A 70,903-nucleotide genomic window follows, 5' to 3' on the forward strand; every position below is an offset into this window, starting at 1 on the left:
TCTGCCTTCGAAAGGAGGAAACCTCGCCATTGCAACCAAAGAGACAAACCCAGAGAACATGATGCTAAGTGAGATAGCCAGCCACAGAAGAAGCACTGATATGAGGAATGCAAAACAGTCAAACCCGTAGAAGCAGCATAGAATGGTGGTTGCCAGGGGCAGGGAGGAAGGGATATGGGGAGGTACTTGTCAAAGGGTGCAAACTTTCAGTCATATAAGGGGAATAAGTTCTAGAAATGTACTGGGTATCACAGATACCAACATGATCATGCATACTTAACTTTTGATGATAGGGAGAATGTTATGTTAATTGTTTTGTATTCCCCGCGCCTCTCGCAATAAAAAATAAATACATATAAAGTGGGGACACCGTTTTGAAGAACGGGATATGTTGACGTCATAGATGGTTTGGAGGTTTAGGGGTGTATACTTCCGTCCTTACTCACCCCGTTGTATACGTGAAATGTGTGCAGCTTTGTGTACAACGATCATACCTCAGTGAAGAGCTATATTTAAGAAGAGAAGAGAGTCTGTCTCATTTGGGGTTGTAGTATCAATACAGGTCCTCATTTGTATTAGATAGTTAATAAATATTTATTTATTAATTATTTATTCATTCATTCATTCATTTATTCATTCATTCATTTATGTATGTATTTTTAAGCACCCACAGCAGCGGGATTTCCTATGTGGTCTCCTATCCAAGTACTACTCAGGCCCGACCCTGATTGGCTTCCCAGATCAGACGAGATCGAGCACGTTCAGGGTGGCATGGCCATTGCTGAGTACTTTATAAATATTTAATTATGAAGGCCAGAAAGGGAGAGAAACGCTAAATAAGAAAAAGACTGTTGATTCTTGGTTTCCCTAATTTCTTCTAGTGTATCTTCTTGTAAAAATTACCGTTATAAACCTGGAATTGGTTAGATTACCTACACATGCAAGAAATATTAAATCCTAACGAATTAGTCCTCATGCTCACAGTCTTGGTTATTTCCCAATCATTCATTTAAAATGAGCTCTCTAGAAGGAGTTGTGCTAATACTGGAGATGCTTTAATAAACGATAACAACACAACAAAAACGACAAACAGAAGACCTTGCCCGGCCACTCCAGGCATCCTCAGTTACTGCTACACCATCTCTGTATGATGCAAAGCCGTGGCTCACCACGCATCCGGTGCCACTCTGAGATCTCACTCTTCCAGCATCTGGGTGGAAGGCCTCACGCAAAATGCCTGGGGAGTCAACTGACATGGAGGTCGATTCTGACGGGGAGGGCAGACACTGTGAGTAGACAATCCACTCACCTCTCAGCTGAGGCCCTGGATTTACCGAAGAGCAAATTTATAAAGCAGATACATGTCTTCATTTCTTTTCGTTGAAGGAGGAAAGCAGATGCAGAAAGACGACTGTGGCAACGGACAGTGGAGAAAACGTATTGGAAGAGGATGCTCCGTCGAATAGTTGCCATTGACCAGCACAGCATTATGGAAGGACACATAGCAAAAGAGTGACTGATAGAAGGCCATGAAAATCCATAATTCGCTGTTAAGCACAGGCAATGTGCACACAGCATTTGCTTCCAGACGTGGGTGCTCTCGTATATGTGGTAGAATCAGCGCAGGACTGAAAACCAACTCTCCTGACCACTTGTCTCTGAACAGCCTCAATCTGATTGCAACTTTCTTTGCATCAATAGGACCTGCTCTTCCTTTTAATCCAAGGGAAAAGAGACTTTTCCAGTTCCGACTCTTCTCTTTGAAGGTATGTTTTAATGTGAAACTTACTTAAACTACGACAAAAAAAAAAAAGACCAAATGTGGATCCTTTGAATTTTAGAGTCTAGTACTTGCCATCATGTAAAAAAAAAAAAAAAAAAGTCGGGATATTCTAGGACCTAAAAAAGAAGGAAAAAGGAAAGGGTAAAGAGGGGAAGGGGTTTCAGATGAAAGCAATCAAATGTCAGTATCCTGGGGCCAGACAGTTTGGAGTCTTAGAAAACTGCGGATCTCTCAGTGACAGATAATTTTAAGTGAGGACGCAGGCTGGGCTAGATGAGGCTGTGGAAGTGGTGAGCAGGGACCGGCCCCTCACTGAGATGGAGGACCTGAGAGATGAAAGACTAAGCCTGCAGTGAGAGATTGTCCTTATCTTTAGCCACCCTGGGAATGTGAGTGAACCAGGGAAAGTCTTCACCCGGAGTAGGGAAGGTGTCCCATGCTCCTGTCCCAGTGCTGTGGAACACAGAGCGCAGACAAGATGTGGTATGCACACCATCGCCTGGGAGGTTCTGAGTAATGAGGGTGATACTCCTTTGAGGTGGGGTGCCCAGAATGCACTGGACTGGGATGCCATTCCCTGGGCTGGGGGCTCTGAGAATGCTCCACCAAAAAGGCACTCAAGAGGTTTATCTTGAGTATCAATTGGAGAATTCTAGGCAGGGCCTGGATATTCACTGGTGGTTAGACGAATACAAATAATGGTCATTTAGATGGAAGGACAGCTGGGAAGGGAGATGTCAGTCATTGACAGAACTTCCAAGAACTCTGAGTCGTATCCAACTGGGAAAGACTCCTCCACAAACAAGCGAGTGAGGATATGATTGGACTCAATCGTTCGTGCTAAGCAGCGGTTTGGTTGATTGCAATCGCTTCGTCCTGGAGTTTGGTGACAGGCTCGATTTCACGGGACTGGTAAGAGACAGGACGGGCACGACACCTGGTCTGCATTCCCCTGGAGCGCACACTGCTCATTCCACGCCTCTCTGCCTAAAGCAGAACTTGTGTTCCTTCACATGCCAAAATGTGCCCCAGAGAATAAAAATAAGGACTCTGTGCCCAAAGACTGGGTTCAAATATGTAGCCAAAGCAATGAAGAATAGCACAATAGACGAAAGTTGTGAAGAGAGAGGTGGCACAGCTAATATTCGGTGACAAGGTGATCATCTGCATATGCAGTGTCAGAGCAACTGAAAGTCAGGGATGGCAAAGCCATCCTGGGCAGCTCCTTCCCAGAGGACATAAGTCAATGAAAACGGAATGCACAGAGTCTCATTCTGACTATTGAAAAGAAGTGTAGATGAGCGTCATTTTCCTCTGACAGTCCACCCGCTGTCCTGTGCCCCATGCCTGATCTTGCAGTTTCCCTGCCGCACATCAAGCGTGGGACACGAAGCTACAAGGGGTCCATTAGGGACACAGCTCAAGAGTGTGCAGGGATGTGGTCTTTCCAAGCAATCCGGCAATCCAAGAGTCAAGGGACATAATGAGCTGACACCCAGGAACAGGATGGGGAGACTGCCACCCCAGAATATAGGGGCTGGCTCAGAAAAACACCCAAACTTGCTCTCAGATCTAGACTGCCCAGGCTGGGCAGTCAGACTCCCCATCCCCTCTTTTAATCCCCAGAGTTGTCAGCTCTGGGGAAAGCCTTGGCCTTAGGGCAGTGGCCTCCGGTCAGGAGAGGGAGGATCCTGGATTGCGGACATATAGAGTTGAGGACCCCGAATGACGCATGTGGGGACCCCTGACTCCAGAACAGTGGCATTCCACAGGGACACAAATCTGCCGTCACCTCGTCGGGACTCACGCATCCCGGCCCTATTGTGGCTCATGCTAACTTCCACCTGGGAGGACTCAGGGTGGGACGGACCTCAGTGGGAGCAGAGTAAGCGCATATGAGGGATGGTGGGATCCCTGCACTGGCCATGATTGAGGGGAGGGCCTGGAGGGACGAAACAGGGAGTCGCTCTTTCGACAAATGACGGGCTTTTAAAGACCCCCAATCCTGCCCTCGGCCGTTAAAGCCGCCGGTCGCAGCTACGAGGCTGCTAAGCCGCCTCATTTCTGCCTGGTTGACCTCAGCGAAGGAAGGGCCTCGTCTGACAGGGTCATGCCTGCAAGGGGTCCATTGTAGGTTCTGCAGAGCGAGGATTCGTGTCCATAACCGGAGTCCTGGTGGGGACACTCAGCACCAAGGAGAGGACCTCTTGCCTGCAGAGGGAGCCCCACAGAGTCCCGTCCAGCTTGTTGGGCACACAAGGCCCCAGGCAGATGTCTTCGGAAGCCCAGCGTCCTGACTACGTCCCTGAAGACTCAGGACGCTGAGGGCTTCGTGCGGGGCCTGGCGCGCTCGGCTCAGTCGAGGGAGGAGTCCCAGGCTCTGATGAGGACCCTGAGTGAGGACTCCGAGCGAGGGTCTACAGACCACCGAGTCCTCATCGATTGGGTCACACAGAGCTCCGCCCCAGATGGTAGGCCAGAGGGACCACCCCTATGTGTTCCCAGAACTTTCTCGCAGCTGCTGCCGGACGTGGCTCACGCAGACGTTGGCTTCAGATTCTAAGAGCTCGGACTTTTCCAGAGCTTTGGTTCAGTACAGGCTGGGGCCCCAGCTGTGGTCTGAAATCAAGGTGAGGATCTGAATGTGGGCAGACTGGACCAAGCCCGTCCCCATACCTAAGGTGGCTCAACAACGTCCCGCCCCTGAGACTCGATGAGGAAGGTCTCTTGGAGATCTCTGGCTAAGGTCTGTCTGCATAGTCTCTGGGAGGAAGGCTTTGGCCTAAGATAGTAGCTCTGATTCTTCAGATCGAGGCAACGGCCCTCAGGAGAGTCACGGGGAGGGCCCTGTGTGCCAGTTACGGGCTCTCCCCACATGAAAGTCGGCAACACAAATCAGCCACCCTACTCTCAGTTCTGGGAGGATCCAGGCAGGGGCAGTCATATTTGGCAGGCCCTGATGTCCCCATTGGAGCGCAGGGAGGTGAAGGCCTGGTGTGGAGGCTGGTAGGCTAAGGTCAGCGGAGGAAAGAGACCCCGCCCCTGATAGATAGCAAATGGGGACCCTGAGGGAGTGCCTAGAGATCGCCAGAATATCTGTCAGGGTGGGCCCCTCACATCGTTTCTGTCTCGAGTGTCCCAGACTGGAGAGGGTGATGGACTCATCGAGCGGCCTCAGTTCTATGGGAGAATGTGTCCCCGGTCTTCACGGGACTCAGGGTGAGGACCCGGAAGACTGATGGTTTCAGTTTCAATCACCGCACAACCAGAGAAGACAATGGAGAGTCCCCCTCCTTGTTTGCAGCACTGATGGGACCAGACATGGAAGTCAAGTGTAAATAAACCCTCTTTTCTTTTGATGGTATTGTGCTCCTGAGACCTTTGTCGGAGTAGAGGGATGTCAGATCAGCAGAAGTGGCTGTCCCAAGCCTTCCCTAGAGTGAAGATGAGGACCCGGAGTGAGGCCTGAGGAACGCGAGGTGCCACGACAGTGAGTTTCATGGAGCGGTCAGCGGGGGGTGTCCCCTGGCGGGGGCAGGGGTTTGAGGCACCCCTGATGTTCCTCTTGAGATGCCCCAAGAAGACGAGGACCTACATTCGACGTATAAATTTAGAGCAGCACAGAGGAGGGCGCCCAGACCCTGCCAAAAATGGATATGATGGCATTGAATGTGAACTGCGAAGACCCCCACACTCCACAGGGGAGGGAACACTTCAAGGACTATACCATCTGCTTCTGCTCTCACTCCAGTAAGCAGCAGGCAGGCCTGGCAGACTGAGACCTAAGGCTCACTTTCAGGATTTCAACCCATTTCTCAAAGGACAGGTCCGTCAGACCAGGAGCCCTGTGGATTCGTAGAGCACTGTCCTCAAGGGAACCTGCAGAAGTGGCCTTCTTAATGTCGTGGAGGTATATCCCTGATGAAGGTGCTCACACCCTCTCATCCTCTCTCCTCTCATGCCCGGAACACCTGCTGTCCTACCTGCACTCCTGCCCGCTGTCATTTTCCCAGTCATCATGCCTCCGGGTCAGAAGGGAAAGCTGCGAATCCATGAGAAAGGCCACCAGGCCCGAGGTGCGACCCAGGTTCTCAGAGCTGCCAAGGGGAAAGCACTCCCCTCCGCGCCACCTCCTCCTTTGGGAGCCGTTGTGCACGGAAAGCCTGCTACTAGGTCACGTAGACCTGGTAAAGGGCCCCGGAGAGCCCAATCATCCATCTCCATGTCTGTAGGTTTTTCTCGCACAAGATCATGCGAGGGCGCCAACGGCACAATGGAGAAGAAGCAAGTTCCTACCAGGCCCCACCTTCCAGAGTGCAGAATGCACGAGATCCTCTAAGCAAGATGACCAGTATGTTGGTGCTCTTCCTGCTGCAGATCTACAAAATGAAAAGGCCAGCTACAAAAACACATAAGCTGAACATAGTCGGGAAGAACTACAAAAATCACTTCTTTGAGGTCCTCTAGAGAGCATCTTTCAGCATGGAGGTGGTATTTGGCATCGACCTAAAGAAAGTGGATTCTCCACATCATTCCTCTATCCTCCTCGTCAGCAAAATGGATCTGCCCAAAAACGGGCGGGTGAACCGTGTCGGCAGATTCCCCAAGACCAGTCTCCTGATGAATCTCCTGGGCCCGATCTTCATGAATGGCGACTGCGCCACTGAGGAGGCGATCTGGGAATTTCTGAATAAGATGAGGGTGCACGCCGGAAAGAGACACTTCGTCTTTCGGGAGCCCAAGAAGCTCATCAACCAAGATCTGGTGAAGCTTAAGTTCCTGGGGTACCGGCAGGTGCCCACAGAGATCCAGCACACTACGAGTTCCTGTGGGGTCGGAGAGTCCACGCTGAGACCAGCAAGATGAGGTTCCTGGGGTTTTTCGCCAAGATCAATCGTACGGTCCCCAGTGCCTTCGCATCCTGGCACAAAGAGGCTTTGCGCGATGAGGAAGAGAGAGTCCGGGCCACAGTCCCACTAACGGCTGACCCCAATACCGTGGCAGCGAATGATCCGGGCCCAGGCACAGCAGGGCGTCCGACACCTCCTGAAGTGGGTGCAGATTCTTCACTTTCTGCTTGCAAAGAGCAGTCAGCGGTCTAAGGAGCGGAGAGCAGACTGTGAGCGAGGGAATGCAGGGGGTCGCACCCTTGGGTTCCCGTTCTGTGTGGGTGTTTGGAGATTGATCTGTGTTGTTACTTTTTCATCCTTTTCAGTGGAGTAAGTTCTAGATAAAGGTTAATCTAGTATTATGATCTAAGTAATGAAATATATGGGTCGCACTCATGGTTGTTTCTCAGGTTGAAGAGTTAAGAGTTTTCCCGTTCTGTAAAACCAATGGGGAAAACTTCCTTCTTTCTTAGGAATCTGGTGCCACATAACATGGCATTGGAATAAGCACCTCCTTGAACTGGTGAATAAATAAATCAGTAAAATAAAGAGAATGGAGACATAGAGGGGAAAAAATGTAAGATCGCAAATATTGGGCTTCCCAATGCCTTTTATTCTGTGTTTTATAAAGTCGTAACTTACGGTATGTTCTTGGCTACTTCAAGAATGTTGAATTAAATCATAATGTATTAGGTTCGATTATTCCCCAGATGGTAATTAAGCATCTACTCTACGAACGCTCCATGCTAGTGCTGGCAGAGCTGAGAAAAGGAAGACCTAGCCGCGCATTATAGAGTCGACGAGCAGCTCTCATAATAGGAAAAGGGTGATATACACTCGGAGACCCAAAGCGCAAATGAAAAGACAGCACGGGATCGGAGACCGGTGGCTCCAGATGAGAGCACTCAAGTGTAAATGCCCTGAGGCAAGGCAGTACCACTGGACCTTGGGAACATAGAAGGCCCCGAGCGGGAGGGCATTTTATTTAGCTGCACGGTGGGCTAAAAGAAGTTGTGAAAGTCGCGAGCAGGGGCCTCACACTCGCATAGATGGTGGCCCGCATAGTTCAAAGTCTAAGCCTCGTGTGGGAAACTGCACTTACGAGTTACTTTGAAATTCTGACGAAACCACCGAGAAATCACCAAGAACTGGGAAGGAACGTGTGCTGTGCTCTTGTCCCAGTGCCGGGGAACACGGTGTGCCAATTAGATATTTCATGCACATCGTCTCCAGGGAGTTTCTGGGAAATATGGGTGATAATCCCTGGAGCGGGGATGCCCAGATTTCGCTGGTCTGCCACTCTTTGCCCTCAGTTGGGGGAGACTGAGTCCGTTCCCTAAAGAAAGGTGTTCAAACAGTTTCCCTTGTATATAATTTGGCAGCCTCTGGGCAAGGTCTAGATTGTTGCTGCTGCTGGAATGAACGAAAGAAGAAGTGGCTATGGAAGAAAAGCCGCTGAGAAGGGGGTAAGTCTTTGGTACGGGAAACATATTTTAGAAGCTTTCTGCTCTATCCACAGAGGAAGTCTGCCTCACCTCGACATCGAATGACGTACTCTGATGGGGGAAATTTGACTTAACTCTCCCTGGTAAGCAGTATTTTGCGTGATAGCGTTTTCCCTGTCCTGGAGCGCTGATATTCTCGGACATCTCCTGGGTTAAAAAAACTAAGTGTCCGTGAGGGGACTGAAACTCCAAGGAACGGAAGAATCATAAAAGAACCGGCATCCTTTAAAATCTCAATGCAGGCACTCTGCATGCATTCTATTCATTCCGCCAGGCCCTGAGTCAGAGCTAACAAAACCCACTGCACAGATGAAAAGCCTGAGGCACACAGAGGTGGGTGATGTGCCTAAATACACAAAGCTGTTAAGTGGCACGGTTGGCAAAGGGGTGGTCTTTCCCAGGAAGGTTTTAATCAAGAGACAGGAGCTATGATGAGGATCCCCTTACAGGAGGTGTGGGGAGAGCAACATGCCAAGCAAAGGTGTCTGCCTGAGCACTCGGACACATATTCTTCAGGGTTTCCAGGAACTTGTGAGTCCCACCCAGGGAGGATGACCTCGGGTCAGGAGAGGGAGGAGTCCCAGTCTCCGAGAAATACGCAGGTGAGGACCCGGAATGAGACATGAGGGAAGCACCCGCGCAGAACCGCGTAGCCCGCGAAAGCACAGGGGTCCAGAGCGAGAACCAGAGGAGCTACCACTGAGGAGTCCCCAGCTGTGTGGTCACAGGGAGGGAAGGACCTTGTCACAGGCTCGAACCCCACGTCCGCAAAGGGTGGAGCCTTGACCATAACCGGAGTCTAGGTGAGGACCCTCGGTGCCTAGGACGGGATCTGGCCCCCAAGCGGGAGGCTCAGTCCCGCCCTTTTCGTCATCACTGGGAGGCCCAGGGCAGACGTCATAAGCAGTGCGCCCCCACTTCCCCACCGGGACTCGGGAGGGTGGGGCCTTCGTTAGGGGCCTGAAGGACTCGGGTCACTCTAGATGCAGGAGTCCCGGGCCCTGACGTCACAAAAGCGAGGTCCGTCCACGACGTCCTGCGGGCCACCGAATCCCAAATGACGAGGTCCCGCAGAGCCCCGCCCCAGCTGTCAGCCCTCGTACATCCGGGACCGCCCTGGCGGGGGGGACTCCCTGACTTCCGCTTCGGGGCGGGGGCCGAGGACCTTTTCCTGCTGCGCGCGCGCGGCGTTGGTTCGGCGGGTCGTGGATTCGCGGGTCTGATCTGCAGGCGAGGTGAGATCCCCGCGTGCGAACGGGAGAAGGCCACCGCCCCAATAGCGCAGGTGCCCCCGCCGAAACCCTCCCGTGCGGTCCGGCCCTGAGAGGCCCCAGCGGACTCTGCCGGACCGCACGGGGCCTGAATTGGGCCTGGAGTGTGTTAGGGAGAAGGGCTTCCTCTACGGGAGTACCCCGATTGGACAGATGGAGGACATCCCCGTCCGAACTGGGTGGGAAATGAGGGCCCCGAGTGCTTGTGAGCAGACCTCTACCCATGAAGGGCACCGCGCGGAGCCGTGCCCCTGCGTGAGCTCCGGGAGGCCCCAGGCAAAGGAAACAGATAAAAAGCGGCTAAATTACCCTCTAGCTGCGACTCACGGCGGTGTGGGCTGTACCCGACAACCCCCAAAGTGAGCACGGAGGCCCCGGGCAGAGCTGGCAGGCTGGGCGTCCGCACATTGTCTGTGGAGATGGTGTCAGGGAGGGAAGGGCCCTGGTCGCGTGGAGGAAGCCCAGTGCGACAAACGGGACCCAGTCCGTAACAGGATTCCGGGTTGTGACGCCGAGCGAGGATGGGGGACCCCTCCCAGAAAGGGGGCCACATAAAACCCCAGCTGTGTTTGCAGCCCTGGGGCCTCGGGCATGTTGACCTCAGGAGTTGCTCTCACTTACCCGAGCATCTCATGGAGGCAGGAGACGCAGTCAAAGGGGACAATCTCAGGTCAGAAGAGTCAGAATTTAGTGTTAAGGCAGGTTTCATTGAGAGAACTTGAGGACTGTGCGAATGTCCCCCACCGTATCAAGGGGGCCACGGTGAATTTTCTCTGTTTTTGACACTGGCTGACCTCAAAGATATATGTGTCGGTCATTAGTGCCCATCAGTCCCCACTCGAGGTACAGGGAAGTGAAGGTCTTGGTCTGAGGGGTGTGGTCCCACACCAGCAGAGGGAGAAATCTTAGACCCTATCAGAGTCCAATTTTGACCTTGAGTTGGGATCATGTGTGGGACCACCTGCCATAGGGCCTCCACCTGCTTGCAGCAGCTCCCACTTTTGGGAAACCAGGCTTGGTCAGATAAGGTCCCCTTCACTGTCTCCTATTGGGACTGAGAGCGATTGGCTCTTACTATGAGCAGTTCTGTACCTGGACCCAAGTTGAGGAATCTGAGTAAGGACTCAAGGTTATCAAGCAACCGTGAATAAAGGGGACATCGAAGCATGTATCCCGACCCTTTGATGTCCGCCCAAGAAATCTCAGGGGAGGGCCGTCAGGGTGAGCATGCCCCTCACTCTTCATATCAGGACTGAGGGAGGTGAGGCTCTTAGTGTGAAGGCAGCCACACCGTTCAGTTAAAGGGGAGTGCTGCCAAGCCTTGCAAGGACCCACGGTGAGGAGCTTGACTGACAACTGAGGATCCAAACGCACTCAGGACAGAAAGGATCCTGCTCAGCCCTCAGCACAGTACGTCCCCAATTAGGGGTCATTGGGAGGTAGACTGAGGCACCCGCCTTTCATTTATATACCTAGGTCCCTTGGTATCTGAGGTGTCACTGTCAGAGTGGTAGAGGCGAGCGTACCCAGTTCCTGCCCAGTGTAGACAGGATAATAGAGAAGATGAACTCAGAGGACCGCACGGGGCAGACACAGGGGCCCCCACTGCCGGCGCCTGCCGTCACCTGAATAAACCCAGGGCAGGGTGAGTAGGAGGCAGGGTGAGGCTCTCACGATGGGTGCTATGGTTCTCCTAGGGGATTGTCAGGGGACAGAGTGGCCAGGAGAACAGGAGCCTTGTGGGTTCCCAGAGCAGTGCCCACAGGGTAACCTGTAAAGGAGGCCTTCGGTGAAGTCAAGGGCGATCCTACCTGTCGGAGGTGCTCACCTCAGGTCATTCTCTATCCAGCAGGTGCGAACTCCCCTGCCCAGTGGGCCACAGTCCTGTCTGCTGTCCGGGACCACAGCCACCATGCCTCGCGGTCAGAAGAGTAAGCTCCGTGCTCGTGAGAAACGCCGCCAGAACAGAGCCGAGGCCCAAGGTCTTAAGAGTGCTCAGGCAGCGACAGCAGAGGAAGAGGCCACTGCCTCCTCCCCTCCTGTTACTGGGGATGGTGCCTCGAGCTCTTCTGTCGCTGGCAGTCTCCAGGCGCCTGCACGTGTCTCGGCTGCCGCCAGTGCCGCCGCAGGTGTTTCGTGCAGAAGATCTGACGTACGTGCCAAGAGCCGTGTTCAGAAGAGTGAAAATTCCCAGGCTGCACCTTCCAGTGAGAGCTCGGGCCACGACCTTCTAACTAGGAAGGCGGGTATGTTGATGCACTTCCTGCTGTGTAAGTACAAAATGAATGAGCCCATTAAAAAGGGAGACATGCTGAAAGTCATCCACAAAAGGTACAGGGAGCACTTCCCCGAGATCCTCAAGAAAGCCTCTGAGCGCATGGATCTTGTCTTTGGCTTAGAATTGAAGGAAGTCAAGCCCAACGGTCACTCCTATTCCCTTGTCTGCAAGCTAGATGACAGCAGGGATGAGAGTACGAGCAATGCCTTGCGATTTCCTACAAAAGTGATTCTGATGCCTCTGCTGGGTTTGATCTTCTTGAATGGCAACCGCGCCTCTGAGGAGGAGATCTGGGAACTCCTGAATATTTTGGGTGTCTACGATGAAGAGACACACTGCATCTTGGGGGAGCCCAGGGACATTATCACCCAGAATTTGGTGCAGGAAAAGTACCTTGAGTACCGGCAGGTGCCCGGCAGTGATCCTCCACGCTTCGAGTTCCTGTGGGGCCCAAGAGCCCAAGCTGAAACCACCAAGGGGAAAGTCCTGGACTTTTTATGCAAGGTCAATGACACCTTCCCCACTGACTTCCCGCCCCATTATGAAGAGCTTTTGAGAGATGAGAAGGAGAGAGCCCGGGCCACTGCGGCAACCATGGCTGGGGCTACCGACAAAGCCAGAGCACGCTCCAGGGCCACGTCCAGCCGCGACCCTCCCCACGAGTGAGCTCTGAGGTGGATTCCTCACTTTCTAGTTAGAAAGACCTGTTAAACTATGTTCCTAATATCGACGAATGTGTATCTTGTCTTTTTTTGCATTTTCAAACAGTGTTCTTTTCAACAGAAAGTTTATGTACATTCAGAATTTAAGTCGTGAACGACACAGATCACACGTTCCTTGCCGTGTGTCAGGATTAGGAGTAAGATTTTGGTTTTGAAATATGCACTGATAATCCATAAAATTCCTTTTGTGATGTAGAACAAGATAACATATCTTTAAGACAGCAGTATCCTTGGAAATATAAATAACTACACACAGAAAGATTTGGCATCAGAATATAGAAACGTATATATATAATATAGCTATATATTATCTATCTATCTAAATACATATTATATCTGTCTGTCTATCTATCTATCTATCTATCTATCTATCTATCTATCTATCTATCTATATATAGAGAGAGAGAGAGATAGAGAGAGACACACACACACGTGGTCAGCTTTGCATTGCCTTACTCCATTTCGTCTTTCCTTTTATACATTTAAAAGATGTTACCTGGCTTTGCTAATGATGTTTGAGAATATAAAGCACTGTGCGTGTACCTCTTTGTTCATGGCTTTCTTTTACACGGTCATTAATGGAGCATCAGCTCTTTGGAAGTCTTCATGCTTGCCCTGGGGGTGTTTAGTCAAAGAAGGCCCATCCCTTGCCTGAATAATTATACAGGCTAGGAGGAGCTATCGTTACAAAAGAGGGTGAGGTCTGCTCTACTTCATAAGGAACAGGTTCAAAGGAGAGTAAAGAGGGGTTAGAGAGAGCAGATTACTGAGCTTTCATTGTTAAGGGGCATTTTCGCCCACTGGGAGGTCCCCCCCCCCACCCACCCCAGATCACTGCATATTTCATGACATGCCTTAGATGTCAAAAAAGAAAAATGGAAGAAAAAGAAATGAAAAAAGAAATCCCAGCTGGATGAATGGTAATCTCTGAGGTCAAGATAATCAGAAATATTTACTATTGCCTAATGTCTCAATACAAGACAGGCACAGTGACAGGTGCTTTCTCTAGATCACATATATGCTACCAGTCTCAGAAGACAGGGCCGATCAGACTCGCTGGACAGTGGACAGCCTGTCTCATAGACTTAGAGTTTGTAATGTGCCAAAAGTCATGGGGTAGTAAATGGCAAGGATCAATGTAGACGGCTGGTCTAAATTATGGTAAGCCCACTATTCTACTCTCCCACCGTGAGACGCAACCTGTGACCCTTATTCTTTTTTCTAAGGATTTTTTCAGTTTTTCAGTTACATTTTGTTTGCAATATTGTATTAGTTTAAGGTATACAACACTGTGACCAGACATTTCTAAAACTGAGGAACTGCTCTTCCCTCTAAATCCAGTACCCATCGGACCATACATAGTTTTTAAAATATTATTGACTACATTCCCCATGCTGTACGTTACATCCCCATGACTATTATGTAACTATCGGTTTGTACCACTTGATCCCTTCCTCTTTTCACCCATCACTGTGCCCCCTCCCCAGTCCCATCAGGCAAGATCCATAGGTTCTCTGTATCTACGAGTTTGATTCCGTTTTGTTTATTTGTTTTGGTGTTTAGACTTCACGTGTAAGTGAACTCTTATGGCATTTGTCCTTCTCTGACTTTCTCTAATGTAGGACCATCCATGTTGTTGCAGATGGCAAAATTTCAGTCTTGTTTCTGGCTGAGTCATTAATATTTTACTGCATCTATGTACCAGCTCTTCTTTCTTTAGTCATTTATTAATGGACACCGAGGTTGCCTCCGTGTCTTGACAATTGTAAATAACGAACATGTGGATTCATATGTCTCTTCAATTTCGGTTTCTTGGGATAAAGACCCAGAGGTGGGATTACTGGGTCATTCTTAGTCTCTTGTTATAGCCTTTCTTTTAATGTCTATTTTGTCTGACCTAAGCATTGCTACCCAGCCTTTGTTGTTGTTGTTCTTAGCATTTCCATTTTGATACCCTGTCTTTTATCATTTCTTTGGGTGTCCTTCAATCTGAAGTGAGTCTCTTGTGCCCAGCATATGCGAGGGCCTTGTTTCACATCCATTGGGCCATTCTATGTCTTTTGACTGGAGTATTTAATCTCTTAACACTTAAAGTAAATAGTGACGGGTATGTACTTATTGCTATTTTAACATTCATATATTTATTATTTTTCCTCCATTTTCTGCTTCCTTCTTTCTTCTTCTCTTTTCTTCCCATTCCTTCTCCTTCCTACTCTTTCCTCCACCTCTTCCTCCTCCTCCTCCTCCTCCTCCATCTTCTTCTTCTTCATCCTTCTAACATTTCTTGTAATTGTGGCAAGGTGCTGATGAACTCCTTTATCCCTTCCTTGTCTGGGAAGCTCTTATCTGTCCTTTGATTCTAAATGATCCCCTTGCTGAGTAGAAGAGTGTTGGTTGCAGGTCTCTGCTTTCCACCACTTTGAATATTTCCTGCCAGTCCCTTCTGCCTGCAGAGTTTCTGTGGAGAAATCAGCAAAAATCAGTCTATGGGTGTTCCGTTGTAGATACCTAACTGCTTTTCTCTTGCTGCTTGTAAGATTCTCTCTTCGTTTTTAACATTTGGCATTTTAATTATGATATATCTTGTGATCCTATCTGGGTTCCTCTAATATGGGGCTGTCTGCACTTTCTGGGATTGGGTGTACTGTCACTGTGTGTAAATCAATGCAAGAGACAGATTCCGTGACTCTTTGATCATCTACATTTGCAATGTTTGAGAAACTAAAAGATCAGGTGCTCTCAAAGTCCTCCTGGACAATCTCTCCCCTTTTGAAAGTAAATCTATCAGAACAGAAGTCGCGTGAGCCTCTTCATCTGGCTGATGTAGACAAGTAATAGTCAATGTATTTCCTACCCTGGACAACACACCAAGTGACCTGGGCTCTGGCCCTGTGCTACCGTTTCCCCATCTCAGATTTCTCCTGGAGAGGGACCCATGGTCTGTAAGGATTGCAGAGTCGTACCTTCTCAAGAGTCTGAAGAGATGTGGGATTTACCAGGAAACCTTTAATCCAAGAGATGGGAACCAAGACGAGGGTTGGCACAAGAGGATTGGGAGACCAACACCTCAGAATATTGGAGGGCGGGCGTAGAGGGGGCACAGGGAGACGGGCCACATTGAACTCACACGCATCCTCAAACACAGCTTTGATGCTGAGCATCACATCCCTTCTTCAACAGGCTTTTCAGGGGCGTGAGAGCCTTGGTCTCAGGCCAGAGATCTCAGATGAGTAGAGGAGGAGTCTCAGGCTTCTCATAGAAATGACATTGATGAACCTGAATGAGGAAGGTGGAAGGACCCAGCCAGAAGAGTAGCATGCCATAAAGTCTCGTCCCAGTTGTCAGCCCTGTGAGGTTCAGAACAGTCCTGGCAGCTTGTGTCTAACAGTGACTTTCAGTTGACGTCCATGGAAGGTGAGGATTTTGTCTGAAGGCTCTAGTCTCAGATCAGCAGACAGTGTGGTCCCAGCAATGATGCAGAGACCAAGAGGAGACCCTGCATGGGTACCAGTCCACCACAGCTGACAGGGCCACACCTAAGCCCTCGTCTGCCGTTACCATGGGAGGCCCAGACAAGAGCAGACGGGTTCGAGTCCGACTCGGATTCGGCCTGCAGGGTTTCGAGAAGGCGAGATTGTGTTTTACAGGCCGGCTTTTCAGCAGAGGGTGGAATCCAGGCCTGAGGGTGTCAAGGAAAAGATAATCTATGAGAGATGAGGCAATGGGCTACTCCATAACAGATATGTCCATGGAACGTCTCGCTTTGCAGTTGCCCATGGCAGATCACAGGCAGAGCTCAGGCCAAGATTAACCCTCCTTTCCAGAAAGGGAATGTTCTCTGAGACTTCAAGTCCTTGGACTAATGGGTGAGGCTCGGTTCAGCAAAGGAAAGGTACCTGGTTCCAGACAGCAGTCAGTAGGATGACACACAGTCACAGAGAAGAGGGCCGCTTAGGCCCTGTCCCCGTTGTCAGAATTGAGACCATGTCGCCTAGTCTTGGTGACTTGACGAGACGTACTCACTTTCTCCCAGAACATCTCATGGACGGGAGGCACATCTTCAAAGAGGGCAGCCTGTGTCGGCAGAAGGAGGATTTCCAGCTTGTGCCAGGATCCACGGTAAGGACTCGCAAGGGTGAAAGGACCCTCCACCTCATCAGAGTCGGGGGCAACACAGATTCCTTCCGCCACTGTTAGCCTTGGTGAATCAGGGGCTACTGTGGCCAATGAGGAAATGTCACCTCTTCCTCAACGTTTTCAGGGAATTGGGGTCCTTAGTGTGAAGGGATAGGATGGAATATTTGCAGTTTGTGCCAGGAAACAGGGTGAGGACAGTGAAGAGTGGGAACGCCACCCGCATCATCAGTGGCCAAAATAAAACTTCCCACTGCCAGTTCTAGGAGGCCAAGGGCAGAGATGTCTGACAGAGGGGCCCATCGGTTCCCACTCAGGAACAAGTGACAGGGAAGTGATGGTTTTGATCTGACGGTGGCATTTCGATGTCAACACACATAGGAATCTCACACCTGCCCAGAAGTCAATGTAGCACTCGAGTTGGATCCCCGAGTGGAACCATGCCTTACAGTGCCTGAACATACCTGCCACACCTTTCATTCTTTGAGACCGTGAGCAGCTATGACCACATAAGGCCATCCTAAATTCTTCCTGCTGGACCACGGGTGGTGTGGATCTTGCTAGTTACTAGACAGGCTTAAAGGCAAGAAAGAGGGGAGTCTTGCGCCATGAAAGGTGTCAAATCGGGGAGCTTGAGTCAGGACTGAGGGATCCGACCAACACCGAATAGAGAGTACCGGAGAGAGTCGGGTCCCGCCCGTTGATATCAGCTGGAGAAAGGTCCGCAGGCCTATCGGGCGAGGCTCCCCCTCACCCCATCATACCAGGTCTAAGGGAAGTAAAGCCTTTCATTTCAACGTGCGGCTACCGGGCATCAGAACGGACGAATGTGATACGTGGCAGACACTGCAGCAGGCGCTTTACATTTCCTACTCACGTTCCAGAAGTTGAAGTGGCAGGGCTCCTCAAGTTCAGTTCACAGATAAGGAGCCTGAAGCTCGCTCACAGAGTTTAAAAATCTGCCAAAGTTCACATGACTGGGTAGTGACAGGCATGGAACCAGACCCTCGATTCGACTTAGTCTAAAGCCCACACTCTTCAATTCCCCGCAGCCTGAGGCCAACTTTGTGCCCCTTAATTCACGTTTCTTTTGTCCTTACTGCAAAATGAATTCCAAGCAATGAGAGGTCAGAGGCTGCATCCACTCCTGGACACCCAGAGTTCTCAGCCAGGGGAAAGCCGTGGCCTCGGGGCAGTGGCCTCGGGTCAGGAGAGGGAGGATTCTGGGTTGGGGAAATTTCAAGTTGAGGATCCCGAATTAGGAATGTGGGGGCCACTGACTCCAGAACAGTGACATTCCATAGAGACACAACTCTGCTGTCACCTTGTCGGGACCCAAACATCCGGGCCCTAATGTAGCTCATGCTAACTTCCGCCTGGGAGGGCTCAGGGTGGGATGGACCTCGGTGGGAGCAGAGTAAGCTCATATGAGGGAGGGTGGAATCCCGGCACTGGCCATGAGCGAGGTGAGGGCCCGGACGGTCGAAACAGGGAATCGCTCGTCCCACAAATGAGGGGCTTTCAAAGATCCCCAATCCTGCCCTCGACCGTGAAAGGCGCCGGCCGCAGCTACGAGGCTGCTAAGCCGCCGCACTTCTGCCCGGTTGACTTCAGCGAAGGAAGGGCCTCGTCTGACAGGGTCGGGTCCCACTTCTGCAGAGCGGGGATTCGTGGCCATAACCGGAGTCCGGGTGGGGACACTCAGCGCCAAGGAGAGGACCTCTCGCCTGCAGAGGGTGCCCCGCAGAGTCCCGCCCCGCTCGTTGGGCACGCAAGGCCCCAGGCAGATGTCTTCGGAAGCCGAGCGTCCCGACTACATCCCTGGAGACTCAGGACGGTGAGGGCTTCGTGTGGGGCCTGGCGCGCTTGGGTCAGCGAAGGAGGAGTCCCAGGCTCTGACCGAGGACCCTGAGTGAGGACCCCGAGCGAGGGTCTAGAGACCACCGAGACCTCGCCCATGGGGTCCCACAGAGCCCCGCCCCGGATGGTAGGCCAGAGGGACCGCCCTTAAGTGTTGCCAGGTTTGGTGTGGGAAACATATTTTAGAAGCTTTCTGCTCTATCCACAGAGGAAGTCTGCCTCACCTCGACATCGAATGACGTACTCTGATGGGGGAAATTTGACTTAACTCTCCCTGGTAAGCAGTATTTTGCGTGATAGCGTTTTCCCTGTCCTGGAGCGCTGATATTCTCGGACATCTCCTGGGTTAAAAAAACTAAGTGTCCGTGAGGGGACTGAAACTCCAAGGAACGGAAGAATCATAAAAGAACCGGCATCCTTTAAAATCTCAGTGCAGGCACTCTGCATGCATTCTATTCATTCCGCCAGGCCCTGAGTCAGAGCTAACCAAACCCACTGCACAGATGAAAAGCCTGAGGCACACAGAGGTGGGTGATGTGCCTAAATACACAAAGCTGTTAAGTGGCACGGTTGGCAAAGGGGTGGTCTTTCCCAGGAAGGTTTTAATCAAGAGACAGGAGCTATGATGAAGATCCCCTTACAGGAGGTGTGGGGAGAGCAACATGCCAAGCAAAGGTGTCTGCCTGAGCACTCGGACACATATTCTTCAGGGTTTCCAGGAACTTGTGAGTCCCACCCAGGGAGGATGACCTCGGGTCAGGAGAGGGAGGAGTCCCAGTCTCCGAGAAATACGCAGGTGAGGACCCGGAATGAGACATGAGGGAAGCACCCGCGCAGACCGCGTAGCCCGCGAAAGCACAGGGGTCCAGAGCGAGAACCAGAGGAGCTACCACTGAGGAGTCCCCAGCTGTGTGGTCACAGGGAGGGAAGGACCTTGTCACAGGCTCGAACCCCACGTCCGCAAAGGGTGGAGCCTTGACCATAACCGGAGTCTACGTGAGGACCCTCGGTGCCTAGGACGGGATCTGGCCCCCAAGCGGGAGGCTCAGTCCCGCCCTTTTCGTCATCACTGGGAGGCCCAGGGCAGACGTCATAAGCAGTGCGCCCCCACTTCCCCACCGGGACTCGGGAGGGTGGGGCCTTCGGTAGGGGCCTGAAGGACTCGGGTCCCTCTAGATGCAGGAGTCCCGGGCCCTGAAGTCACAAAAGCGAGGTCCGTCCACGACGTCCTGCGGGCCACCGAATCCCAAATGACGAGGTCCCGCAGAGCCCCGCCCCAGCTGTCAGCCCTCGTACATCCGGGACCGCCCTGGCGGGGGGGGGGGGGGACTCCCTGACTTCCGCTTCGGGGCGGGGGCGGAGGACCTTTTCCTGCTGCGCGCGCGCGGCGTTGGTTCGGCGGGTCGTGGATTCGCGGGTCTGATCTGCAGGCAAGGTGAGATCCCCGCGTGCGAACGGGAGAACGCCACCCCCCCCCCAATAGCGCAGGTGCCCCCGCCGAAACCCTCCCGTGCGGTCCGGCCCTGTGAGGCCCCAGCGGACTCTGCCGGACCGCACGGGGCCTGAATTGGGCCTGGAGTGTGTTAGGGAGAAGGGCTTCCTCTACGGGAGTACCCCGATTGGACAGATGGAGGACATCCCCGTCCGAACTGGGTGGGAAATGAGGGCCCCGAGTGCTCGTGAGCAGACCTCTACCCATGAAGGGCACCGCGCGGAGCCGCGCCCCTGCGTGAGCTCCGGGAGGCCCCAGGCAAAGGAAACAGATAAAAAGCGGCTAAATTACCCTTTAGCTGCGACTAACGGCGGTGTAGGCTGTACCCGACAACCCCCAAAGTGAGCACGGTGGCCCCGGCGAGAGCTGGCAGGCTGGGCATCCACACATTATCTGTGGAGATGGTGTCCGGGAGGGAAGGGCCCTGGTCGCATTGAGGAAGCCCAACGGGACCCAGTCTGTAACAGGATTCCGGGTTGTGACACCGAGCGAGGATGGGGGACCCCTCCCAGGAAGTAGAAGAGCCAATAAAGCCCCAGCTATGTTTGCAGCCCTGGGGACCTGGGCCTGTTGACCTCAGGAGATGCTCTCACTTCTTCCCCTAGCATCTCATGGAGGCAAGAGACCAGGTCATCGGGGACAACCTCAGGTCAGAGGAGGGAGAAATTTCTGTTCCACCACGTTTCATGGAGAGACCCTTGAGGACTGTGGGGAGAACCTACACCTAATCAGTGGGGCCACAGAGAATTTTTCCTATGTTCAGCACTGTCTGATCTCAAGGATGTAGATGTGAGGCAGAAGTGCCCATCGGTTCGCACTCAGGGATCAGGGAAGTGAGGGTCTTGGTCTGAGGGGCGTGGCCCCAGGACAGCAGAGGATGAAATCTTAGACCCTATCAGAGTCCAGTTTCGACCTTGAGTTGGGATCCTGTGTGGGACCACCTGCCATAGTGCCACCACCTGCTTGCAGCAGGTCCCAGTCTTGGCAGACCAGGTTTGGTCAGATTAGGTCCCCTTCACTGTATTCTATTGGGAATGAGGGTGGGTGGCTGTTACTATGAGGAGTTCTGTACCGGGACCCAAGTTGAGGAGTCTGAGTGAGGAATGAAGGTTACCAAGCACCCTGAATAAAGGGGATATCAAAGCCTGTATCCCAGCCCTTTGATGTCAGCCCAAGAAATCTCAGGGAAGGGCCGTCAGGGTGAGCATGGCCCTCACCTTTAATTTCTGGACTAACGGAGGTGAGGTCCTTAGTTTGAACGTGCAGGCCCCGTGGGTCAGCAAAAGGGGAGTGCTGCCACGCCTTCAAGGACCCACGGTGAAGTGCTTGACGGACAACTTAGGATCTGAATGCAGTCAGGGCAGAAAGGACCCCACTCAGCCCTCAGGACTGGGTTTCTCCTGATTGGGAGGTGGACTGAGGCTCCCACTTTCATTTTGTATTCCTGGGTCCCTTGGATCTTTGAGGTGTCAAGGTCAGAGTGGCAGAAGGGAGGGTGCCCAGGCTCTGCCCAGAGTTGACAGGATAAAGGATAATACCGATGATGAAGTCAGAGGAACGCAGAGGCCAGAACACAGGGAGCCCCACTGCCGGTGCCCGCTTCACCTAAGGAAACCCAAGGCACCTTGGCTGGGATTCAGGGTGAGGCTCCCACGACGGGTGCTATGGTTCTAGAGGACCGTCAGGGGACAGAATGGCCAGGAACCCACAGGAGCCTTGTGGGTTCCCAGAGCAGTGCCCACAGGGTAACCTGTAAAGGAGGCCTTCAGTCAAGAGAAGGGCGATCCTACCTGTTGGAGGTGCTCACCTCAGGTCATTCTCTATCCAGCAGGTGCGAACTCACCTGCCCACTGGGCCACAGTCCTGTCTGCTGTCCGGGACCTCAGCCACCATGCCTCGCGGTCAGAAGAGTAAGCTCCGTGCTCGTGAGAAACGCCGCCAGAACAGAGCTGAGGCCCAAGGTCTTAAGAGTGCTCAGGCAGCGACAGCAGAGGGAGAAGCCACTGCCTCCTCCCCTCCTGTTACTGGGGATGGTGCCTCGAGCTCTTCTGTCGCTGGCAGTCTCCAGGCACCCGCAAGTGTCTCAGCTGCCACCAGTGCCACTGCAGGTGTTTCGTGCAGAAGATCTGATGTACGTGGCAAGAGCCATGTTCAGAAGAGTAAAAAGTCCCAGGCCACACATTGCAGTGAGAGCTCAGGCCAAGATCTTCTAACTAGGAAGGCGGGTATATTGGCGAACTACCTGCTGTGTAAGTACAAAATGAATGAGCCCATTAAAAAGGGAGACATGCTGAAAGTCATCCACAAAAGGTACAGGGAGCACTTCCCCGAGATCCTCAAGAAAGCCTCTGAGCGCATGGATCTGTTCTTTGGCCTGGAAGTGAAGGAAGTCAAGCCCAACAGTCACTCCTATTCCCTTGTCTGCAAGCTGGATGATACCAGCGAAGGGAGTGTGAGCTTTGCCTGGCAATTTCCTACAAAAGGGATTCTGATGCCTCTGCTGGGGTTGATCTTCTTGAATGGCAACCGCGCCTCTGAGGAGGAGATCTGGGAACTCCTGAATATTTTTGGAGTCTATGCTGGAAAGACACACTTCATCTTCGGGGAGCCCAGGAAGCTTATCACCCAAGATTTGGTGCAGGAAAATTACTTGGAGTACCGGCAGGTGCCCGGCAGTGATCCTCCACGCTTCGAGTTCCTGTGGGGCCCAAGAGCCCAAGCTGAAACCACCAAGGCGAAAGTCCTGGACTTTTTGTCCAAGGTCAAAGATACCGTCTCCACTGACTTCCCACCCCGTTATGAAGAGATTTTGAGAGATGAGCAGGAGAGAGCCCGGGCCACTGCGGCAACCATGGCTGGGGCTACCGACAAAGCCAGAGCACGCTCCAGGGCCACGTCCAGCCGCGACCCTCCCCCCGAGTGATCTCTGAGGTGGATTCTTCACTTTCCGGTTGCAAAGGCCTGTTAAGCTGTGTTCCTAATATCGACGAATGTGTATGTCATTGTCTTGCCTCTTTTGTGCATTTTCAAGCAGTGTTCCTCTCAAAAGGAAGTTCATGTAGATTTGGTATGTAAGTGTGTGAATGGCAGGGATCACACATTCATTGCCATGTGTCAAGATTAGGAGTAAGATTTTGTTTTTGGAAATAGGCATTGAAAGCCAGACAGAAAAAGTTGAAAATCACATGTTATCACTTATATGTGGGATTTAAACCTAAAAGCAACAAATGAACAGGACAAACAGAGACTCATGGACATGGACAATGGACTTGTGGTTACCAGAGGGTAGGAGGAAGGGGTGTGTGTAGACGATGGAGAAAAATTCAAAACATTTCTTCAGTTGAGTACATAAATAATAATTTTAAAAAAAGTACGCATTGAAAATCCCCAAAACGCTTCCGTGGTCTAGAACAAGATAACATGGCTTTAAGATAGCAATATCCTTGGAAATATAAATAAATCCACAGAAAAAAGGGTTGGGATCAGAATATAGAGAGCTATAGAGAGTGAAAGAGTAAAAGCTGTTCTATTCTTGCATTGCTTTACTCCATTTAGTCTTTCTTTTTATACATTTAAAAAGATGTTATCTGCGTTTGCTTATGTCCTTCAAGCATGTTTGAGAAAATAAAGCATTGTGCGTGTACCTCTTTGTTCATGGCTTTTCTTTTACACAGTCATCACTGGAGCATCAGCTCTTTGGAAGTCTTCATGTTTGCCCTGGGGGTGTTTAGTCAAAGAAGGCCCGGCCCGTGCCCGAGCAATTATACAGGCTAGGAGGAGCTATCGCTACAAAAGAGGGTGAGGTCCGCTCTACTTCATAAGGAACAGGTAAAAAGGAGGGTAAAGAGGGGTTGGAGAGAGCATATTCCTGAGCTTTCATGCCTAGGTGCCATTTTGGCTCACCGGGAGTTTTTCTGTTTTCTAGATCACTGCATATTTCACGACATGCTGTAAATAAAACAACCAAACAAACAAACAAAAAATTCCAGCTGGATAAATGGTAACCTCTGAGGTCAAGATAATCATAGGAATATTTCTATTGCCTAATGTCTCAGTACAAGACTGGCACAGTGATGGAAGCTGGTGCTTTCTCTATATCACATATATGCTACCAGTCGTAGAAGACAGGGCCGATCAGACTCGCTGGAGAGTGGGCAGCCCGTCTCATAGAGTTAGAGTTTGGTAATGTGCCAAAAGTCATGGGGCTAGTAAGTGCAAGGCTCAAACTTGATAGCTCGTCCAAACTACTGTAAGCCCACTATGCTACTCTCCCACCCAGAGACACAACGCATGCTCCTTATTTCTTTTTTCTAAGTTTTAAAATTTTTCGGTTACACTTTGTATGCAATATTGTGTTCATTTAAGGTATACAACACAGTGACCAGACATTTATATAAGTAAGGAACTGATCTTCCCTGTAAATCCAGTACCCATATGACCATACATCGTTATTACAATATTATTGACTATATCCCCCATGCTGTACGTTACATCCCCATGGCTATTTTGTGACTAACAATTTGTACCTCCTAATCCCTTCCCCTTTTCACCCATCACTACGCCCCCTCCCATCTGGCAACCGTCAAAAGGTTCTCTGTGTCTATGAGTTTGGCTCTGTCTTGTTTATTTGTTATGGTGTTTAGATTTGACAGGTAAGTGAAATCTTAGGGCATTTGTCCTTCTCTGACTTTCTGCACTCTAGGACAATCCATGTTGTTGCAGATGGCAAGATTTCAATCTAGTTTCTGGCTGAATCATTAATATTTTACTGTATCTATGTACCAGCTCTTCATTCTTTATTCGCCTATTGATGGACACCGAGGTTGCCTCCATATCTTGAAACTCGTAAAGAATACTGCAATGAACATATGGATTCACCTGTCTCTTCAAAGTAGTGTTTTGAGTTTCTTGGGATGAATACCCGAGGTGGGATTACAGGATCCTTCTTCACCTCTTGTTTTACCCTTTCTTTTAATGTCTATTTTGTCTGATCTCAGTATTGCTAACCAGACTTTTTTTTTTTTATCATTTTCATTTTGATGAACCATTTTTCCCACACCTTTGTTTTCAGTCTCTAGGTGTCTTTCAATCTGAACTGAGTCTCTTGTACCCAGCATATTCAAGGCCTTTGTTTTCCTATCCACTGAACCATCCTGTGTCCTTTCACTGGAGCGTTTAATCTGTTAACAATTACAGTAAATGTCGATAGGTATGTACTTATTGCCATTTGTAATATTCATATATTTATCGCTTTTCTTCGATCTTCTGCTTCCTTTTCTCTTCTTTTTTCTTCCCGTTCCTTCTCCTTCCTTCTCTTTTCTCAGCCTCTTCCTCCTCTTCCTCCTTCAAATTCTTCCCCTTCATCCTTCTAACATTTCTTGTAACTGTGGCATGGGGGTGACGCACTCCTCTATGTCTTCCTCGTCTGGGAAGCTCTTATCTATCCTTTGATTCTAAATTATATCTTGGCTGGATAGAGGAGTGTTGGTTGCAGGTCTCTGAGTTTCATCACTTTGCATATTTCCTGTCAATCCCTTCTACCTGCAGAGTTTCTGTGGAAACTCAGCTGAAATGAGTCCCATGGGAACTCCCTTGTAGATAACGAACTGCTTTTCTCTTGCTACTTGTAAGAGTCTCTGATTTGTTCTTAACATTTGGCATTTTAATTATGATGTGTCTTGTTGTGAGCCTCTCTGGATTCATCTAATGAGAGGCTCACTGTATTTCCTGGGCTTGCATGTTTCTTTATTGTCTGTAAATCAAGCCAACAGACAGTATTCTGTGATGGTATGGTGATCTACATTTGCAATCTCAGATAACCTCAAAAGATCAGGGGCTCGCAAAGTCCTCCTGGACAATCTCTCCCCTGTTGAAAGTAAATTCTTCAGAACAGAAGTTACATGAGCACTTCATCTGGCTGATGTAGACAAAGAGTACTTCAAGGTATGTTTTTCCACGGACAACCCATCAAAGTCCTAGGACTCCGGCCCTGTGCTACCGTTTCCCCATCTCACATTACTGCTGGAGAGGGATCCGTGCTTGGCAACGTTTGCGGAGTGGTACCTTCTCATGATTTTGAAGAGATGTGGAATTTACCAGGAAGCCTTAATCCCAGAGATAGGAACCAAGAGGAGGGCTAGTACAAGAGGATTGGGAGACCGAGACCCCAGAAAATCGGGGAAGTGACAGGGAGACAGGTCACACTGAGCACACACATGGAGAGTCTCAAGCACAGCTTCGAGGCTGAGCATCCCCTCCCTGCTTCAGGCTTCTCAGGGGGCATGAGGGCCTTGGTCTCGGCCCAGAGTTCTCAGATGAGTAGAGGAGGAGTCTCAGGCTCTCATAGAAATGACAGTGATGAACCTGAATAAGGAAGGTGGAAGGACCCAGCCAGAAGAGTAGCTCCCCATACGGTCCCGTCCCAGTTGTCAGCCCTGTGAGGTTCAAAATTGTCCTGGCTGCTTGTGGCTAACAGGGACTTTCAGTTGATGGCCATGGAAGATGAGGATTTTGTCTGAAGGCTCCAGTCTCAGATTAGCAGAGAGTGCAGTCGCGGCAATGGTGCAGAGTCCAAGAGGAGACTCTTCCTGGGGACCAGTCCACTGTAACTGACAGGGCCACACCTGACCCCTCCTCTGCCGTTACCATGGAGTCCTAGGCAAGAACTGACAGATTCAAGTCCGCCTTGGATTCTGCCTGCAGGGTTTCTAAAAGGCGAGATCGTGGTTTACAGGCTGGCTTGTCAGCAGGGGGTAGAATCCAGGCCTGACAGTGTCAAGGGAAGTATCCTCTATGAGACATGAGGCAATGGGCTACTCCATAATAGAGATGGAATGTCCCGCTTCCGCAGTTGCCCAAGGGAGGTTACAGGCAGAGCTCAGGCATGAGACGGGAAGCTCTTGGAGACTTCAGGTCCTTAGACTAATGGGGGAGGCCCAATTCAGCAGCAGAGGAAATGTACCTGGTTCCCGACAGCAGTCAACAGGATGACACAAGTCACAATGGAAGGATCTCTCCCAGAAAGAAGAGAGCCACTTAATCTCTGTCCCTGTTTTCAGAAGTGAGATCATGTCACCTAGCCCTGGTGAATTGATGAGTCATAATCACTTTCTCCCGGAACATCTCACGGACGTGAGGCACATCACCAAAAGGTCAGCCCCGGATCAGCAGCAGAAGGATTTCCAGCTTGTGCCAGGATCCAAGGTAAGGACCCTGAAGGCTGAAAGAACCCTCCACCCCCTCAGAGTGGAGGGCAACACAAACGCCTTCAACTACTGTTAGCCTTGGTGGACCATGAGCTACTGTGACCAGATGAGGAAACGTCACTTCTTCCACAGGGTTCTCAGGGAAATGGATTTCTTCGTGTGAAGGGATGTCTCAAGTCAAGATGGAATATTTGCGGATTCTGCCAGAAAACAGGGTGAAAACAAGAGCGTGGGAAGGCCACCCCACATCATCAGCGGCCACGAGCAATCCTCCCCACGGCCAGTTCTAGGAGGCCAAGGGCAGAGACGTCCGCCAGTGGGTCCCGTCGTTTCCCACTCAGGAGTAAGCGACAGGTAGTGAGCGTATCGGTCTGAGGGGGTCAGTTCAATGTCAACAGAGGAAGGAATCTTAGGCCTGCCCAGCAGTCAATGCAGCACTTGATTTGGAGCCCTGAGTGGGACCATCCCTTACAGGGCCTGAATATGCCTGCCACAGTTTTCATTCTTGTGAGACCGTGGGCAGCTATGACCAAATAAGGCCATCCTGACGTCCTCCTGCTGGGTCGCAGGTGGTATGGAACTTACTAGGAGGGCTTCCAGTCAAGAAAGAGAGGAGACACGAGCCCTGACAAGAGTCATAACGGGGAGCCTGAGTGAGGACTGAGGGTTACCAACAACACCGACAGAGTGTACAGGAGAGAGTCTGGTCCCGCCCGTTGATATGAGCTGGAAAAGGCAGGGCTATCGGGTGAGGCTCCCCCTCAGCCCATCATACCAGGTCTAGGGACAGTAAAGCCCTTCATTTCAACGTGCGGCGACCAGGCATCAGAAGGGACGAATGTGATACATGGCCGGCACTGCAGCAGGCGCTTTACATTTCCTACTCACAATCAGCAGTCCGACTGACAGGGCTCCTCAAGTTCAGTTCACAGATGATGAGCCTGAGGCTCACTCACACAGTGTAAAAATGTGCCCAAGTTCCCATGGCCGGGTAGTACAGCGATGCAACCAGACCCTTGATATGATTTAGTCTAAAGCCCACACTCTTCAACTCCCCGCAGCCTGAGGCCGACCTCGTGTCCTTTAATTCACTTATTTTTGTCCTTACTGCAAAATGAATTCCAAGCAATGAGGAGAAGGATCATGTGGCCAAACCGCTAGATTGGAATGCAGAGCCAAGTCAACAATTATACCAAAATGGAAGTGAGCTACGAATAAGGGGGAAAAGAGGTAACATTTGCTGACAATAGGATCATCTGCTTATGGGACTTCAGCTATCCACCAAGATCAGGGACTCAAAAAAACTGACCGACTCAGCCACCTTTTCATAAAAAGTAAATCTACTGGAACAAAAGTTCCATAAGACGTGTCGGTCTGGCCGGGGAAGAGAAGGAATAGAGTAAAATGTTTTATGTCTGTTACAGCTCAGCCTCTGGGCGCCCAGATTTGTGCTGTGGCTTCCCCATCCTGCATCAGACCCAGGAGAGGGACCCATTCTCTGCAAGGTTAAGATTAGGGAATCTGCTTAGTTTTATCAGAGATGTGTCAGTTCCCAGGATCCTCGCTAATTGAAGAGACGAGGACCGATATGAGGGCACCCAGGAATTAAGACAGGGGAAATCAACGTCCCAGGATATTGGTGTTACAAGGAGCCTAGCCCCTGCTGTGAGACCTGGAAGGCTCTATGCAGAGCTGTCAGGCTGGGCCTGTCCTCACTTTTTCATCACACTTATCAGGGATGTGAGACCTTCGGTGTAGGGAGGACAATCTCTGTTCAGCAGAGTGAGGTGCCCGATATGAATGGGAGTTCCCTTCAAAGAATGAAGGACCAACTCACCTAGTAAACGGGAGTCCGACGGAATCCAGACCCTGCTGTCAGGCCTCGCAGGTCCTGGATTCCATTGTAGGGTAAAGTATAAAGAGGACTCGAGAGATGAGAAAGACAGAGCCGGAGCTACAGATACAGCCAGGCCTGGTACTACTGCCGGGCCAGGCAAGTTCTAGGGCCAAGTCCAGCGGCACGTCCCACATCCAGCGAGGTCTGAGGGAGATTCCGCATTTGGGGTTGAAAAGAAAGGTAACATTTGAAGGAGCTGAGCACCAAGCTGGAGCTGGAGGGAACACATCGTACGTCTTCTTGTTGTTCTTGCTCTGCTTCACTACCTGGGAGACTTATCAGCTTTTGTTTTCTGGCACATATGATCGATCGATTGATTGACTGATTGATTGATTGATTTGGGAACTTTTAAAATTCTCTTGTGTTTTGAAAAGGTTCCTGCACTAGAAGGTTAATTTGGCTCTAGTGTCTGTTTCATGAACGATCCACATCACTCATTATGGCTGTTTCTCAGCATAAGTATAAAAGTCTTGTTCTTTCATGTGACAAAGTGCATATCCTTTCCTCTCTTTTTGTGGTCCAGAACAAGATAACACGTCATGTGAATAGGGATTTTCTTGCAACTACGAATGAGCGCTGCAGTAAAATTGTTGGGATCAAAAAATTTCAAAAGGTCTGGGCCGAGTGGCGTCAGCCAGATGCTAGAATAGGCATTCTCAGCTCACGTATCCCCGTAGAAACACAGCTTTAACAGTATTAGTAGCAAAATCCCTTCAGGAGAGATCCAGAACCTAGTCCAGAAGAAATAAGAAAATCAATTTGACTTCACTGCCATCAACCCGTCCCACGAGCTGGCAGAGCTCAACCCCAAGAGACATGGCAACTCCTGTCTAGGCGTGAGGCGAGAGAGAATCGGGTGAATGTTCCATGTGCAAAACTGTTGCAACTAACAAACATATTCAGGAAAGGTGCAGGGTAGAAAACACAACGTGCAAAGATCAGTTGTGTTTCTACTTGGTGACAACACACTATTTGAAAAGGAAAGTAAGAAAACAATTCTTTTCAAAATCGTGTCCAAAAGAATAATGGACTTAGGAATATATTTCACTAAGGAGGTGAAAGATCTCCACACTGAAAACTACAAGACATTGATGTAAAAATTTAAAGAAGACAATAAGGAAAGAAAAGATATCGCACTTTCATGGATTGGAGAAATGAATATTGTTGAAATAGCCCTAGTACCCAAATCGCCTACAGCTTCAATGCAGTATCTATCATAAATTCAACGGAATTTTTCACAGATATCGAAAACATTCTGAAATTCACATGAAGCCAGAAGACACCTCGACTCGCCAAAGTAATTTTGAGACAGGGGAACAGATATCGGCATGCCATTTACTGACTCAGAACTATTTTTTCAAATCTATACTAAGCACATCACTGCCATAGTAGGAAAATAAAGAAAAAGAAAAAGAGACAAAGAGGCAATGAAACAACATCGAGCCCGGAAATGAAGCCACGCCTACACGGTCAAGTAATCTTTGACAAGGGCAAAGCCAATACACAATGGAGAAGTGATAGTCTCTTCAACGAAAGGTGTGAAGACAATAGAACATCCCCGTGCAGAAGACCAAAACCGGATGCTTATCTGACATCATACTCCAAAAGTAAAGCAAAACGGATCGAAGACTTCAAAATGAGACCCGAGTCCATATGACCCAAGAAGAAGACACAGGGAAACACCTCCTCCACACTGCTCTTCGCAATGATTTGTTTTCTAGTATGAAAACACAGACATGACAGGATAAGCCAATAAAAACTCTGGTGGGACTACAGTAAACTGAAAAGCTACTGGACAGCAATGGAAATAATTCACAAGACAAAAAGGGCAATCCATGAAATGGGAGATTGTAGTCACGAACCAAATATCCGATAAGGGGTTAATATCCAGATTGTAGTAGGAACTCATACATCTCAAGTGCAAATTGATTGATTAAAAACACACTCACTCACTCAAGAAGTAAGCAAGAACCCTGGGTCTTTTTCCAAAGAGGATATAGAAATGAACAATGGGGGTATGAGAAGGTGGCCAACGCCACTCATCGTCAAGGAAATGCAAACCGTAGCCACAATCGGATATCACCTCATCCCTGTTAGCATAGTTTTATCATAAAGACAAGCAATAACAACGGTTGGTGAGGGTGTTGAGAAAAAGGAAACTTTGTACAGTGTCGCTGGGAATGTAAATTGGTACAGCCCTTACGGAAAACAGTTTGGATGATCCTCAAAAACTGCTAAACTATATCGACCACATGATTCAACAATCCCACGTCTGAGTATACATCCAAAGGAGAAGAAATGTCTATCTGAAAAAGATACGTGCACACTTACGTTCGTTGTGTCATTCTTCACAATAGCTGATTATGTAAACAACCCACACATCCATCCACAGATACGTGGATAAGGAAAATGTGATATAAACATACAATGAATTATAATCTAGCCTTAAAAATGGAAGAAATCCTGTCATATGAAACAACGCAGATGAACCTGGGAGACGTTATCCTAAATGAAGTAAGTCAGTCGCAGAAGGATAAATACTGCTTCAGTCCACTGATGTGAGGCAAATAGACTAGCCAATCATAGAAACACACAGGAGAGTGGCGGTGGCCCGGGCCTGGGGGAAGGGAGGATCAGGGAGTTGCTGTTCAACTGGTCTAGTTTCACTTAGGCCAGATGAGTAAGCAGTAAAGAGCTGCTGAAAACCCCATGACCATATTGAACAATACTGTAGTGTGCATTTGAAACTGGGTTAAGAGAGTGGTTATCAAATGAAGCATTCCTACCGCAAGAAAAATCGTGAAGCTGATTGAATTGCTGTCTCCCCCACCTAGAGACCAAGCGAATTATGTGCAACTACATGGAAAAGATGACTCGTATCGTGTTACGGGAGCATAAATGGTGCAGCCACTATGGAAAACCGTATGCAGTTCCTCAGAAAATTAAAAAATAGAGCTAGCATATAATTCAGCAACACTCTTTCCGGATATCTATCCAAAGAAACCGAAATCGGGATCTTGATGATATAACTGCGCTGCGGTGTTCATGGCAACAAGGATACGCCATCGCCAAGAAATGGAAGCAACCTCAATGTCCACCGATGGATGAACAGATAAAGAAAATAGGGTATCACATACAATGGAGCTTTCATCTGCCTTCGAAAGGAGGAAACCTCGCCATTGCAACCAAAGAGACAAACCCAGAGAACATGATGCTAAGTGAGATAGCCAGCCACAGAAGAAGCACTGATATGAGGAATGCAAAACAGTCAAACCCGTAGAAGCAGCATAGAATGGTGGTTGCCAGGGGCAGGGAGGAAGGGATATGGGGAGGTACTTGTCAAAGGGTGCAAACTTTCAGTCATATAAGGGGAATAAGTTCTAGAAACGTACTGGGTATCACAGATACCAACATGATAATGCATACTTAACTTTTGATGATAGGGAGAATGTTATGTTAATTGTTTTGTATTCCCCGCGCCTCTCGCAATAAAAAATAAATACATATAAAGTGGGGACGCCGTTTTGAAGAACGGGATATGTTGACGTGGTTTGGAGGTTTAGGGGTGTATACTTCCGTCCTTACTCACCCCGTTGTATACGTGAAATGTGTGCAGCTTTATGTACAATGATCATACCTCAGTGAAGAGCTATATTTAAGAAGAGAAGAGAGTCTGTCTCATTTGGGGTTGTAGTATCAATACAGGTCCTAATTTGTATTAGATAGTTAATAAATATTTATTTATTATTTATCATTCATTCATTCATTCATTCATTCATTTATGTATGTATTTTTAAGCACCCACAGCAGCGGGATTTCCTATGTGGTCTCCTATCCAAGTACTAATCAGGCCCGACCCTGATTGGCTTCCCAGATCAGACGAGATCGAGCACGTTCAGGGTGGCATGGCCATTGCTGAGTACTTTATAAATATTTAATTATGAAGGCCAGAAGGGGAGAGAAACGCTAAATAAGAAAAAGACTGTTGATTCTTGGTTTCCCTAATTTCTTCTAGTGTATCTTCTTGTAAAATTTACCGTTATAAACCTGGAATTGGTTAGATTACCTACACATGCAAGAAATATTAAATCCTAACGAATTAGTCCTCATGCTCACAGTCTTGGTTATTTCCCAATCATTCATTTAAAATGAGCTCTCTAGAAGGAGTCGTGCTAATACTGGAGATGCTTTAATAAACGATAACAACACAACAAAAACGACAAACAGAAGACCTTGCCCGGCCACTCCAGGCATCCTCAGTTACTGCTACACCATCTCTGTAGGATGCAAAGCCGTGGCTCACCACGCATCCGGTGCCAGTCTGAGATCTCACTCTTCCAGCATCTGGGTGGAAGGCCTCACGCAAAATGCCTGGGGAGTCAACTGACATGGAGGTCGATTCTGACGGGGAGGGCAGACACTGTGAGTAGACAATCCACTCACCTCTCAGCTGAGGCCCTGGATTTACCTAAGAGCAAATTTATAAAGCAGATACATGTCTTCATTTCTTTTCGTTGAAGGAGGAAAGCAGATGCAGAAAGACGACTGTGGCAATGGACAGTGGAGAAAACGTATTGGAAGAGGATGCTCCGTCGAATAGTTGCCATCGACCAGCACAGCATTATGGAAGGACACAAAGCAAAAGAGTGACTGATAGAAGGCCATGAAAATCCATAATTCGCTGTTAAGCACAGGCAATGTGCACACAGCATTTGCTTCCAGACGTGGGTGCTCTCGTATATGTGGTAGAATCAGCGCAGGACTGAAAACCAACTCTCCTGACCACTTGTCTCTGAACAGCCTCAATCTGATTGCAACTTTCTTTGCATCAATAGGACCTGCTCTTCCTTTTAATCCAAGGGAAAAGAGACTTTTCCAGTTCCGACTCTTCTCTTTGAAGGTATGTTTTAATGTGAAACTTACTAAAACTACGACAAAAAAAAAAAAGACCAAATGTGGATCCTTTGAATTTTAGAGTCTAGTACTTGCCATCATGTAAAAAAAAAAAAAAAAAAAAAAAAAGTCGGAAAAAAAAAAAAAAAGTCGGGATATTCTAGGACCTAAAAAAGAAGGAAAAAGGAAAGGGTAAAGAGGGGAAGGGGTTTCAGATGAAAGCAATCAAATGTCAGTATCCTGGGGCCAGACAGTTTGGAGTCCTAGAAAACTGCGGATCTCTCAGTGACAGATAATTTTAAGTGAGGACGCAGGCTGGGCTAGATGAGGCTGTGGAAGTGGTGAGCAGGGACCGGCCCCTCACTGAGATGGAGGACCTGAGAGATGAAAGACTAAGCCTGCAGTGAGAGATTGTCCTTATCTTTAGCCACCCTGGGAATGTGAGTGAACCAGGGAAAGTCTTCACCCGGAGTAGGGAAGGTGTCCCATGCTCCTGTCCCAGTGCTGTGGAACACAGAGCGCAGACAAGATGTGGTGTGCACACCATCGCCTGGGAGGTTCTGAGTAATGAGGGTGATACTCCTTTGAGGTGGGTTGCCTAGAATCCACTGGACTGGGATGCCATTCCCTGGGCTGGGGGCTCTGAGAATGCTCCACCAGAAAGGCACTCAAGAGGTTTATCTTGAGTATAAATTGGAGAATTCTAGGCAGGGCCTGGATATTCACTGGTGGTTAGACGAATACAAATAATGGTCATTTAGATGGAAGGACAGCTGGGAAGGGAGATGTCAGTCATTGACAGAACTTCCAAGAACTCTGAGTCGTATCCAACTGGGAAAGACTCCTCCACAAACAAGCGAGTGAGGATACAATTGGACTCAATCGTTCGTGCTAAGCAGCGGTTTGGTTGATTGCAATCGCTTCGTCCTGGAGTTTGGTAACAGGCTCGATTTCACGGGACTGGTAAGAGACAGGACGGGCACGACACCTGGTCTGCATTCCCCTGGAGCGCACACTGCTCATTCCACGCCTCTCTGCCTAAAGCAGAACTTGTGTTCCTTCACATGCCAAAATGTGCCCCAGAGAATAAAAATAAGGACTCTGTGCCCAAAGACTGGGTTCAAATATGTAGCCAAAGCAATGAAGAATAGCACAATAGACGAAAGTTGTGAAGAGAGAGGTGGCACAGCTAATATTCGGTGACAAGGTGATCATCTGCATATGCAGTGTCAGAGCAACTGAAAATCAGGGATGGCAAAGCCATCCTGGGCAGCTCCTTCCCAGAGGACATAAGTCAATGAAAACGGAATGCACAGAGTCTCATTCTGACTATTGAAAAGAAGTGTAGATGAGCGTCATTTTCCTCTGACAGTCCACCCGCTGTCCTGTGCCCCATGCCTGATCTTGCAGTTTCCCTGCCGCACATCAAGCGTGGGACACGAAGCTACAAGGGGTCCATTAGGGACACAGCTCAAGAGTGTGCAGGGATGTGGTCTTTCCAAGCAATCCGGCAATCCAAGAGTCAAGGGACATAATGAGCTGACACCCAGGAACAGGATGGGGAGACTGCCACCCCAGAATATAGGGGCTGGCTCAGAAAAACACCCAAACTTGCTCTCAGATCTAGACTGCCCAGGCTGGGCAGTCAGACTCCCCATCCCCTCTTTTAATCCCCAGAGTTGTCAGCTCTGGGGAAAGCCTTGGCCTTAGGGCAGTGGCCTCCGGTCAGGAGAGGGAGGATCCTGGATTGCGGACATATAGAGTTGAGGACCCCGAATGACGCATGTGGGGACCCCTGACTCCAGAACAGTGGCATTCCACAGGGACACAAATCTGCCGTCACCTCGTCGGGACTCACGCATCCCGGCCCTATTGTGGCTCATGCTAACTTCCACCTGGGAGGACTCAGGGTGGGACGGACCTCAGTGGGAGCAGAGTAAGCGCATATGAGGGATGGTGGGATCCCTGCACTGGCCATGATTGAGGGGAGGGCCTGGAGGGACGAAACAGGGAGTCGCTCTTTCGACAAATGAGGGGCTTTTAAAGACCCCCAATCCTGCCCTCGGCCGTTAAAGCCGCCGGTCGCAGCTACGAGGCTGCTAAGCCGCCTCATTTCTGCCTGGTTGACCTCAGCGAAGGAAGGGCCTCGTCTGACAGGGTCATGCCTGCAAGGGGTCCATTGTAGGTTCTGCAGAGCGAGGATTCGTGTCCATAACCGGAGTCCTGGTGGGGACACTCAGCACCAAGGAGAGGACCTCTTGCCTGCAGAGGGAGCCCCACAGAGTCCCGTCCAGCTTGTTGGGCACACAAGGCCCCAGGCAGATGTCTTCGGAAGCCCAGCGTCCTGACTACGTCCCTGAAGACTCAGGACGCTGAGGGCTTCGTGCGGGGCCTGGCGCGCTCGGCTCAGTCGAGGGAGGAGTCCCAGGCTCTGATGAGGACCCTGAGTGAGGACTCCGAGCGAGGGTCTATAGACCACCGAGTCCTCATCGACTGGGTCACACAGAGCTCCGCCCCAGATGGTAGGCCAGAGGGACCACCCCTATGTGTTCCCAGAACTTTCTCGCAGCTGCTGCCGGACGTGGCTCACGCAGACGTTGGCTTCAGATTCTAAGAGCTCGGACTTTTCCAGAGCTTTGGTTCAGTACAGGCTGGGGCCCCAGCTGTGGTCTGAAATCAAGGTGAGGATCTGAATGTGGGCAGACTGGACCAAGCCCGTCCCCATACCTAAGGTGGCTCAACAACGTCCCGCCCCTGAGACTCGATGAGGAAGGTCTCTTGGAGATCTCTGGCTAAGGTCTGTCTGCATAGTCTCTGGGAGGAAGGCTTTGGCCTAAGACAGTAGCTCTGATTCTTCAGATCGAGGCAACGGCCCTCAGGAGAGTCACGGGGAGGGCCCTGTGTGCCAGTTACGGGCTCTCCCCACATGAAAGTCGGCAACACAAATCAGCCACCCTACTCTCAGTTCTGGGAGGATCCAGGCAGGGGCAGTCATATTTGGCAGGCCCTGATGTCCCCATTGGAGCGCAGGGAGGTGAAGGCCTTGTGTGGAGGCTGGTAGGCTAAGGTCAGCGGAGGAAAGAGACCCCGCCCCTGATAGATAGCAAATGGGGACCCTGAGGGAGTGCCTAGAGATCGCCAGAATATCTGTCAGGGTGGGCCCCTCACATCGTTTCTGTCTCGAGTGTCCCAGACTGGAGAGGGTGATGGACTCATCGAGCGGCCTCAGTTCTATGGGAGAATGTGTCCCCGGTCTTCACGGGACTCAGGGTGAGGACCCGGAAGACTGATGGTTTCAGTTTCAATCACCGCACAACCAGAGAAGACAATGGAGAGTCCCCCTCCTTGTTTGCAGCACTGATGGGACCAGACATGGAAGTCAAGTGTAAATAAACCCTCTTTTCTTTTGATGGTATTGTGCTCCTGAGACCTTTGTCGGAGTAGAGGGATGTCAGATCAGCAGAAGTGGCTGTCCCAAGCCTTCCCTAGAGTGAAGATGAGGACCCGGAGTGAGGCCTGAGGAACGCGAGGTGCCACGACAGTGAGTTTCATGGAGCGGTCAGCGGGGGGTGTCCCCTGGCGGGGGCAGGGGTTTGAGGCACCTCTGATGTTCCTCTTGAGATGCCCCAAGAAGACGAGGACCTACATTCGACGTATAAATTTAGAGCAGCACAGAGGAGGGCGCCCAGACCCTGCCAAAAATGGATATGATGGCATTGAATGTGAACTGCGAAGACCCCCACACTCCACAGGGGAGGGAACACTTCAAGGACTATACCATCTGCTTCTGCTCTCACTCCAGTAAGCAGCAGGCAGGCCTGGCAGACTGAGACCTAAGGCTCACTTTCAGGATTTCAACCCATTTCTCAAAGGACAGGTCCGTCAGGCCAGGAGCCCTGTGGATTCGTAGAGCACTGTCCTCAAGGGAACCTGCAGAAGTGGCCTTCTTAATGTCGTGGAGGTATATCCCTGATGAAGGTGCTCACACCCTCTCATCCTCTCTCCTCTCATGCCCGGAACACCTGCTGTCCTACCTGCACTCCTGCCCGCTGTCATTTTCCCAGTCATCATGCCTCCGGGTCAGAAGGGAAAGCTGCGAATCCATGAGAAAGGCCACCAGGCCCGAGGTGCGACCCAGGTTCTCAGAGCTGCCAAGGGGAAAGCACTCCCCTCCACGCCACCTCCTCCTTTGGGAGCCGTTGTGCACGGAAAGCCTGCTACTAGGTCACGTAGACCTGGTAAAGGGCCCCGGAGAGCCCAATCATCCATCTCCATGTCTGTGGGTGTTTCTCGCACAAGATCATGCGAGGGCGCCAACGGCACAATGGAGAAGAAGCAAGTTCCTACCGGGCCCCACCTTCCAGAGTGCAGAATGCACGAGATCCTCTAAGCAAGATGACCAGTATGTTGGTGCTCTTCCTGCTGCAGATCTACAAAATGAAAAGGCCAGCTACAAAAACACATAAGCTGAACATAGTCGGGAAGAACGACAAAAATCACTTCTTTGAGGTCCTCTAGAGAGCATCTTTCAGCATGGAGGTGGTATTTGGCATCGACCTAAAGAAAGTGGATTCTCCACATCATTCCTATATCCTCCTCGTCAGCAAAATGGATCTGCCCAAAAATGGGCGGGTGAACCGTGTCGGCAGATTCCCCAAGACCAGTCTCCTGATGAATCTCCTGGGCCCGATCTTCATGAATGGCGACTGCGCCACTGAGGAGGCGATCTGGGAATTTCTGAATAAGATGAGGGTGCACGCCGGAAAGAGACACTTCGTCTTTCGGGAGCCCAAGAAGCTCATCAACCAAGATCTGGTGAAGCTTAAGTTCCTGGGGTACCGGCAGGTGCCCACAGAGATCCAGCACACTACGAGTTCCTGTGGGGTCGGAGAGTCCACGCTGAGACCAGCAAGATGAGGTTCCTGGGGTTTTTCGCCAAGATCAATCGTACGGTCCCCAGTGCCTTCGCATCCTGGCACAAAGAGGCTTTGCGCGATGAGGAAGAGAGAGTCCGGGCCACAGTCCCACTAACGGCTGACCCCAATGCCGTGGCAGCGAATGATCCGGGCCCAGGCACAGCAGGGCGTCCGACACCTCCTGAAGTGGGTGCAGATTCTTCACTTTCTGCTTGCAAAGAGCAGTCAGCGGTCCAAGGAGCGGAGAGCAGACTGTGAGCGAGGGAATGCAGGGGGTCGCACCCTTGGGTTCCCGTTCTGTGTGGGTGTTTGGAGATTGATCTGTGTTGTTACTTTTTCATCCTTTTCAGTGGAGTAAGTTCTAGATAAAGGTTAATCTAGTATTATGATCTAAGTAATGAAATATATGGGTCGCACTCATGGTTGTTTCTCAGGTTGAAGAGTTAAGAGTTTTCCCGTTCTGTAAAACCAATGGGGAAAACTTCCTTCTTTCTTAGGAATCTGGTGCCAGATAACATGGCATTGGAATAAGCATCTCCTTGAACTGGTGAATAAATAAATCAGTAAAATTAAGAGAATGGAGACATAGAGGGGAAAAAATGTAAGATCGCAAATATTGGGCTTCCCAATGCCTTTTATTCTGTGTTTTATAAAGTCGTAACTTACGGTATGTTCTTGGCTACTTCAAGAATGTTGAATTAAATCATAATGTATTAGGTTCACTTATTCCCCAGATGGTAATTAAGCATCTACTCTACGAACGCTCCATGCTAGTGCTGGTAGAGCTGGGAAAAGGAAGACCTAGCCGCGCATTATAGAGTCGACGAGCAGCTCTCATAATAGGAAAAGGGCGATATACACTCTGAGACCCAAAGCGCAAATGAAAAGACAGCACGAGATCGGAGACAGGTGGCTCCAGATGAGAGCACTCAAGTGTAAATGCCCTGAGGCAAGGCAGTACCACTGGACCTTGGGAACATAGAAGGCCCCGAGCGGGAGGGCATTTTATTTAGCTGCACGGTGGGCTAAAAGAAGTTGTGAAAGTCGCGAGCAGGGGCCTCACACTCGCATAGATGGTGGCCCGCATAGTTCAAAGTCTAAGCCTCGTGTGGGAAACTGCACTTAAGAGTTACTTTGAAATTCTGACGAAACCACCGAGAAATCACCAAGAACTGGGAAGGAACGGGTGCTGTGCTCTTGTCCCAGTGCCGGGGAACACGGTGTGCCAATTAGATATTTCATGCACATCGTCTCCAGGGAGTTTCTGGGAAATATGGGTGATAATCCCTGGAGCGGGGATGCCCAGATTTCGCTGGTCTGCCACTCTTTACCCTGAGTTGGGGGAGACTGAGTCCATTCCCTAAAGAAAGGTGTTCAAACAGTTTCCCTTGTATATAATTTGGCAGCCTCTGGGCAAGGTCTAGATTGTTGCTGCTGCTGGAATGAACGAAAGAAGAAGTGGCTATGGAAGAAAAGCCGCTAAGAAGGGGGTAAGTCTTTGGTCCGGGAAACATATTTTAGATGCTTTCTGCTCTATCCACAGAGGAAGTCTGCCTCACCTCGACATCGAATGACGTACTCTGATGGGGGAAATTTGACTTAACTCTCCCTGGTAAGCAGTATTTTGCGTGATAGCGTTTTCCCTGTCCTGGAGCGCTGATATTCTCGAACATCTCCTGGGTTAAACAACTAAGTGTCCGTGAGGGGACTGAAACTCCAAGGAACGGAAGAATCATAAAAGAACCGGCATCCTTTAAAATCTCAGTGCAGGCACTCTGCATGCATTCTATTCATTCCGCCAGGCCCTGAGTCAGAGCTAACCAAACCCACTGCACAGATGAAAAGCCTGAGGCACACAGAGGTGGGTGATGTGCCTAAATACACAAAGCTGTTAAGTGGCACGGTTGGCAAAGGGGTGGTCTTTCCCAGGAAGGTTTTAATCAAGAGACAGGAGCTATGATGAAGATCCCCTTACAGGAGGTGTGGGGAGAGCAACATGCCAAGCAAAGGTGTCTGCCTGAGCACTCGGACACATATTCTTCAGGGTTTCCAGGAACTTGTGAGTCCCACCCAGGGAGGATGACCTCGGGTCAGGAGAGGGAGGAGTCCCAGTCTCCGAGAAATACGCAGGTGAGGACCCGGAATGAGACATGAGGGAAGCACCCGCGCACAACCGCGTAGCCCGCGAAAGCACAGGGGTCCAGAGCGAGAACCAGAGGAGCTACCACTGAGGAGTCCCCAGCTGTGTGGTCACAGGGAGGGAAGGACCTTGTCACAGGCTCGAACCCCACGTCTGCAAAGGGTGGAACCTTGCCCATAACCGGAGTCTACGTGAGGACCCTCGGTGCCTAGGACGGGATCTGGCCCCCAAGCGGGAGGCTCAGTCCCGCCCTTTTCGTCATCACTGGGAGGCCCAGGGCAGACGTCATAAGCAGTGCGCCCCCACTTCCCCACCGGGACTCGGGAGGGTGGGGCCCTCGGTAGGGGCCCAGAAGACTCAGGTCACTCTAGAAGCAGGAATCCCGGGGCCTGACGTCACAAAAGCGAGGTCCGTCCACGACGTCCTGCGGGCCACCGAATCCCACCCGCAGAGCCCCGCCCCAGCTGTCAGCCCTCGTACATCCGGGACCGCCCTGGCGGGGGGGACTCCCTGACTTCCGCTTCGGGGCGGGGGCCGAGGACCTTTACCTGCTGCGCGCGCGCGGCGTTGGTTCGGCGGGTCGTGGATTCGCGGGTCTGATCTGCAGGCGAGGTGAGATCCCCGCGTGCGAACGGGAGAAGGCCACCGCCCCAATAGCGCAGGTGCCCCCGCCGAAACCCTCCCGTGCGGTCCGGCCCTGAGAGGCCCCAGCGGACTCTGCCGGACCGCACGGGGCCTGAATTGGGCCTGGAGTGTGTTAGGGAGAAGGGCTTCCTCTACGGGAGTACCCCGATTGGACAGATGGAGGACATCCCCGTCCGAACTGGGTGGGAAATGAGGGCCCCGAGTGCTTGTGAGCAGACCTCTACCCATGAAGGGCACCGTGCGGAGCCGCGCCCCTGCGTGAGCTCCGGGAGGCCCCAGGCAAAGGAAACAGATAAAAAGCGGCTAAATTACCCTCTAGCTGCGACTAACGGCGGTGTGGGCTGTACCCGACAACCCCCAAAGTGAGCACGGAGGCCCCGGGCAGAGCTGGCCGGCTGGGCGTCCGCACATTGTCTGTGGAGATGGTGTCAGGGAGGGAAGGGCCCTGGTCGCGTGGAGGAAGCCCAGTGCGACAAACGGGACCCAGTCCGTAACAGGATTCCGGGTTGTGACGCCGAGCGAGGATGGGGGACCCCTCCCAGAAAGGGGGCCACATAAAACCCCAGCTGTGTTTGCAGCCCTGGGGCCTCGGGCATGTTGACCTCAGGAGTTGCTCTCACTTACCCGAGCATCTCATGGAGGCAGGAGACGCAGTCAAAGGGGACAATCTCAGGTCAGAAGAGTCAGAATTTAGTGTTAAGGCAGGTTTCATTGCGAGAACTTGAGGACTGTGCGAATGTCCCCCACCGTATCAAGGGGGCCACGGTGAATTTTCTCTGTTTTCGACACTGGCTGACCTCAAAGATATATGTGTCGGTCATTAGAGCCCATCAGTCCCCACTCGAGGTACAGGGAAGTGAAGGTCTTGGTCTGAGGGGTGTGGTCCCACACCAGCAGAGGGAGAAATCTTAGACCCTATCAGAGTCCAATTTTGACCTTGAGTTGGGATCATGTGTGGGACCACCTGCCATAGGGCCTCCACCTGCTTGCAGCAGCTCCCACTTTTGGGAAACCAGGCTTGGTCAGATAAGGTCCCCTTCACTGTCTCCTATTGGGACTGAGAGCGATTGGCTCTTACTATGAGCAGTTCTGTACCTGGACCCAAGTTGAGGAATCTGAGTAAGGACTCAAGGTTATCAAGCAACCGTGAATAAAGGGGACATCATAGAAGCATGTATCCCGACCCGTTGATGTCCGCCCAAGAAATCTCAGGGGAGGGCCGTCAGGGTGAGCATGCCCCTCACTCTTCATATCAGGACTGAGGGAGGTGAGGCTCTTAGTGTGAAGGCAGCCACACCGTTCAGTTAAAGGGGAGTGCTGCCAAGCCTTGCAAGGACCCACGGTGAGGAGCTTGACTGACAACTGAGGATCCAAACGCACTCAGGACAGAAAGGATCCTGCTCAGCCATCAGCACAGTACGTCCCCAATTAGGGGTCATTGGGAGGTAGACTGAGGCACCCGCCTTTCATTTATATACCTAGGTCCCTTGGTATCTGAGGTGTCACTGTCAGAGTGGTAGAGGCGAGCGTACCCAGTTCCTGCCCAGTGTAGACAGGATAATAGAGAAGATGAACTCAGAGGACCGCACGGGGCAGACACAGGGGCCCCCACTGCCGGCGCCTGCCGTCACCTGAATAAACCCAGGGCAGGGTGAGTAGGAGGCAGGGTGAGGCTCTCACGATGGGTGCTATGGTTCTCCTAGGGGATTGTCAGGGGACAGAGTGGCCAGGAGAACAGGAGCCTTGTGGGTTCCCAGAGCAGTGCCCACAGGGTAACCTGTAAAGGAGGCCTTCGGTGAAGTCAAGGGCGATCCTACCTGTCGGAGGTGCTCACCTCAGGTCATTCTCTATCCAGCAGGTGCGAAATCCCCTGCCCAGTGGGCCACAGTCCTGTCTGCTGTCCGGGACCACAGCCACCATGCCTCGCGGTCAGAAGAGTAAGCTCCGTGCTCGTGAGAAACGCCGCCAGAACAGAGCCGAGGCCCAAGGTCTTAAGAGTGCTCAGGCAGCGACAGCAGAGGAAGAGGCCACTGCCTCCTCCCCTCCTGTTACTGGGGATGGTGCCTCGAGCTCTTCTGTCGCTGGCAGTCTCCAGGCACCTGCACGTGTCTCGGCTGCCGCCAGTGCCGCCGCAGGTGTTTCGTGCAGAAGATCTGACGTACGTGCCAAGAGCCGTGTTCAGAAGAGTGAAAATCCCCAGGCTGCACCTTCCAGTGAGAGCTCGGGCCACGACCTTCTAACTAGGAAGGCGGGTATGTTGATGCACTTCCTGCTGTGTAAGTACAAAATGAATGAGCCCATTAAAAAGGGAGACATGCTGAAAGTCATCCACAAAAGGTACAGGGAGCACTTCCCCGAGATCCTCAAGAAAGCCTCTGAGCGCATGGATCTTGTCTTTGGCTTAGAATTGAAGGAAGTCAAGCCCAACGGTCACTCCTATTCCCTTGTCTGCAAGCTAGATGACAGCAGGGATGAGAGTACGAGCAATGCCTTGCGATTTCCTACAAAAGTGATTCTGATGCCTCTGCTGGGTTTGATCTTCTTGAATGGCAACCGCGCCTCTGAGGAGGAGATCTGGGAACTCCTGAATATTTTGGGTGTCTACGATGAAGAGACACACTGCATCTTGGGGGAGCCCAGGGACATTATCACCCAGAATTTGGTGCAGGAAAAGTACCTTGAGTACCGGCAGGTGCCCGGCAGTGATCCTCCACGCTTCGAGTTCCTGTGGGGCCCAAGAGCCCAAGCTGAAACCACCAAGGGGAAAGTCCTGGACTTTTTATGCAAGGTCAATGATACCTTCCCCACTGACTTCCCGCCCCATTATGAAGAGCTTTTGAGAGATGAGAAGGAGAGAGCCCGGGCCACTGCGGCAACCATGGCTGGGGCTACCGACAAAGCCAGAGCACGCTCCAGGGCCACGTCCAGCCGCGACCCTCCCCACGAGTGAGCTCTGAGGTGGATTCCTCACTTTCTAGTTAGAAAGACCTGTTAAACTATGTTCCTAATATCGACGAATGTGTATCTTGTCTTTTTTTGCATTTTCAAACAGTGTTCTTTTCAACAGAAAGTTTATGTACATTCAGAATTTAAGTCGTGAACGACACAGATCACACGTTCCTTGCCGTGTGTCAGGATTAGGAGTAAGATTTTGGTTTTGAAATATGCACTGATAATCCATAAAATTCCTTTTGTGATGTAGAACAAGATAACATATCTTTAAGACAGCAGTATCCTTGGAAATATAAATAACTACACACAAAAAGATTTGGGATCAGAATATAGAAACGTATATATATAATATAGCTATATATTATCTATCTATCTAAATACATATTATATCTGTCTGTCTATCTATCTATCTATCTATCTATCTATCTATCTATCTATCTATCTATATATATATAGAGAGAGAGAGAGATAGAGAGAGACACACACACACGTGGTCAGCTTTGCATTGCCTTACTCCATTTCGTCTTTCCTTTTATACATTTAAAAGATGTTACCTGGCTTTGCTAATGTTCGTCAAGCATGTTTGAAAATATAAAGCACTGTGCGTGTACCTCTTTGTTCATGGCTTTCTTTTACACGGTCATTAATGGAGCATCAGCTCTTTGGAAGTCTTCATGCTTGCCCTGGGGGTGTTTAGTCAAAGAAGGCCCATCCCTTGCCTGAATAATTATACAGGCTAGGAGGAGCTATCGTTACAAAAGAGGGTGAGGTCTGCTCTACTTCATAAGGAACAGGTTCAAAGGAGAGTAAAGAGGGGTTAGAGAGAGCAGATTACTGAGCTTTCATTGTTAAGGGGCATTTTCGCCCACTGGGAGGTCCCCCCCCACCCACCCCAGATCACTGCATATTTCATGACATGCCTTAGATGTCAAAAAAGAAAAATGGAAGAAAAAGAAATGAAAAAAGAAATCCCAGCTGGATGAATGGTAATCTCTGAGGTCAAGATAATCATAGCAATATTTACTATTGCCTAATGTCTCAATACAAGACAGGCACAGTGACAGGTGCTTTCTCTAGATCACATATATGCTACCAGTCTCAGAAGACAGGGCCGATCAGACTCGCTGGACAGTGGACAGCCTGTCTCATAGACTTAGAGTTTGTAATGTGCCAAAAGTCATGGGGCTAGTAAATGGCAAGGATCAATGTAGACGGCTGGTCTAAATTATGGTAAGCCCACTATTCTACTCTCCCACCGTGAGACGCAACCTGTGACCCTTATTCTTTTTTCTAAGGATTTTTTCAGTTTTTCAGTTACATTTTGTTTGCAATATTGTATTAGTTTAAGGTATACAACACTGTGACCAGACATTTCTAAAACTGAGGAACTGCTCTTCCCTCTAAATCCAGTACCCATCGGACCATACATAGTTTTTAAAATATTATTGACTATATTCCCCATGCTGTACGTTACATCCCCATGACTATTATGTAACTATCGGTTTGTACCACTTGATCCCTTCCTCTTTTCACCCATCACTGTGCCCCCTCCCCAGTCCCATCGGGCAAGATCCATAGGTTCTCTGTATCTACGAGTTTGATTCCGTTTTGTTTATTTGTTTTGGTGTTTAGACTTCACGTGTAAGTGAACTCTTGTGGCATTTGTCCTTCTCTGACTTTCTCTAATGTAGGACCATCCATGTTGTTGCAGATGGCAAAATTTCGGTCTTGTTTCTGGCTGAGTCATTAATATTTTACTGCATCTATGTACCAGCTCTTCTTTCTTTAGTCATTTATTAATGGACACCGAGGTTGCCTCCGTGTCTTGACAATTGTAAATAACGAACATGTGGATTCATATGTCTCTTCAATTTCGGTTTCTTGGGATGAATACACAGAGGTGGGATTACTGAGTCATTCTTAGTCTCTTGTTATAGCCTTTCTTTTAATGTCTATTTTGTCTGACCTAAGCATTGCTACCCAGCCTTTGTTGTTGTTGTTCTTAGCATTTCCATTTTGATACCCTGTCTTTTATCATTTCTTTGGGTGTCCTTCAATCTGAAGTGAGTCTCTCATGCCCAGCATATGCGAGGGCCTTGTTTCACATCCATTGGGCCATTCTATGTCTTTTGACTGGAGTATTTAATCTCTTAACACTTAAAGTAAATCGTGACGGGTATGTACTTATTGCTATTTTAACATTCATATATTTATTATTTTTCCTCCATTTTCTGCTTCCTTCTTTCTTCTTCTCTTTTCTTCCCATTCCTTCTCCTTCCTACTCTTTCCGCCACCTCTTCCTCCTCCTCCTCCTCCTCCTCCTCCATCTTCTTCTTCTTCATCCTTCTAACATTTCTTGTAATTGTGGCAAGGTGCTGATGAACTCCTTTATCCCTTCCTTGTCTGGGAAGCTCTTATCTGTCCTTTGATTCTAAATGATCCCCTTGCTGAGTAGAAGAGTGTTGGTTGCAGGTCTCTGCTTTCCACCACTTTGAATATTTCCTGCCAGTCCCTTCTGCCTGCAGAGTTTCTGTGGAGAAATCAGCAAAAATCAGTCTATGGGTGCTCCGTTGTAGATACCTAACTGCTTTTCTCTTGCTGCTTGTAAGATTCTCTCTTCGTTTTTAACATTTGGCATTTTAATTATGATATATCTTGTGATCCTATCTGGGTTCCTCTAATATGGGGCTGTCTGCACTTTCTGGGATTGGGTGTACTGTCACTGTGTGTAAATCAATGCAAGAGACAGATTCCGTGACTCTTTGATCATCTACATTTGCAATGTTTGAGAAACTAAAAGATCAGGTGCTCTCAAAGTCCTCCTGGACAATCTCTCCCCTTTTGAAAGTAAATCTATCAGAACAGAAGTCGCGTGAGCCTCTTCATCTGGCTGATGTAGACAAGTAATAGTCAATGTATTTCCTACCCTGGACAACACACCAAGTGACCTGGGCTCTGGCCCTGTGCTACCGTTTCCCCATCTCAGATTTCTCCTGGAGAGGGACCCATGGTCTGTAAGGATTGCAGAGTCGTACCTTCTCAAGAGTCTGAAGAGATGTGGGATTTACCAGGAAACCTTTAATCCAAGAGATGGGAACCAAGACGAGGGTTGGCACAAGAGGATTGGGAGACCAACACCTCAGAATATTGGAGGGCGGGCGTAGAGGGGGCACAGGGAGACGGGCCACATTGAACTCACACGCATCCTCAAACACAGCTTTGATGCTGAGCATCACATCCCTTCTTCAACAGGCTGTTCAGGGGCGTGAGAGCCTTGGTCTCAGGCCAGAGATCTCAGATGAGTAGAGGAGGAGTCTCAGGCTTCTCATAGAAATGACATTGATGAACCTGAATGAGGAAGGTGGAAGGACCCAGCCAGAAGAGTAGCATGCCATAAAGTCTCGTCCCAGTTGTCAGCCCTGTGAGGTTCAGAACAGTCCTGGCAGCTTGTGTCTAACAGTGACTTTCAGTTGACGTCCATGGAAGGTGAGGATTTTGTCTGAAGGCTCTAGTCTCAGATCAGCAGACAGTGTGGTCCCAGCAATGATGCAGAGACCAAGAGGAGACCCTGCATGGGTACCAGTCCACCACAGCTGACAGGGCCACACCTAAGCCCTCGTCTGCCGTTACCATGGGAGGCCCAGACAAGAGCTGACGGGTTCGAGTCCGACTCGGATTCGGCCTGCAGGGTTTCGAGAAGGCGAGATTGTGTTTTACAGGCCGGCTTTTCAGCAGAGGGTGGAATCCAGGCCTGAGGGTGTCAAGGAAAAGATAATCTATGAGAGATGAGGCAATGGGCTACTCCATAACAGATATGTCCATGGAACGTCTCGCTTTGCAGTTGCCCATGGCAGATCACAGGCAGAGCTCAGGCCAAGATTAACCCTCCTTTCCAGAAAGGGAATGTTCTCTGAGACTTCAAGTCCTTGGACTAATGGGTGAGGCTCGGTTCAGCAAAGGAAAGGTACCTGGTTCCAGACAGCAGTCAGTAGGATGACACACAGTCACAGAGAAGAGGGCCGCTTAGGCCCTGTCCCCGTTGTCAGAATTGAGACCATGTCGCCTAGTCTTGGTGACTTGACGAGACGTACTCACTTTCTCCCAGAACATCTCATGGACGGGAGGCACATCTTCAAAGAGGGCAGCCTGTGTCGGCAGAAGGAGGATTTCCAGCTTGTGCCAGGATCCACGGTAAGGACTCGCAAGGGTGAAAGGACCCTCCACCTCATCAGAGTCGGGGGCAACACAGATTCCTTCCACCACTGTTAGCCTTGGTGAATCAGGGGCTACTGTGGCCAATGAGGAAATGTCACCTCTTCCTCAACGTTTTCAGGGAATTGGGGTCCTTAGTGTGAAGGGATAGGATGGAATATTTGCAGTTTGTGCCAGGAAACAGGGTGAGGACAGTGAAGAGTGGGAACGCCACCCGCATCATCAGTGGCCAAAATAAAACTTCCCACTGCCAGTTCTAGGAGGCCAAGGGCAGAGATGTCTGACAGAGGGGCCCATCGGTTCCCACTCAGGAACAAGTGACAGGGAAGTGATGGTTTTGATCTGACGGTGGCATTTCGATGTCAACACACGTAGGAATCTCACACCTGCCCAGAAGTCAATGTAGCACTCGAGTTGGATCCCCGAGTGGAACCATGCCTTACAGTGCCTGAACATACCTGCCACACCTTTCATTCTTTGAGACCGTGAGCAGCTATGACCACATAAGGCCATCCTAAATTCTTCCTGCTGGACCACGGGTGGTGTGGATCTTGCTAGTTACTAGACAGGCTTAAAGGCAAGAAAGAGGGGAGTCTTGCGCCATGAAAGGTGTCAAATCGGGGAGCTTGAGTCAGGACTGAGGGATCCGACCAACACCGAATAGAGAGTACCGGAGAGAGTCGGGTCCCGCCCGTTGATATCAGCTGGAGAAAGGTCCGCAGGGCTATCGGGCGAGGCTCCCCCTCACCCCATCATACCAGGTCTAAGGGAAGTAAAGCCTTTCATTTCAACGTGCGGCTACCGGGCATCAGAACGGACGAATGTGATACGTGGCAGACACTGCAGCAGGCGCTTTACATTTCCTACTCACGTTCCAGAAGTTGAAGTGGCAGGGCTCCTCAAGTTCAGTTCACAGATAAGGAGCCTGAAGCTCGCTCACAGAGTTTAAAAATCTGCCAAAGTTCACATGACTGGGTAGTGACAGGCATGGAACCAGACCCTCGATTCGACTTAAGCCCACACTCTTCAATTCCCCGCAGCCTGAGGCCAACTTTGTGCCCCTTAATTCACGTTTGTTTTGTCCTTACTGCAAAATGAAAATGAATTCCAAGCAATGAGAGGTCAGAGGCTGCATCCACTCCTGGACACCCAGAGTTCTCAGCCAGGGGAAAGCCGTGGCCTCGGGTCAGGAGAGGGAGGATTCTGGGTTGGGGAAATTTCAAGTTGAGGATCCCGAATTAGGAATGTGGGGACCACTGACTCCAGAACAGTGACATTCCATAGAGACACAACTCTGCTGTCACCTTGTCGGGACCCAAACATCCGGGCCCTAATGTAGCTCATGCTAACTTCCGCCTGGGAGGGCTCAGGGTGGGATGGACCTCGGTGGGAGCAGAGTAAGCTCATATGAGGGAGGGTGGAATCCCGGCACTGGCCATGAGCGAGGTGAGGGCCCGGACGGTCGAAACAGGGAATCGCTCGTCCCACAAATGAGGGGCTTTCAAAGATCCCCAATCCTGCCCTCCACCGTGAAAGGCGCCGGCCGCAGCTACGAGGCTGCTAAGCCGCCGCACTTCTGCCCGGTTGACTTCAGCGAAGGAAGGGCCTCGTCTGACAGGGTCGGGTCCCACTTCTGCAGAGCGGGGATTCGTGGCCATAACCGGAGTCCGGGTGGGGACACTCAGCGCCAAGGAGAGGACCTCTCGCCCGCAGAGGGTGCCCCACAGAGTCCCGCCCCGCTCGTTGGGCACGCAAGGCCCCAGGCAGATGTCTTCGGAAGCCGAGCGTCCTGACTACATCCCTGGAGACTCAGGACGGTGAGGGCTTCGTGTGGGGCCTGGCGCGCTTGGGTCAGCGAAGGAGGAGTCCCAGGCTCTGACCGAGGACCCTGAGTGAGGACCCCGAGCGAGGGTCTAGAGACCACCGAGACCTCGCCCATGGGGTCCCACAGAGCCCCGCCCCGGATGGTAGGCCAGAGGGACCGCCCTTAAGTGTTGCCAGGTTTGGTCCGGGAAACATATTTTAGAAGCTTTCTGCTCTATCCACAGAGGAAGTCTGCCTCACCTCGACATCGAATGACGTACTCTGATGGGGGAAATTTGACTTAACTCTCCCTGGTAAGCAGTATTTTGCGTGATAGCGTTTTCCCTGTCCTGGAGCGCTGATATTCTCGGACATCTCCTGGGTTAAACAACTAAGTGTCCGTGAGGGGACTGAAACTCCAAGGAACGGAAGAATCATAAAAGAACCGGCATCCTTTAAAATCTCAATGCAGGCACTCTGCATGCATTCTATTCATTCCGCCAGGCCCTGAGTCAGAGCTAACCAAACCCACTGCACAGATGAAAAGCCTGAGGCACACAGAGGTGGGTGATGTGCCTAAATACACAAAGCTGTTAAGTGGCACGGTTGGCAAAGGGGTGGTCTTTCCCAGGAAGGTTTTAATCAAGAGACAGGAGCTATGATGAAGATCCCCTTACAGGAGGTGTGGGGAGAGCAACATGCCAAGCAACGGTGTCTGCCTGAGCACTCGGACACATATTCTTCAGGGTTTCCAGGAACTTGTGAGTCCCACCCAGGGAGGATGACCTCGGGTCAGGAGAGGGAGGAGTCCCAGTCTCCGAGAAATACGCAGGTGAGGACCCGGAATGAGACATGAGGGAAGCACCCGCGCAGAACCGCGTAGCCCGCGAAAGCACAGGGGTCCAGAGCGAGAACCAGAGGAGCTACCACTGAGGAGTCCCCAGCTGTGTGGTCACAGGGAGGGAAGGACCTTGTCACAGGCTCGAACCCCACGTCTGCAAAGGGTGGAACCTTGCCCATAACCGGAGTCTAGGTGAGGACCCTCGGTGCCTAGGACGGGATCTGGCCCCCAAGCGGGAGGCTCAGTCCCGCCCTTTTCGTCATCACTGGGAGGCCCAGGGCAGACGTCATAAGCAGTGCGCCCCCACTTCCCCACCGGGACTCGGGAGGGTGGGGCCCTCGGTAGGGGCCCAGAAGACTCAGGTCACTCTAGATGCAGGAATCCCGGGCCCTGAAGTCACAAAAGCGAGGTCCGTCCACGACGTCCTGCGGGCCACCGAATCCCAAACGACGAGGACCCGCAGAGCCCCGCCCCAGCTGTCAGCCCTCGTACATCCGGGACCGCCCTGGCGGGGGGGGAAATCCCTGACTTCCGCTTCGGGGCGGGGGCCGAGGACCTTTACCTGCTGCGCGCGCGCGGCGTTGGTTCGGCGGGTCGTGGATTCGCGGGTCTGATCTGCAGGCAAGGTGAGATCCCCGCGTGCGAACGGGAGAACGCCACCCCCCCCCAATAGCGCAGGTGCCCCCGCCGAAACCCTCCCGTGCGGTCCGGCCCTGTGAGGCCCCAGCGGACTCTGCCGGACCGCACGGGGCCTGATTTGGGCCTGGAGTGTGTTAGGGAGAAGGGCTTCCTCTACGGGAGTACCCCGATTGGACAGATGGAGGACATCCCCGTCCGAACTGGGTGGGAAATGAGGGCCCCGAGTGCTCGTGAGCAGACCTCTACCCATGAAGGGCACCGCGCGGAGCAGCGCCCCTGCGTGAGCTCCGGGAGGCCCCAGGCAAAGGAAACAGATAAAAATGGCTAAATTACCCTTTAGCTGCGACTAACGGCGGTGTGGGCTGTACCCGACAACCCCCAAAGTGAGCACGGTTGTCCCGGCGAGAGCTGGCCGGCTGGGCATCCACGCATTATCTGTGGAGATGGTGTCCGGGAGGGAAGGGCCCTGGTCGCATTGAGGAAGCCCAACGGGACCCAGTCCGTAACAGGATTACGGGTTGTGACACCGAGCGAGGATGGGGGACCCCTCCCAGAAAGTAGAAGAGCCAATAAAACCCCAGCTATTTTTGCAGCCCTGGGGACCTGGGCCTGTTGACCTGAGGAGATGCTCTCACTTCTTCCCCTAGCATCTCATGGAGGCAAGTGACCAGGTCATCGGGGACAACCTCAGGTCAGAGGAGGGAGAAATTTCTGTTCCACCACGTTTCATGGAGAGACCCTTGAGGACTGTGGGGAGAACCTACACCTAATCAGTGGGGCCACAGAGAATTTTTCCTATGTTCAGCACTGTCTGACCTCAAGGATGTAGATGTGAGGCAGAAGTGCCCATCGGTTCGCACTCAGGGGTCAGGGAAGTGAGGGTCTTGGTCTGAGGGGCGTGGCCCCAGGACAGCAGAGGATGAAATCTTAGACCCTATCAGAGTCCAGTTTCGACCTTGAGTTGGGATCCTGTGTGGGACCACCTGCCATAGTGCCACCACCTGCTTGCAGCAGGTCCCAGTCTTGGCAGACCAGGTTTGGTCAGATTAGGTCCCCTTCACTGTATTCTATTGGGAATGAGGGTGGGTGGCTGTTACTATGAGGAGTTCTGTACCGGGACCCAAGTTGAGGAGTCTGAGTGAGGAATGAAGGTTACCAAGCACCCTGAATAAAGGGGATATCAAAGCCTGTATCCCAGCCCTTTGATGTCAGCCCAAGAAATCTCAGGGAAGGGCCGTCAGGGTGAGCGTGGCCCTCACCTTTAATTTCTGGACTAACGGAGGTGAGGTCCTTAGTTTGAACGTGCAGGCCCCGTGGGTCAGCAAAAGGGGAGTGCTGCCACGCCTTCAAGGACCCACGGTGAAGTGCTTGACGGACAACTTAGGATCTGAATGCAGTCAGGGCAGAAAGGACCCCACTCAGCCCTCAGGACTGGGTTTCTCCTGATTGGGAGGTGGACTGAGGCTCCCACTTTCATTTTGTATTCCTGGGTCCCTTGGATCTTTGAGGTGTCAAGGTCAGAGTGGCAGAGGGGAGGGTGCCCAGGCTCTGCCCAGAGTTGACAGGATAAAGGATAATACCGATGATGAAGTCAGACGAACGCAGAGGCCAGAACACAGGGAGCCCCACTGCCGGTGCCCGCTTCACCTAAGGAAACCCAAGGCACCTTGGGTGGGATTCAGGGTGAGGCTCCCACGACGGGTGCTATGGTTCTAGAGGACCGTCAGGGGACAGAATGGCCAGGAACCCACAGGAGCTTGTGGGTTCCCAGAGCAGTGCCCTCAAGGTAACCTGCAAAGGTGGCCTTCAGTCAAGACAAGGGGAAGCCTACCTGTCGAGGTGCTCACCTCAGGTCATTCTCTATCCAGCAGGTGCGAACTCACCTGCCCACTGGGCCACAGTCCTGTCTGCTGTCCGGGACCTCAGCCACCATGCCTCGCGGTCAGAAGAGTAAGCTCCGTGCTCGTGAGAAACGCCGCCAGAACAGAGCTGAGGCCCAAGGTCTTAAGAGTGCTCAGGCAGCGACAGCAGAGGGAGAAGCCACTGCCTCCTCCCCTCCTGTTACTGGGGATGGTGCCTCGAGCTCTTCTGATGCTGGCAGTCTCCAGGCACCCGCAAGTGTCTCAGCTGCCACCAGTGCCACTGCAGGTGTTTCGTGCAAAAGATCTGATGTACGTGGCAAGAGCCATGTTCAGAAGAGTAAAAAGTCCCAGGCCGCACATTGCAGTGAGAGCTCAGGCCAAGATCTTCTAACTAGGAAGGCGGGTATATTGGCGAACTACCTGCTGTGTAAGTACAAAATGAATGAGCCCATTAAAAAGGGAGACATGCTGAAAGTCATCCACAAAAGGTACAGGGAGCACTTCCCCGAGATCCTCAAGAAAGCCTCTGAGCGCATGGATCTGTTCTTTGGCCTGGAAGTGAAGGAAGTCAAGCCCAACAGTCACTCCTATTCCCTTGTCTGCAAGCTGGATGATACCAGCGAAGGGAGTGTGAGCTTTGCCTGGCAATTTCCTACAAAAGGGATTCTGATGCCTCTGCTGGGGTTGATCTTCTTGAATGGCAACCGCGCCTCTGAGGAGGAGATCTGGGAACTCCTGAATATTTTGGGAGTCTACGCTGGAAAGACACACTTCATCTTCGGGGAGCCCAGGAAGCTTATCACCCAAGATTTGGTGCAGGAAAATTACTTGGAGTACCGGCAGGTGCCCGGCAGTGATCCTCCACGCTTCGAGTTCCTGTGGGGCCCAAGAGCCCAAGCTGAAACCACCAAGGCGAAAGTCCTGGACTTTTTGTCCAAGGTCAAAGATACCGTCTCCACTGACTTCCCACCCCGTTATGAAGAGATTTTGAGAGATGAGCAGGAGAGAGCCCGGGCCACTGCGGCAACCATGGCTGGGGCTACCGACAAAGCCAGAGCACGCTCCAGGGCCACGTCCAGCCGCGACCCTCCCCCCGAGTGATCTCTGAGGTGGATTCTTCACTTTCCGGTTGCAAAGGCCTGTTAAGCTGTGTTCCTAATATCGACGAATGTGTATGTCATTGTCTTGCCTCTTTTGTGCATTTTCAAGCAGTGTTCCTCTCAAAAGGAAGTTCATGTAGATTTGGTATGTAAGTGTGTGAATGGCAGGGATCACACATTCATTGCCATGTGTCAAGATTAGGAGTAAGATTTTGTTTCTGGAAATAGGCATTGAAAGCCAGACAGAAAAAGTTGAAAATCACATGTTATCACTTATATGTGGGATTTAAACCTAAAAGCAACAAATGAACAGGACAAACAGAGACTCATGGACATGGACAATGGACTTGTGGTTACCAGAGGGTAGGAGGAAGGGGTGTGTGTAGACGATGGAGAAACATTCAAAACATTTCTTCAGTTGAGTACATAAATAATAATAAAAAAAAAAGTACGCATTGAAAATCCCCAAAACGCTTCCGTGGTCTAGAACAAGATAACATGGCTTTAAGATAGCAATATCCTTGGAAATATAAATAAATCCACAGAAAAAAGGGTTGGGATCAGAATATAGAGAGCTATAGAGAGTGAAAGAGTAGAAGCTGTTCTATTCTTGCATTGCTTTACTCCATTTAGTCTTTCTTTTTATACATTTAAAAAGATGTTACCTGCGTTTGCTTATGTCCTTCAAGCATGTTTGAGAAAATAAAGCATTGTGCGTGTACCTCTTTGTTCATGGCTTTTCTTTTACACAGTCATCACTGGAGCATCAGCTCTTTGGAAGTCTTCATGCTTGCCCTGGGGGTGTTTAGTCAAAGAAGGCCCGGCCCGTGCCCGAGCAATTATACAGGCTAGGAGGAGCTATCGCTACAAAAGAGGGTGAGGTCCGCTCTACTTCATAAGGAACAGGTAAAAAGGAGGGTAAAGAGGGGTTGGAGAGAGCATATTCCTGAGCTTTCATGCCTAGGTGCCATTTTGGCTCACCGGGAGTTTTTCTGTTTTCTAGATCACTGCATATTTCACGACATGCTGTAAATAAAACAACCAAACGAACAAGCAAAAAATTCCAGCTGGATAAATGGTAACCTCTGAGGTCAAGATAATCATAGCAATATTTCTATTGCCTAATGTCTCAGTACAAGACTGGCACAGTGATGGAAGCTGGTGCTTTCTCTATATCACATATATGCTACCAGTCGTAGAAGACAGGGCCGATCAGACTCGCTGGAGAGTGGGCAGCCCGTCTCATAGAGTTAGAGTTTGGTAATGTGCCAAAAGTCATGGGGCTAGTAAGTGCAAGGCTCAAACTTGATGGCTCGTCCAAATTACTGTAAGCCCACTATTCTACTCTCCCACCCAGAGACACAACGCATGCTCCTTATTTCTTTTTTCTAAGTTTTAAAATTTTTCGGTTACACTTTGTATGCAATATTGTGTTCATTTAAGGTATACAACACAGTGACCAGACATTTATATAAGTAAGGAACTGATCTTCCCTGTAAATGCAGTACCCATATGACCATACATCGTTATTACAATATTATTGACTATATCCCCCATGCTGTACGTTACATCCCCATGGCTATTTTGTGACTAACAATTTGTACCTCCTAATCCCTTCCCCTTTTCACCCATCACTACGCCCCCTCCCATCTGGCAACCGTCAAAAGGTTCTCTGTGTCTATGAGTTTGGCTCTGTCTTGTTTATTTGTTATGGTGTTTAGATTTGACAGGTAAGTGAAATCTTAGGGCATTTGTCCTTCTCTGACTTTCTGCACTCTAGGACAATCCATGTTGTTGCAGATGGCAAGATTTCAATCTAGTTTCTGGCTGAATCATTAATATTTTACTGTATCTATGTACCAGCTCTTCATTCTTTATTCGCCTATTGATGGACACCGAGGTTGCCTCCATATCTTGAAACTCGTAAATAATACTGCAATGAACATATGGATTCACCTGTCTCTTCAAAGTAGTGTTTTGAGTTTCTTGGGATGAATACCCGAGGTGGGATTACAGGATCCTTCTTCACCTCTTGTTTTACCCTTTCTTTTAATGTCTATTTTGTCTGATCTCAGGATTGCTAACCAGACTTTTTTTTTTTTTATCATTTTCATTTTGATGAACTATTTTTCCCACACCTTTGCTTTCAGTCTGTAGGTGTCTTTCAATCTGAACTGAGTCTCTTGTACCCAGCATATTCAAGGCCTTTGTTTTCCTATCCACTGAACCATCCTGTGTCCTTTCATTGGAGCGTTTAATCTGTTAACAATTACAGTAAATGTCGATAGGTATGTACTTATTGCCATTTGTAATATTCATATATTTATCGCTTTTCTTCGATCTTCTGCTTCCTTTTCTCTTCTTTTTTCTTCCCGTTCCTTCTCCTTCCTTCTCTTTTCTCAGCCTCTTCCTCCTCTTCCTCCTTCAAATTCTTCCCCTTCATCCTTCTAACATTTCTTGTAACTGTGGCATGGGGGTGACGCACTCCTCTATGTCTTCCTCGTCTGGGAAGCTCTTATCTATCCTTTGATTCTAAATGATATCTTGGCTGGATAGAGGAGTGTTGGTTGCAGGTCTCTGAGTTTCATCACTTTGCATATTTCCTGTCAATCCCTTCTACCTGCAGAGTTTCTGTGGAACCTCAGCTGAAATGAGTCCCATGGGAACTCCCTTGTAGATAACGAACTGCTTTTCTCTTGCTACTTGTAAGAGTCTCTGATTTGTTCTTAACATTTGGCATTTTAATTATGATGTGTCTTGTTGTGAGCCTCTCTGGATTCATCTAATGAGAGGCTCACTGTATTTCCTGGGCTTGCATGTTTCTTTATTGTCTGTAAATCAAGCCAACAGACAGTATTCTGTGATGGTATGGTGATCTACATTTGCAATCTCAGATAACCTCAAAAGATCAGGGGCTCGCAAAGTCCTCCTGGACAATCTCTCCCCTGTTGAAAGTAAATTCTTCAGAACAGAAGTTACATGAGCACTTCATCTGGCTGATGTAAACAAAGAGTACTTCAAGGTATGTTTTTCCACGGACAACCCATCAAAGTCCTAGGACTCCGGCCCTGTGCTACAGTTTCCCCATCTCACATTACTGCTGGAGAGGGATCCGTGCTCTGCAACGTTTACGGAGTGGTACCTTCTCATGATTTTGAAGAGATGTGGAATTTACCAGGAAGCCTTAATCCCAGAGATAGGAACCAAGAGGAGGGCTAGTACAAGAGGATTGGGAGACCGAGACCCCAGAAAATCGGGGAAGTGACAGGGAGACAGGTCACACTGAGCACACACATGGAGAGTCTCAAGCACAGCTTTAAGGCTGAGCATCCCCTCCCTGCTTCAGGCTTCTCAGGGGGCATGAGGGCCTTGGTCTCGGCCCAGAGTTCTCAGATGAGTAGAGGAGGAGTCTCAGGCTCTCATAGAAATGACAGTGATGAACCTGAATAAGGAAGGTGGAAGGACCCAGCCAGAAGAGTAGCTCCCCATACGGTCCCGTCCCAGTTGTCAGCCCTGTGAGGTTCAAAATTGTCCTGGCTGCTTGTGGCTAACAGGGACTTTCAGTTGATGGCCATGGAAGATGAGGATTTTGTCTGAAGGCTCCAGTCTCAGATTAGCAGAGAGTGCAGTCGCGGCAATGGTGCAGAGTCCAAGAGGAGACTCTTCCTGGGGACCAGTCCACTGTAACTGACAGGGCCACACCTGACCCCTCCTCTGCCGTTACCATGGAGTCCTAGGCAAGAACTGACAGATTCAAGTCCGCCTTGGATTCTGCCTGCAGGGTTTCTAAAAGGCGAGATCGTGGTTTACAGGCTGGCTTGTCAGCAGGGGGTAGAATCCAGGCCTGACAGTGTCAAGGGAAGTATCCTCTATGAGACATGAGGCAATGGGCTACTCCATAATAGAGATGGAATGTCCCGCTTCCGCAGTTGCCCAAGGGAGGTTACAGGCAGAGCTCAGGCATGAGACGGGAAGCTCTTGGAGACTTCAGGTCCTTAGACTAATGGGGGAGGCCCAATTCAGCAGCAGAGGAAATGTACCTGGTTCCCGACAGCAGTCAACAGGATGACACAAGTCACAATGGAAGGATCTCTCCCAGAAAGAAGAGAGCCACTTAATCTCTGTCCCTGTTTTCAGAAGTGAGATCATGTCACCTAGCCCTGGTGAATTGATGAGTCATAATCACTTTCTCCCGGAACATCTCACGGACGTGAGGCACGTCACCAAAAGGTCAGCCCCGGATCAGCAGAAGAAGGATTTCCAGCTTGTGCCAGGATCCAAGGTAAGGACCCTGAAGGCTGAAAGAACCCTCCACCCCCTCAGAGTGGAGGGCAACACAAACGCCTTCAACTACTGTTAGCCTTGGTGGACCATGAGCTACTGTGACCAGATGAGGAAACGTCACTTCTTCCACAGGGTTCTCAGGGAAATGGATTTCTTCGTGTGAAGGGATGTCTCAAGTCAAGATGGAATATTTGCGGATTCTGCCAGAAAACAGGGTGAAAACAAGAGCGTGGGAACGCCACCCCACATCATCAGCGGCCACGAGCAATCCTCCCCACGGCCAGTTCTAGGAGGCCAAGGGCAGAGACGTCCGCCAGTGGGTCCCGTCGTTTCCCACTCAGGAGTAAGCGACAGGTAGTGAGCGTATCGGTCTGAGGGGGTCAGTTCAATGTCAACAGAGGAAGGAATCTTAGGCCTGCCCAGCAGTCAATGCAGCACTTGATTTGGAGCCCTGAGTGGGACCATCCCTTACAGGGCCTGAATATGCCTGCCACAGTTTTCATTCTTGTGAGACCGTGGGCAGCTATGACCAAATAAGGCCATCCTGACGTCCTCCTGCTGGGTCGCAGGTGGTATGGAACTTACTAGGAGGGCTTCCAGTCAAGAAAGAGAGGAGACACGAGCCCTGACAAGAGTCATAACGGGGAGCCTGAGTGAGGACTGAGGGTTACCAACAACACCGACAGAGTGTACAGGAGAGAGTCTGGTCCCGCCCGTTGATATGAGCTGGAGAAGTCAGGGCTATTGGGTGAGGCTCCCCCTCAGCCCATCATACCAGGTCTAGGGACAGTAAAGCCCTTCATTTCAATGTGCGGCGACCAGGCATCAGAAGGGACGAATGTGATACATGGCTGGCACTGCAGCAGGCGCTTTACATTTCCTACTCACAATCAGCAGTCCGACTGACAGGGCTCCTCAAGTTCAGTTCACAGATGATGAGCCTGAGGCTCACTCACACAGTGTAAAAATGTGCCCAAGTTCCCATGGCCGGGTAGTACAGCGATGCAACCAGACCCTTGATATGATTTAGTCTAAAGCCCACACTCTTCAACTCCCCGCAGCCTGAGGCCGACCTCGTGTCCTTTAATTCACTTATTTTTGTCCTTACTGCAAAATGAATTCCAAGCAATGAGGAGAAGGATCATGTGGCCAAACCGCTAGATTGGAATGCAGAGCCAAGTCAACAATTATACCAAAATGGAAGTGAGCTACGAATAAGGGGGAAAAGAGGTAACATTTGCTGACAATAGGATCATCTGCTTATGGGACTTCAGCTATCCACCAAGATCAGGGACTCAAAAAAACTGACCGACTCAGCCACCTTTTCATAAAAAGTAAATCTACTGGAACAAAAGTTCCATAAGACGTGTCGGTCTGGCCGGGGAAGAGAAGGAATAGAGTAAAATGTTTTATGTCTGTTACAGCTCAGCCTCTGGGCGCCCAGATTTGTGCTGTGGCTTCCCCATCCTGCATCAGACCCAGGAGAGGGACCCATTCTCTGCAAGGTTAAGATTAGGGAATCTGCTTAGTTTTATCAGAGATGTGTCAGTTCCCAGGATCCTCGCTAATTGAAGAGACGAGGACCGATATGAGGGCACCCAGGAATTAGGACAGGGGAAATCAACGTCCCAGGATATTGGTGTTACAAGGAGCCTAGCCCCTGCTGTGAGACCTGGAAGGCTCTATGCAGAGCTGTCAGGCTGGGCCTGTCCTCACTTTTTCATCACACTTATCAGGGATGTGAGACCTTCGGTGTAGGGAGGACAATCTCTGGTCAGCAGAGTGAGGTGCCCGATATGAATGAGAGGTCCCTTCAAAGAATGCAGGAAGCACCCGCCTAGTAAACGGGGGTCCCACGGAATCCACACCCTGCTGTCAGGCCTCGCAGGTCCTGGATTCCATTGTAGGGTAAAGTATAAAGAGGACTTGAGAGATGAGGAAGACAGAGCCGGAGCTACAGGTACAGCCAGGCCTGGTACTACTGCCGGGCCAGGCAAGTTCTAGGGCCAAGTCCAGCGGCACGTCCCACATCCAGCGAGGTCTGAGGGAGATTCCGCATTTGGGGTTGAAAAGAAAGGTAACATTTGAAGGAGCTGAGCACCAAGCTGGAGCTGGAGGGAACACATCGTACGTCTTCTTGTTGTTCTTGCTCTGCTTCAGTACCTGGGAGACTTATCAGCTTTTGTTTTCTGGCACATTTGATCGATCGATTGATTGACTGATTGATTGATTGATTTGGGAACTTTTAAAATTCTCTTGTGTTTTGAAAAGGTTCCTGCACTAGAAGGTTAATTTGGCTCTAGTGTCTGTTTCATGAACGATCCACATCAGTCATTATGGCTGTTTCTCAGCATAAGTATAAAAGTCTTGTTCTTTCATGTGACAAAGTGCATATCCTTTCCTCTCTTTTCGTGGTCCAGAACAAGATAACACGTCATGTGAATAGGGATTTTCTTGCAACTACGAATGAGCGCTGCAGTAAAATTGTTGGGATCAAAAAATTTCAAAAGGTCTGGGCTGAGTGGCGTCAGCCAGATGCTAGAATAGGCATTCTCAGCTCACGTATCCCCGTAGAAACACAGCTTTAACAGTATTAGTAGCAAAATCCCTTCAGGAGAGATCCAGAACCTAGTCCAGAAGAAATAAGAAAATCAATTTGACTTCACTGCAATCAACCCGTCCCACGAGCTGGCAGAGCTCACCCCCAAGAGACATGGCAACTCCTGTCTAGGCGTGAGGCGAGAGAGAGTCGGGTGAATGTTCCATGTGCAAAACTGTTGCAACTAACAAACATATTCAGGAAAGGTGCAGGGTAGAAAACACAACGTGCAAAGATCAGTTGTGTTTCTACTTGGTGACAACACACTATTTGAAAAGGAAAGTAAGAAAACAATTCTTTTCAAAATCGTGTCCAAAAGAATAATGGATTTAGGACTATATTTCACTAAGGAGGTGAAAGATCTCCACACTGAAAACTACAAGACATTGATGTAAAAATTTAAAGAAGACAATAAGGACAGAAAAGATATCGCACTTTCATGGATTGGAGAAATGAATATTGTTGAAATAGCCCTAGTACCCAAATCGCCTACAGCTTCAATGCAGTATCTATCATAAATTCAACGGAATTTTTCACAGATATCGAAAACATTCTGAAATTCACATGAAGCCAGAAGACACCTCGACTCGCCAAAGTAATTTTGAGACAGGGGAACAGATATCGGCCTGCCATTTACTGACTCAGAACTATTTTTTCAAATCTAAATTAAGCAAATCACTGCCATAGTAGGAAAATAAAGAAAAAAGAAAAAGAGACAAAGAGGCAATGAAACAACATCGAGCCCGGAAATGAAGCCACGCCTACACGGTCAAGTAATCTTTGACAAGGGCAAAGCCAATACACAATGGAGAAGTGATAGTCTCTTCAACGAAAGGTGTGAAGACAATAGAACATCCCCGTGCAAAAGACCAAAACCGGATGCTTATCTGACATCATACTCCAAAAGTAAAGCAAAACGGATCGAAGACTTCAAAATGAGACCCGAGTCCATATGACCCAAGAAGAAGACACAGGGAAACACCTCCTCCACACTGCTCTTCGCAATGATTTGTTTTCTAGTATGAAAACACAGACATGACAGGATAAGCCAATAAAAACTCTGGTGGGACTACAGTAAACTGAAAAGCTACTGGACAGCAATGGAAATAATTCACAAGACAAAAAGGGCAATCTATGAAATGGGAGATTGTAGTCACGAACCAAATATCCGATAAGGGGTTAATATCCAGATTGTACTAGGAACTCATACATCTCAAGTGCAAATTGATTGATTAAAAACACACTCACTCACTCAAGAAGTAAGCAAGAACCCTGGGTCTTTTTCCAAAGAGGATATAGAAATGAACAACGGGGGTATGAGAAGGTGGCCAACGCCACTCATCGTCAAGGAAATGCAAACCGTAGCCACAATCGGATATCACCTCATCCCTGTTAGCATAGTTTTATCATAAAGACAAGCAATAACAACGGTTGGTGAGGGTGTTGAGAAAAAGGAAACTTTGTACAGTGTCGCTGGGAATGTAAATTGGTACAGCCCTTACGGAAAACAGTTTGGATGTTCCTCAAAAACTGCTAAACTATATCGACCACATGATTCAACAATCCCACATCTGAATATACATCCAAAGGAGAAGAAATGTCTATCTGAAAAAGATACGTGCACACTTACGTTCGTTGTGTCATTCTTCACAATAGCTGATTATGTAAACAACCCACACATCCATCCACAGATACGTGGATAAGGAAAATGTGATATAAACATACAATGAATTATAATCTAGCCTTAAAAATGGAAGAAATCCTGTCATATGAAACAACGCAGATGAACCTGGGAGACGTTATCCTAAATGAAGTAAGTCAGTCGCAGAAGGATAAATACTGCTTCAGTCCACTGATGTGAGGCAAATAGACTAGCCAATCATAGAAACACACAGGAGAGTGGCGGTGGCCCGGGCCTGGGGGAAGGGAGGATCAGGGAGTTGCTGTTCAACTGGTCTAGTTTCACTTAGGCCAGATGAGTAAGCAGTAAAGAGCTGCTGAAAACCCCGTGACCATATTGAACGATACTGTAGTGTGCATTTGAAACTGGGTTAAGAGAGTGGTTATCAAATGAAGCATTCCTACCGCAAGAAAAATCGTGAAGCTGATTGAATTGCTGTCTCCCCCACCTAGAGACCAAGCGAATTATGTGCAACTACATGGAAAAGATGACTCGTATCGTGTTACGGGAGCATAAATGGTGCAGCCACTATGGAAAACCGTATGCAGTTCCTCAGAAAATTAAAAAATAGAGCTAGCATATAATTCAGCAACACTCTTTCCGGATATCTATCCAAAGAAACCGAAATCGGGATCTTGATGATATAACTGCGCTGCGGTGTTCATGGCAACAAGGATACGCCATCGCCAAGAAATGGAAGCAACCTCAATGTCCACCGATGGATGAACAGATAAAGAAAATAGGGTATCACATACAATGGAGCTTTCATCTGCCTTCGAAAGGAGGAAACCTCGCCATTGCAACCAAAGAGACAAACCCAGAGAACATGATGCTAAGTGAGATAGCCAGCCACAGAAGAAGCACTGATATGAGGAATGCAAAACAGTCAAACCCGTAGAAGCAGCATAGAATGGTGGTTGCCAGGGGCAGGGAGGAAGGGATATGGGGAGGTACTTGTCAAAGGGTGCAAACTTTCAGTCATATAAGGGGAATAAGTTCTAGAAACGTACTGGGTATCACAGATACCAACATGATCATGCATACTTAACTTTTGATGATAGGGAGAATGTTATGTTAATTGTTTTGTATTCCCCGCGCCTCTCGCAATAAAAAATAAATACATATAAAGTGGGGACACCGTTTTGAAGAACGGGATATGTTTACGTCATAGATGGTTTGGAGGTTTAGGGGTGTATACTTCCGTCCTTACTCACCCCGTTGTTTACATGAAATGTGTGCAGCTTTGTGTACAACGATCATCCCTCAGTGAAGAGCTATATTTAAGAAGAGAAGAGAGTCTGTCTCATTTGGGGTTGTAGTATCAATACAGGTCCTAATTTGTATTAGATAGTTAATAAATATTTATTTATTAATTATTTATTCATTCATTCATTCATTTATTCATTCATTCATTTATGTATGTATTTTTAAGCACCCACAGCAGCGGGATTTCCTATGTGGTCTCCTATCCAAGTACTACTCAGGCCCGACCCTGATTGGCTTCCCAGATCAGACGAGATCGAGCACGTTCAGGGTGGCATGGCCATTGCTGAGTACTTTATAAATATTTAATTATGAAGGCCAGAAAGGGAGAGAAACTCTAAATAAGAAAAAGACTGTTGATTCTTGGTTTCCCTAATTTCTTCTAGTGTATCTTCTTGTAAAAATTACCGTTATAAACCTGGAATTGGTTAGATTACCTACACATGCAAGAAATATTAAATCCTAACGAATTAGTCCTCATGCTCACAGTCTTGGTTATTTCCCAATCATTCATTTAAAATGAGCTCTCTAGAAGGAGTCGTGCTAATACTGGAGATGCTTTAATAAACGATAACAACACAACAAAAACGACAAACAGAAGACCTTGCCCGGCCACTCCAGGCATCCTCAGTTACTGCTACACCATCTCTGTAGGATGCAAAGCCGTGGCTCACCACGCATCCGGTGCCAGTCTGAGATCTCACTCTTCCAGCATCTGGGTGGAAGGCCTCCCGCAAAATGCCTGGGGAGTCAACTGACATGGAGGTCGATTCTGACGGGGAGGGCAGACACTGTGAGTAGACAATCCACTCACCTCTCAGCTGAGGCCCTGGATTTACCTAAGAGCAAATTTATAAAGCAGATACATGTCTTCATTTCTTTTCGTTGAAGGAGGAAAGCAGATGCAGAAAGACGACTGTGGCAATGGACAGTGGAGAAAACGTATTGGAAGAGGATGCTCCGTCGAATAGTTGCCATTGACCAGCACAGCATTATGGAAGGACACAAAGCAAAAGAGTGACTGATAGAAGGCCATGAAAATCCATAATTCGCTGTTAAGCACAGGCAATGTGCACACAGCATTTGCTTCCAGACGTGGGTGCTCTCGTATATGTGGTAGAATCAGCGCAGGACTGAAAACCAACTCTCCTGACCACTTGTCTCTGAACAGCCTCAATCTGATTGCAACTTTCTTTGCATCAATAGGACCTGCTCTTCCTTTTAATCCAAGGGAAAAGAGACTTTTCCAGTTCCGACTCTTCTCTTTGAAGGTATGTTTTAATGTGAAACTTACTTAAACTACGACAAAAAAAAAAAGACCAAATGTGGATCCTTTGAATTTTAGAGTCTAGTACTTGCCATCATGTAAAAAAAAAAAAAAAAAAAAAAAAAAAAAAAAAAAAAAAGTCGGGATATTCTAGGACCTAAAAAAGAAGGAAAAAGGAAAGGGTAAAGAGGGGAAGGGGTTTCAGATGAAAGCAATCAAATGTCAGTATCCTGGGGCCAGACAGTTTGGAGTCTTAGAAAACTGCGGATCTCTCAGTGACAGATAATAATTTTAAGTGAGGACGCAGGCTGGGCTAGATGAGGCTGTGGAAGTGGTGAGCAGGGACCGGCCCCTCACTGAGATGGAGGACCTAGAGAGATGAAAGACTAAGCCTGCAGTGAGAGATTGTCCTTATCTTTAGCCACCCTGGGAATGTGAGTGAACCAGGGAAAGTCTTCACCCGGAGTAGGGAAGGTGTCCCATGCTCCTGTCCCAGTGCTGTGGAACACAGAGCGCAGACAAGATGTGGTATGCACACCATCGCCTGGGAGGTTCTGAGTAATGAGGGTGATACTCCTTTGAGGTGGGGTGCCCAGAATGCACTGGACTGGGATGCCATTCCCTGGGCTGGGGGCTCTGAGAATGCTCCACCAAAAAGGCACTCAAGAGGTTTATCTTGAGTATTAATTGGAGAATTCTAGGCAGGGCCTGGATATTCACTGGTGGTTAGACGAATACAAATAATGGTCATTTAGATGGAAGGACAGCTGGGAAGGGAGATGTCAGTCATTGACAGAACTTCCAAGAACTCTGAGTCGTATGCAACTGGGAAAGACTCCTCCACAAACAAGCGAGTGAGGATACAATTGGACTCAATCGTTCGTGCTAAGCAGCGGTTTGGTTGATTGCAATCGCTTCGTCCTGGAGTTTGGTAACAGGCTCGATTTGACGGGACTGGTAAGAGACAGGACGGGCACGACACCTGGTCTGCATTCCCCTGGAGCGCACACTGCTCATTCCACGCCTCTCTGCCTAAAGCAGAACTTGTGTTCCTTCACATGCCAAAATGTGCCCCAGAGAATAAAAATAAGGACTCTGTGCCCAAAGACTGGGTTCAAATATGTAGCCAAAGCAATGAAGAATAGCACAATAGACGAAAGTTGTGAAGAGAGAGGTGGCACAGCTAATATTCGGTGACAAGGTGATCATCTGCATATGCAGTGTCAGAGCAACTGAAAATCAGGGATGGCAAAGCCATCCTGGGCAGCTCCTTCCCAGAGGACATAAGTCAATGAAAACGGAATGCACAGGGTCTCATTCTGACTATTGAAAAGAAGTGTAGATGAGCGTCATTTTCCTCTGACAGTCCACCCGCTGTCCTGTGCCCCATGCCTGATCTTGCAGTTTCCCTGCCGCACATCAAGCGTGGGACACGAAGCTACAAGGGGTCCATTAGGGACACAGCTCAAGAGTGTGCAGGGATGTGGTCTTTCCAAGCAATCCGGCAATCCAAGAGTCAAGGGACATAATGAGCTGACACCCAGGAACAGGATGGGGAGACTGCCACCCCAGAATATAGGGGCTGGCTCAGAAAAACACCCAAACTTGCTCTCAGATCTAGACTGCCCAGGCTGGGCAGTCAGACTCCCCATCCCCTCTTTTAATCCCCAGAGTTGTCAGCTCTGGGGAAAGCCTTGGCCTTAGGGCAGTGGCCTCCGGTCAGGAGAGGGAGGATCCTGGATTGCGGACATATAGAGTTGAGGACCCCGAATGACGCATGTGGGGACCCCTGACTCCAGAACAGTGGCATTCCACAGGGACACACATCTGCCGTCACCTCGTCGGGACTCACGCATCCCGGCCCTATTGTGGCTCATGCTAACTTCCACCTGGGAGGACTCAGGGTGGGACGGACCTCAGTGGGAGCAGAGTAAGCGCATATGAGGGATGGTGGAATCCCTGCACTGGCCATGATTGAGGGGAGGGCCTGGAGGGACGAAACAGGGAGTCGCTCTTTCGACAAATGAGGGGCTTTTAAAGACCCCCAATCCTGCCCTCGGCCGTTAAAGCCTCCGGTCGCAGCTACGAGGCTGCTAAGCCGCCTCATTTCTGCCTGGTTGACCTCAGCGAAGGAAGGGCCTCGTCTGACAGGGTCATGCCTGCAAGGGGTCCATTGTAGGTTCTGCAGAGCGAGGATTCGTGTCCATAACCGGAGTCCTGGTGGGGACACTCAGCACCAAGGAGAGGACCTCTTGCCTGCAGAGGGAGCCCCACAGAGTCCCGTCCAGCTTGTTGGGCACACAAGACCCCAGGCAGATGTCTTCGGAAGCCCAGCGTCCTGACTACGTCCCTGAAGACTCAGGACGCTGAGGGCTTCGTGCGGGGCCTGGCGCGCTCGGCTCAGTCGAGGGAGGAGTCCCAGGCTCTGATGAGGACCCTGAGTGAGGACTCCGAGCGAGGGTCTACAGACCACCGAGTCCTCATCGATTGGGTCACACAGAGCTCCGCCCCAGATGGTGGGCCAGAGGGACCACCCCTATGTGTTCCCAGAACTTTCTCGCAGCTGCTGCCGGACGTGGCTCACGCAGACGTTGGCTTCAGATTCTAAGAGCTCGGACTTTTCCAGAGCTTTGGTTCAGTACAGGCTGGGGCCCCAGCTGTGGTCTGAAATCAAGGTGAGGATCTGAATGTGGGCAGACTGGACCAAGCCCGTCCCCATACCTAAGGTGGCTCAACAACGTCCCGCCCCTGAGACTCGATGAGGAAGGTCTCTTGGAGATCTCTGGCTAAGGTCTGTCTGCATAGTCTCTGGGAGGAAGGCTTTGGCCTAAGATAGTAGCTCTGATTCTTCAGATCGAGGCAACGGCCCTCAGGAGAGTCACGGGGAGGGCCCTGTGTGCCAGTTACGGGCTCTCCCCACATGAAAGTCGGCAACACAAATCAGCCACCCTACTCTCAGTTCTGGGAGGATCCAGGCAGGGGCAGTCATATTTGGCAGGCCCTGATGTCCCTATTGGAGCGCAGGGAGGTGAAGGCCTGGTGTGGAGGCTGGTAGGCTAAGGTCAGCGGAGGAAAGAGACCCCGCCCCTGATAGATAGCAAATGGGGACCCTGAGGGAGTGCCTAGAGATCGCCAGAATATCTGTCAGGGTGGGCCCCTCACATCGTTTCTGTCTCGAGTGTCCCAGACTGGAGAGGGTGATGGACTCATTGAGCGGCCTCAGTTCTATGGGAGAATGTGTCCCCGGTCTTCACGGGACTCAGGGTGAGGACCCGGAAGACTGATGGTTTCAGTTTCAATCACCGCACAACCAGAGAAGACAATGGAGAGTCCCCCTCCTTGTTTGCAGCACTGATGGGACCAGACATGGAAGTCAAGTGTAAATAAACCCTCTTTTCTTTTGATGGTATTGTGCTCCTGAGACCTTTGTCGGAGTAGAGGGATGTCAGATCAGCAGAAGTGGCTGTCCCAAGCCTTCCCTAGAGTGAAGATGAGGACCCGGAGTGAGGCCTGAGGAACGCGAGGTGCCACGACAGTGAGTTTCATGGAGCGGTCAGCGGGGGGTGTCCCCTGGCGGGGGCAGGGGTTTGAGGCACCCCTGATGTTCCTCTTGAGATGCCCCAAGAAGACGAGGACCTACATTCGACGTATAAATTTAGAGCAGCACAGAGGAGGGCGCCCAGACCCTGCCAAAAATGGATATGATGGCATTGAATGTGAACTGCGAAGACCCCCACACTCCACAGGGGAGGGAACACTTCAAGGACTATACCATCTGCTTCTGCTCTCACTCCAGTAAGCAGCAGGCAGGCCTGGCAGACTGAGACCTAAGGCTCACTTTCAGGATTTCAACCCATTTCTCAAAGGACAGGTCCGTCAGACCAGGAGCCCTGTGGATTCGTAGAGCACTGTCCTCAAGGGAACCTGCAGAAGTGGCCTTCTTAATGTCGTGGAGGTATATCCCTGATGAAGGTGCTCACACCCTCTCATCCTCTCTCCTCTCATGCCCGGAACACCTGCTGTCCTACCTGCACTCCTGCCCGCTGTCATTTTCCCAGTCATCATGCCTCCGGGTCAGAAGAGAAAGCTGCGAATCCATGAGAAAGGCCACCAGGCCCGAGGTGCGACCCAGGTTCTCAGAGCTGCCAAGGGGAAAGCACTCCCCTCCACGCCACCTCCTCCTTTGGGAGCCGTTGTGCACGGAAAGCCTGCTACTAGGTCACGTAGACCTGGTAAAGGGCCCCGGAGAGCCCAATCATCCATCTCCATGTCTGTGGGTGTGTCTCGCACAAGATCATGCGAGGGCGCCAATGGCACAATGGAGAAGAAGCAAGTTCCTACCGGGCCCCACCTTCCAGAGTGCAGAATGCACGAGATCCTCTAAGCAAGATGACCAGTATGTTGGTGCTCTTCCTGCTGCAGATCTACAAAATGAAAAGGCCAGCTACAAAAACACATAAGCTGAACATAGTCGGGAAGAACGACAAAAATCACTTCTTTGAGGTCCTCTAGAGAGCATCTTTCAGCATGGAGGTGGTATTTGGCATCGACCTAAAGAAAGTGGATTCTCCACATCATTCCTATATCCTCCTCGTCAGCAAAATGGATCTGCCCAAAAATGGGCGGGTGAACCGTGTCGGCAGATTCCCCAAGACCAGTCTCCTGATGAATCTCCTGGGCCCGATCTTCATGAATGGCGACTGCGCCACTGAGGAGGCGATCTGGGAATTTCTGAATAAGATGAGGGTGCACGCCGGAAAGAGACACTTC

General features: G+C 50.0%; 4 protein-coding genes and 2 pseudogenes across 4 annotated transcripts; all 6 read left to right on the plus strand.

The window, feature by feature from the left end:
- The first annotated feature begins 5,801 nt into the window (after nucleotides 1-5,801).
- LOC105311292 lies at nucleotides 5,802-6,885 on the plus strand (annotated as a pseudogene).
- A 4,475-nt stretch (nucleotides 6,886-11,360) lies between these two features.
- On the plus strand, nucleotides 11,361-12,392 carry LOC105311293 (melanoma-associated antigen B2-like). Its single transcript, XM_011387278.1, has one exon. It carries the CDS (start codon nucleotides 11,361-11,363, stop codon nucleotides 12,390-12,392), a length of 1,032 nt encoding a protein of 343 aa, XP_011385580.1.
- A 9,433-nt stretch (nucleotides 12,393-21,825) lies between these two features.
- On the plus strand, nucleotides 21,826-39,103 carry LOC105311295 (melanoma-associated antigen D2-like). Its single transcript, XM_023527037.1, is given in 6 exon segments — nucleotides 21,826-22,853; nucleotides 26,993-27,137; nucleotides 36,292-36,451; nucleotides 37,994-38,266; nucleotides 38,269-38,781; nucleotides 38,784-39,103. Coding segments are annotated over 6 exon segments (2,439 nt in total).
- Nucleotides 39,104-43,548: 4,445 nt separating this feature from the next.
- Nucleotides 43,549-44,580, plus strand: LOC105311296 (melanoma-associated antigen B2-like). Its single transcript, XM_011387280.1, has one exon. It carries the CDS (start codon nucleotides 43,549-43,551, stop codon nucleotides 44,578-44,580), a length of 1,032 nt encoding a protein of 343 aa, XP_011385582.1.
- Nucleotides 44,581-54,008: 9,428 nt separating this feature from the next.
- On the plus strand, nucleotides 54,009-55,040 carry LOC105311297 (melanoma-associated antigen B1-like). The gene has a single exon (XM_011387283.1). The coding sequence runs from the start codon at nucleotides 54,009-54,011 to the stop codon at nucleotides 55,038-55,040; it is 1,032 nt and encodes a 343-aa protein (XP_011385585.1).
- A 15,156-nt stretch (nucleotides 55,041-70,196) lies between these two features.
- The window catches only part of LOC105311298, a 1,105-nt pseudogene continuing 398 nt past the window's right edge, over nucleotides 70,197-70,903 (plus strand).

The sequence above is a fragment of the Pteropus vampyrus genome, unplaced genomic scaffold, assembly GCF_000151845.1.
Source record: "Pteropus vampyrus isolate Shadow unplaced genomic scaffold, Pvam_2.0 Scaffold1000002944, whole genome shotgun sequence".
NCBI classification, from domain to species: domain Eukaryota; kingdom Metazoa; phylum Chordata; class Mammalia; order Chiroptera; family Pteropodidae; genus Pteropus; species Pteropus vampyrus.

What these genes read in the sequence shown, in the direction of transcription:
- LOC105311293 (XM_011387278.1), top strand. Translation starts at nt 11,361, where the DNA reads ATGCCTCGCGGTCAGAAGAGTAAGCTCCGTGCTCGTGAGAAACGCCGC.
- LOC105311296 (XM_011387280.1), top strand. Translation starts at nt 43,549, where the DNA reads ATGCCTCGCGGTCAGAAGAGTAAGCTCCGTGCTCGTGAGAAACGCCGC.
- LOC105311297 (XM_011387283.1), top strand. Translation starts at nt 54,009, where the DNA reads ATGCCTCGCGGTCAGAAGAGTAAGCTCCGTGCTCGTGAGAAACGCCGC.